At 43.2% G+C, this 72,089-nt stretch overlaps 1 protein-coding gene and 1 pseudogene across 8 annotated transcripts in view; one reads left to right on the forward strand and one right to left on the reverse strand.

The window, feature by feature from the left end:
• Positions 1–19,654, reverse strand: part of Bend7 (BEN domain containing 7) — an 83,080-nt gene extending 63,426 nt beyond the window's left edge. For 4 of the 8 annotated variants that reach the window (XR_015640912.1, XR_015640913.1, XM_087591180.1 and 1 more), the window contains exon 1: positions 19,193–19,654. Coding sequence is in view for 4 of the 8 variants with exons in the window: in XM_087591180.1 (XP_087447306.1) it covers positions 19,193–19,253 (61 nt within the window). In the remaining 4 variants the exon portion in view is untranslated. 8 annotated transcript variants of the gene reach the window in all.
• Positions 19,655–32,990: 13,336 nt separating this feature from the next.
• LOC103694152 (cyclin-dependent kinases regulatory subunit 2 pseudogene) lies at positions 32,991–50,802 on the forward strand (annotated as a pseudogene).
• Positions 50,803–72,089: the final 21,287 nt, after the last annotated feature.

The raw sequence follows: 72,089 nt of genomic DNA on the forward strand, positions 1-72,089 counted from the left end.
GTTAGTAGTTTGTGGACCTGAATGGATGGTAGCAGCCGCCAGAGAATTACAAAAAGAGAGTTCCGCAGATGTGACAATACACTGACATGCTTACTTATTTGCGATGCTGGGCTTGAAGCTACAGCCTTAGCATCCATGCTTTCACTGAACTCCGACACAGGCCCCAAGGACCTTGCTCTGATAAAGCCAGAAGGTAAGTAGGCACCTGGAAATGTAACCGTGTAAAGCTGACCAGGAAGGCAAAACTTCAGGGCTACTTCCTCAGTTGGCTGACCACTCTGTTCGGAGTGCTTCTGGGCACCACTAACCATTCCAAAGATCGTTGACCACCTTACACGGACAAGGGAGATCTCCTCTTAACGTACAAGAGCATGCAGAAGGTTCAAATCATGCATTTAAACCTTAATGGCGGTATGACTGCATTCGAGTCTAACCTAGAAGGCGTGTGAAACCTGCTCCTGAATTCCCAGTCGCTGTGGCAACTAAGAATCCCGCTCCTCACTCTCCCTGTCCCTGTGTGCAACCTCCCACCATGCACTTGCCTTAGCAGGACCCGAACCACAGGAAGCTGGGGTACAGTCGTATGTGCTCCTGTGGTTAGCTTTGTACTACACTGCCATGTCCAGTTTCGTTTTAAAGAGGCTGTGGGGAAACTTGGGATAATGAAACTACACTACAGGTGGAGCTCCAAGTAGCCAGGTCTGAATGCCACGGAGCAGGAAAGAGGCCTCAGGCGCCTGAATTGGTGACTGTTCTTCATCAACAGGGAAAAAAGCAGACTGAGGAAATAGCTTCCAGGCTGGAGGGTAGGCAACAGTCTTAGAGGGCTGGCTTTTCCAGTTCCTGAGTGCTAGCGCTGGTGCACAGAAGCCTCTGTACAGAGGTTAACAATGAGAACGCTTTTCTGCTGGGGATGATGAAAATGTCCTGGAACCAGACAGTGGCGGTGGTTGCACAATACCAGGAGGGTCCTTTTCTCACACATGCTCGAGACTCCTGGCATTTTTTTCAGGTAATGGCACAGTAAAGTAAATACAGAGAGAGCTGAGCTTATCAGTGGGACAGGGGACGCTGGCCAGGATTACACCAATGGCCTCAAATACTTCCCCTCGGACACCTGTATAAGACACCTGTGTGGAACCATGTCCTAGTGATGACGAAGCTTTAGGCTGTCACATGCTAGCTTCCAGGGAGGAAAGAACGGAAGGGAGGCAGGTGCCTCCGTGTGGTGCAGTTTTCCTCACCGCAGATCTTTGCAGTGGACTGGAAGAAAAGGAATTTGAAGTGGACTCCACTGTGAGAGGACTTGAGATTAGCACCTCATTCCAGACTCAGATTAACAGGCAAATATTATCAAGGTTCCCAACCGGCATCCCTTGGTGGGGGTGGGAGGGGGAGGGTAGGAATGAGGGGGAGGGAGGGTGTGCTTACCAGGGACATGCAGGACTGGGTTCCAACTCAGCAAAACGTGGTCTGAGAAGGAATGGTTGACAGGAGGAGGGATGGCTTTCTGTGTGAACCCTCCTTTTAAACTGTAGTCTTCAGTGTAGCCCCAATAAAGAAGGAACAGCCAGCTCTGCTGGAGAGGCCTTGCCAGATCCCAGCTTCCTGTAAGGCCTTGGAGGACATTCAAGAGCTCCAAGGGCTTCACACAGCATAGTCTGAATGCCATGGTACAGGAAAGAGGCAAAAAGTAGCTACAGACTACTGAGTTGGTGAGTCAAATACTAGATAAGAGCACCTAGTCTGTAAATATGTTGTCGAATGTGTGAGGGCTCCGATAAGCTGAAAACTGGACAAGGACGCAAAAAATAATTCACAACAGGAACAAAGGACTTGATAAATATTTTACATTCCTTATGTCTCTGGTGATTAATGAAAATTAAGGCGAAACTCATTATCCTTTGGTTTGGCAAACAAATATCACAGACTCACGAGAGTTGATTTTGAGTGGGGATACGCGCACTGTCATATCTCCCTGGTAGGTAGATAATTTGGTAAAAACAAAACAAAATACCTTTTTGGAAAGAGATTTGGCAAGCCCCCATGTCAGAATTAACCCTACAGAAACAGTTCAACAACTGTCTGGGACATAGGACAAGGGAGCCACTGTAGTCTCATTTCCTTAGGGAAATACTGGGGACAGTATTTGCTTATTCATACAGAAGCATGATCACAGCATAAATCCATAACAGAAGCATGACTACAGTTATGAAGTAGCAATGATATCATTTTATGGTTGGGGTCACCACAACATGAGGAACTGTATTAAAGGGTCGCAGCATTAGGAAGGTTGAGAACCACTGAGCTAGGCTTTCTAGTTGCTGTCCTGTCCCATCATCCGGATGCCCGTGAGCACCTTATTCACTTAGCTATGTCACCATACATGGGGATAGCCGTGGAGTCTTTCTGGGACTGTCTTTATGGGTTCTGACTTCGCTGTGCTAATATAATAATCCAGTTGAAGAACGAGGCTTATAAATTTCCCTTTAAATTAGAAACTTGATTCACATCAACTCTGTTAGTTTCGCGAAAAACAAATGTTTTATTCAGAGAAGTAGAATCAGAATGTATTTACGTTCTTGGTTCTATGACACATACGGCAAAAAAAAGGCTGACAATCCGCACAGGGCAAAAATAACAAGATCGTGGATAGGAGCTGTCTCCAAATCCCAGCACCATGAGGGTAAAGGAAACCAACAGGGGGGAACGAGAAAGAAGAAAAGAAAAGAAAAGAGCGACATAACTCAACAAACCAAACCAAAATCAGCCACAAACACACAGAGAGAAGCAACAACAAAAACAAGACGCTTCTGAGTTCCTACAGTAAATAAAACCTTTGCCTTCATTCAGTGAGAGAAGAAATATTCATAACCTACTGTTTGGAAAGACACAGCCTTTTCAATATAATTTGAAATGCTGATCCTCTAATCTACTGTACAGAAATCTTCTGACAGAGCTCTAATACACAAGTGCAAAGCTCGGCTACCCAAGATGCTAATTTCCATATCGGTATCATCAGTTAAATGTGAACACGGCCGAGTACTGACTGTATTACATTTCTTCAGTAATTAAAAACTTTTATTAAACATTGCAAGTTAAATGTACATACCATGACACGGTTTTGTTTTCAAGATAAGCGACACTGATGATGATGGAAACGGGTCACATCTGCAGCCTTTTTCTTTAAAGGTCACACGGAAGTCACGTAACCTCACACCCAAAGTTACCTGAAGGGTGGAAGCCTTCCATGAGCAAGACTAGGGGGAAATCTCCAGAGTTAAGCAATGGTAGCTTAAGTGAGTAGCTTCCAAACTTCCCGGCCACGGTTCAAGTAAGAAACACATTTCCATGACAACCCAGAACACGGATACCCTGCACACAAATGTGATGACAGCTTCATGAATTGCATTAATTCATTAGGCTTGCATGTAGGCACTTTAAGATCTCTATCTATCTATCTATCTATCTATCTATCTATCTATCTATCCATCCATCCATCCATCCATCCATCCATCCATCTATCTATCTATCTATCATTACTGCTGCTGCTGTTACTGCTCTGTGTCCATCTGCCTGTCGATCCATCTATCTATCTATCTATCTAATCTATCTATCATTACTGCTGCTGCTGTTACTCTTCTCAGTGTCCGTCTGTCCATCCGTCTGTCCGTCCGTGTGTCTGTCTGTCTGGCTATCTATCTATCTGTCTTGTCTGTCTGTCTGTCTGTCTGTCTATCTATCTTTACTGCTGCTGCTGTTACTGCTCTCAGTGTTGGTGATAATCCACTAAGTTGGTATCACAACCCATTTCTATGTCAAAACCACTGGTCTACAGAGCATTACCTTTAATGTGTTGGTTTGTTTTTTTTTTTTTTTTTTTAGGATGCCTGTTCTTCCTGCTCTCCACATTCTTTCTGGAGTTACTGATTCTCACTTGGTTCCACTGACCATCTGTATACAGAACCCCAGGGCAGACTTCACTTCAGGATCCCAGACCCACATATCCAATTGTCTACTAGCCTCTCTCAGACACCTCACAATCGACCATCTATGCTATTAGACTCTACTTTTCTACCAATAGCCCTGAGTTATTACTGATTATGTTTTATCTGGGCTGCTCTTAACTCCAATTGGTCAGCCCTTAGGACCACACTTTCTTGACTCCTAACCCACGGTGTCTTCTTCCTCCTCCAACTTCTTCTCTCTTCGGGATTAAACATTACCACAACACAGCTTTATTCAGCTCTGACTCTACCTATCTCCAAGCCTTAGTAAATGGCACCAGCTCAGCTGACAAGTCAGACAGCTAGGAACTATTCCTCTCCTCTTCTCCCCTTTCCTTCTTCCTTTCTCTCCCCTCCCACTCCTCTCCTCTCCCGACTCCTGTTCCTTCTCCTCTCCTCCTATTTCCCCCTCCTCCAGGCACTGAATCAATGTTCTCATCATTACGTCATCATGTCATGACGTCATCATTCCAGGATGCTTCCCCACTGCTACAACTTCATACCCATCATCATTGGATGAGACTTCTGCCTAAGAGCATCAGAGTCATTCTTCCCCAGTCTATCCCACCCTGACCTGAGTGGGATTTTCCAACGATGCAAATTGAATCATACCATGTTCTGCTGCGAGATGTCAAAAACTTTAGGATGAAGCCCCAGCTCCCCAACATTGTTCGCTGGCCTCCACGTCTGGACTCCTTGCTCATTTCTGGAGTCTTGGTTTCTGCCGCTTTCCCTCTCCCCCACCCCCATGTCCACAGAAGCAGCAGTCAGGTCTCGGTGCACATTAGAATCACATAGGTAATGTCTGACCTCCCTTCAGAACAATTCAATAGATCTAATTAGTTAGTGACCGTCATGTCAAGCCAGCAGACCCACTGCTTTAAATACAGTGAAGGCCTTCCAGAGGTTCCAGAGGTCCCAGTGTCCAGAAGCTCCTCCTTGTCTCACTCTCTACTTGTGTCATCAATCCTCTGAGTGTCCTGCCACAACTTCATGCTCCATGTTTAGGTCTCAGCTAAAATGGCATTTTCTCTCTTTTTCTTTCTTCCTTTTATGGAAAATAGACCTTTCCCCCTCACATAATTTATCCCAATTACAGTTTCCCCTCCCTCTACTCCTCCCAGTTCCTCCCACCTCCCTCCCCATTCAGATCCTCGCCATTCTGTCCCCTCATTAGAAAACAAACAGGCTTCCAAGGGATAACAATAAAATAAATATAATAAGACAAAAACCAAAATGAACACATCAGAATAGGACAAAATGAATACACAGATGTAAGGGAGCTCAAGAAAACACGAGAAACATGCATGAACGCAGAGACCTACTCTTCCACACACCCAGGATCCCATTAAAAACAGTGAAGTGGAAGAAAAGGCCATTTTCAAGAGGGCTATGTTCCTGAATTCCCCAGAGGCCCTGGTATTCTGAGTTCCCTTGGGATCCAAGCCAGTGGGCTTAACATCTCTTTGGTCTCACATTAGTGTCTGTTCAATAGACAGATGCACAATGAATAGAAAGAAGTTATATTAAGAGACATGATGGGAAGATTCAGTTAAGGACAGCTTTTAAAAACTGGTCCCCAAGAAGTAAACGGGCAACTGTGGCATCTCTGAAGAAATGTCTCCTTTCTATCAAGCAAGCACAGGATGGCGAACAGGGCCACTGCGTGCCTCTGGCCAGTCTTATCTTAGGAAAAGCTTTTCCCAAGGGAAGTATATGTTTCATCCCACTAGTGCATCCAAGGCGGAAGATGGTAGAAATACTTCCCTCTACTTTCGCATGAAGAATTGTCAGAGTAACCCAGGGGGAGATGGGTCAGGTGGGGGCCACACATCTGCACTGTGTTCCAGCACCAGGCTCTCCCTTCCTGAGGAGCCTTCAAAGGACGGACACTGAACTTGTGGAGAAATGCAGAAGCTAACACTTCCACGGCGGCAGCTCCCAGCCACGGTTCATGTGGTGCATATTAAGGTGCTCATTAAAGTCTTGCTGTAATCGAAAAAATTATATATGTGCGGTGAGAATGAGTTAGTGTTAATGGAGGAACCTTTACTTCTGCCTCCCCCGACTTTGTGCTTTCTAGTTGTATCTTAACCTTGCGGGTTTTTTCTTTTTTTGTGTGTGTGTGTGAGACTCTGTGCATTTTATCTGTAGGCGTAAAGTCAGGGTTGAGATATAATTCTATTAACCACATACACAACTTCATAGTCTATTATGTTGCTTCAACTTTTTCTGTAAAAATAAATTGTTAAGGATATTATTCCTGGAACAGAATAAATTCTTGGAATTACTGAGTAACTGATGTACCGCACCACTGTTCCAAGAACAGATCACTTATTTCATCATGACAAAGTAAAGTTATTAATCTTCCACTTCAACAATGAGAGATGCTAAGGGAGGGATGCGCAGACACCTGCATTCCATTTCAGTTCAACTTTATATCATCCATAAACATCTCTGTTTTGGACACCTCGTCGAAACAAATGCTCACAGTCTACTCTATGTAGCACTTGATTTTATGCAACTATAAAAGTTCCTTGATGTTAATTACAGAGACAAATGTCTCATCACACATTTGGTTACCAGATAGCATAATTAGTTTTCTCCATTAACCTTTCAGATATAAAATTTGATTTCCAAGTAAAAAACATTGTAAAAAACCCTTGGAACTCAAATGACACAGTATATTTGTACATGCTTGGGAAAAAATGTAATCCTGGGAGAACAATTTTATGAGTTCTTATTTACAAGGATAGTGATTGTCTGGACTAGGAAAGAAAAATCTGTCTCGACTTTGCAATGATTTTAAATATGTTGTCAAGTACACATGTAATAAGCTGTCCATTGTGCAGAGAGGAGGCACAGTAACCTGACCATGAATGGAATGTGCCCTCCATCTCTCCTGCTTGAGGCTGAATCCGTTCATCAGAGCCTCTCAGCTGAGAGAGAGAGACAAAGAAGGATAAGACAACAACCAAACAAGGCAAGAATGCTCAGCAGGCTGTGGGTGATGGGACGGTGCTGTGTCACATGACAAGGTTCCACCAAGAAACCACATATGCAACGATGGGCACCAGGCCTTGGGCAGATGGCGGTGTTGTAGCATGCTAGCTTTGTATGGATATTCTTTGATTGCCACACAATGACAGACTTGCCTGGTGCACCACCACAGCTTTTTCTGTTCAAAGCTAAATTGCCCCCAAATGACTATGCCACACTATGGCTTGTTAAGAACTATGCTGCAGGTCACATATGTGGGAAGCATGTTTGATTGTTATAACCTACTGACATTTATGCATATTTATGCTGCCAACATGTTAAGGACAGAAAGAAGACCTCACTGCACTACGGCGTGGGACACTGCTATACAGGAGAACTGTCTCTACTCAATGTAGCATCTCACTCAGATTAGCTGGCAATTGGTAGGAAATTATAGTTAGCATGTTTCAACATGGTACTCACTCATCCACTCAAAAACAGTTATTAAGAACCTGCCCTGTGCCGAGTTTTGGACTGGGAAAACTGTAATTGTTAAACTCAGAAGTCTTGCTCTTATAAAGGAGACTTCTGCTGAGCCTGGAATGATAAATAACAGAGGACCACATACAAGGTGGAGGAGGCCACTCTAGACTGGGACCAGTAGGACACACCAGGATGCACTGCAATACTTCAGGGGCGTTCACAAGCCGTGGGAGAGTCTAAGGCCACGGAGGTAGAAGATGGATAATACACAGGGCCACAGAACAGCTTCTTATTTCAGAGGGACAGGTTGGGGTGGGGAGTTCTTATCAACCTAATGAAACATACACAATTAAAACTAAACATCTCATTGTTACAGTTGACATATTTTACTTCTGAAATGAGAGTCCATTTAGTTACTAAATATGTGTAAATTTCCACCAGGGTAAGAACTTAAGAAGCAAAAAAAAAAAAAAAAAAGTCGAGTAACAAAGTTTCAAATGAGATGGTTTCACTTAAACCCAAGTCTAAAACCAGACTCTTCTCTCTTCATTCATCAAACAGCCGTTGATGGTCCTTCTGAGAACAGCCGTGCTGGACAGAGCTAACCCTTGGTTACAATGTTGCAGGAGAGAACCATAATTAAACTTTTTACATTTCTACTTTAATAGGGATCCCATAAATGGGCAGGGGAGGAGGTTCATGCTGACTACCTAAAGATGCTTCAGGAATGACATAGAGTCGGTGAAGAAGGAAGGGGGGTCGGGGTGGGGTGGGGGTGGAGGTGGGGTGGGGAAGGTGCATGGCCGACAGTTTGAGGAAGCAGGCCCACTGTAAGAGCACAAAGTGGCTGGTGTAGCTGGGCACAGGGGCTGAGAAGGGAAGTATCAGAAATAAACGGGAAAGAGACAATATGTGTTGGGGGCCTTATCATGCTAAGGAGTGTGGGCCTTAACCAGAAAGTATTAAATGATGGGGTATGCCAGTGTCAGGCAGGAAGCAAGTCAAGGTGTGTTTGATGCTGGGAGGAAGCTAAAGATGTTCCCTGAATCAACTACTGCAGGTTTGGGCTGCTGGCATGGCCCACACTGACTCCCTTCTCCTGGCCCATCCTTTCCTAAGTTGTTTTCTCTCCAGTAATCTGCAAAACACACACACACACACACACACACACACACACACACACACACACACACACCAGAGTTTCTTGTATCAGTGTCCTAGACTTATTTTAAGCTTTGAGGTGCAAAATACACCGTTCCAAATGTTCCAAAATCTTTACGTGTGTGTGTGTGTGTGTGTGTGTGTGTGTGTGTGTGTGTGTGTGTGTGCGCGCGCGCGTGTACCTCATATTCTGCCCTTTGAGGACATTTTTTTTTTTTTGGTTCTTTTTTTCGGAGCTGGGGACCGAACCCAGGGCCTTGCGCTTCCTAGGTAAGCGCTCTACCACTGAGCTAAATCCCCAGCCCCTTGAGGACATTTTTTAATTACCTAATTGCAATCGATGTAGAAGTAAGACATGACATCTACGGTTCTCACCCAGAGAACAGTTATTGGAGCACACAGAGCCTCCACAGAAAGACAACCTTTCTCAAGACAGATAATGCCCTGTGGGGGTCCTCGAGAGTGGGGCAGGTGACGTCAGTCTCTCTCCTTGTAGAGTACCCCTGGGAAGGTGTGACTTGAGCAGTTGTGCACATACGATCTGTTCCCCCGGAAGGTGATGATGGCTGCTAGGTTTACTGCTGGAATTGTATGATGTATTTTCTTTAAGTAAAAAAACCTGCTTTGTGTGGACTCTGAGAACTAGATAGATAGAGTAAGATCAATTTTTCAATGGGTCATGTTACCCTATGCACTTTGCTTCTATGAAGGTTCCGGTATCATGGCAAGGTTCCATACTAGCAGAGCATATGGCCTTTTAATTTTGATCTTCAACACATTACTAGATTTTACACACAAGTTTATTTCCTTTTAAACTTTTCTAGATTTGTAAAAAAAAAAAAAAAATTTCAAATTGTATCTCACAGACCAAGATAAGAAAACCCAAACTTTAGCTTTAAGATGTATAATGCTTTCAACAACAATGGTGCCCATAGGCTTGTATGCATTTCCCAAGTGACAGACTGTTTAGGAAGGATGAAGAGGTACAGTCTTGGGCTGGAGAGATGGCTCAGTGGTTAAGAGCACTAACTGTTCTTCCAGAGGCCCCGAGTTCAAATCCCAGTGACCACATGGTGGCTCACGGCTATCTGTAATGAGATCTGTTGCCCTCTTCTGGTGTGTCTGAAGAGAGATACAGTGTACTTATATATAATAAATAAATAAATCTTTAAAAAAATTAAAAAAAAAAGAGGTACAGCCTTGTTGGAGGAGGTATGTTACTGGGGTGGGCTTTGGAAGTTTTAAAGCAAGCACTCTGTGTGTGTTTCTCTGTCTTTTGACTAAGGATCAGGATGTAAATTCTTCTTTTTGTTCTTTTTTTTCGGAGCTGGGGACCGAACCCAGGGCCTTGCGCTTCCTAGGTAAGCGCTCTACCACTGAGCTAAATCCCCAGCCCCCAGGATGTAAATTCTTAGCAACTGCTCCAGCACCATGCCTGCTTGCCTGCCACCATGTTTCCCACCATGATGACAATGGATGAACCCTATGAAACTGTAAGCAGGCTTCCAATTAGATACTGTCCTTTATAAACTGCCTTGGTCATGGTGTTTTATCCCAGCATCAGAACAGTGACTGAGCATGGTAGATTACAAGAACTTCCTCAACAAGGTTCTATGAAACACTGAAGTTTGGTTTATCTACTGTTGCTAAAATTTCAATAGGGTGTTGTGTTCTAAGACAGATCTCCAGCTTTTATGCAGCAACGTCTGATCTGTTCGTGTACTTAAATGAACAAAGACCTACTAGGCAAGCATCATTATAAACACAACACTACACTAAGTGCTTCTGAGAATCCAAAGAGGAATCCAGGCCACACTAGCCTCTAGGTTTAGATAATCTACATCAGGACAGATCAGGAGAGATGATGAAAATAAACAAGCAGTCCGATGTGACAACTGTTCAAACAGGTTTGAGGAAGGATCTGCACCGTTACCTGGACCACAATAAAGCCAGGCACAGAAAGTAATAAAGATGAGGCCATGAGTGTTAAGTACTTCGAAAGGAATGATGCTAGTTTTCAGCAGGAAAACACTCAGAAGAAAAATGCTTTGAATTTGGAAAGGAGATATAATACACAAAGTAAGAGCACAGAACTTTCCAGTTTGAAAGGTGGTATTTAGGATTTTGTATATGCTCAAGAAGAGTCTGACGAAGTGGTCTGACAGGCAGTGAGTGCTACTCTATCACAGAAGATGAAGAAATTTTCTCAAGATTTTTTTTGTTCAAGGTATAATTTTCTAAATTTTATTTTTAAAATTTGTGTGGGTGTTTTGCCTACATGTGTATCAGTGTATCACATGTATGCAGGGTCTGTGGAAGACAGAACTGGGGGTCAGCTCCCCCGGAACTGGAGTTATAGATGCTGGCGAGGGTCATGTGGGTGCTGGGAGTCAAACCTGGTACCTCTGCAAGAACAGCCAGTGCTCTTCACTGAGCCAGCTCTGCGGCGGCTCACGGTTATTAACTGTTGACCTGAGACCAAACTGAAGTTTTCTGAACCCAAGTCTGCTTTTTCTCTGCTGGGTTATAAACTGAAGAGCGTGTGGTCTAGGCAATACTGGAATTAAACTTTAAATGTGGCCTAGGCAATACTGGAATTGAACTTTGAACACTTTCAGAACGGACTGGATTTTGCTAGGAGTCTGGAACTGGGACAGGCATGGTGGGAGAGTACAGACAGCAGAAGCAGCCTTAGTAAGAGGGCAGAGATAAGAAAGCAAGGAGCTCCTGGAGGTTATGAGAAGAGACTACTTTGGCACAGAACATTTTTTTTCTCCAGTGAAAAATAAAATAGAAGAGAAGAACTGAAAGGTAAGCCCAGAAGACAATGAGCAGAAGATGAGGAGGATGGGCCATAATTTCTATTCGAAGCAGAAGCAGAAAGGATCTTCCCAGACCACATTCAAACGTAGCTCTCATTACTGGTTCCACAGCCCAGGGTAAGTGAACACGTCTGCAGACCCACCTCTCTCGTCTACAGATGGAAATGTCTTCTCAGAAGCTTGATGAGTTAAGGAGACCATGAACAACCCTCTCTTCCTCAGAGGTTCCTGAGTTTCTCCAGGTCTAAACTATTAACTACCTCCTACCTGGGCTGCCCTTCTCCATCTAGAGAAGTGCCATTTGCTGGGGAGCGGGCATTTGGAAGCAGGGAGGTGCTGGCAGGATTGGACAAATGATGGATGCTGAATTCTCAGTTAAGAGACAAACTTGATCCTGTAGTCTCTGCAGAGAAGCCACTCGGTCAGATCAGCTCACATGAGCAGCTCATGAGGAAAGGATTAGAGACAGTCCTGCCATGGTGAAAAGACCTCAGAGCAGGGTGTCAAGACACCTGAATTTAAGTGTGGTCAACTGCTAAGTACTGTGTGGCCTTATGCAAGTCACTTCTATCTCCAAGATTAGTCTCACATTTATAAAGCAGGAGGAGGACCAAAGTCTATTTCCTAGTATAACAGTAGTTGTAACTATGACTAAGGAAAGTGGTGGGACAAGGCTAGCCCAATGGCCTCCTACCTCTGGGTAGACAGTAGCAGCTTAAGAATGACCAACTTGGCGTCCAAAGCTACAATGTATCTAATGTGCCCAAGAGCCTTTCTAAGAGTGAAGCAGACTGCAGCTGTCTGAAGTCTGAGGGGTGGGGGCTTCAGTACAATCGCACATTTGGTGCTGACTGCAGTCTTAGAAACCATGGTGTTCAATGTTTACAATGACTGTAGTACTCTAGCAAGCTAGAGGTTCATGGGGCTCTATAGGGAACATGGGAGGGTCTCTGAATCTCCTTTACCCTGCTGGGGACAGTTTCACTCTCCTTTTATCAGTAGTTCATGACTAGGGCCCTCCAGGGGAGTGCATCAGAATTAAGCAGAGCATGTGGTCAAGGGTAGGATTTGTGGGAAGACACACTGGTTTACATCCTAGGTCTGAGCAACTGAGCATCTCTGTAAACTCCCAAATTCCCCCAGAATAGAAACAACAGTGTTTCTAATTAGAATAATGAATGGAATAACGAACAAAGTTCTTAGTGTTAAACTGCACCTGACTTTTTTTTTTTTTTTTTGGTTCTTTTTTTCGGAGCTGGGGACCCAACCCAGGGCCTTGCGCTTCCTAGGCAAGCGCTCTACCACTGAGCTAAATCCCCAGCCCCTGCACCTGACTTTTGATAAATGCTACCTATGTTTGCCGCATCCTGAGTACACAGAGTTGTCTCCTCACTGGGCCATTAAGGAAAAGCTGTACTGATACAAGGACAGGTACACTGGCCATTAAGTGCGTGTGGTGCTGTGCGTGAAGCTTCTGGTAAGAGGCATGAGTGCAGTTTAGATCCCAGGGTTCTGTTGTTTTCCATTTCCCTTGACCCTTAGGTTGCACCCCACTCTTGCCATGATACATGATGAAACATCAGGAAGGAAGGTTTCCTTCCTTCCTCAGGCACTACTTTGGGGGGCCACCCAAGAACTGAGGTGGGACCCAGCTGTTTAATCCCTAGGTCTTGAAGAGTGGCCATCCTAGCTCTCCAAACAGCAGCACTGCACGGTGGTCAGGGACTAAGTTCCTTCATGCGGAAGTCTTACATGTGTTCTCTTGAGTGAGATTCTGGAGCCCTGGGTAGGGGTAGTTTTTAATCAAGGAAGCGATTACAAGATTCGGAGATCTGGACCCCAAATCAAACAGCATCACTACTGAACCCTGTGCTCCATCTGCTGAAAGACGTGGTACTGAATGAAATATGAGAAAGACCAGCACACACCGGGGAGGGCACGCTGGCAACTGGAGCTCCATAAATATTTGCTAAGCGAATAAATTAACGAGACTTGAACACCTGAAAAAGAAATGGGCCTCAGACGCATATCCTACAAAAAGAAAACTGAACTAAAAGCTAAAGTATAAAAAGGGACTTCATTTAATATTTGTATCACCGTGATGACAAATACATTGCCTCATTAAAAAGTGTCTTTCTTCTAGCTACAGCCTCAATAACCCTTGGCTTGGCTGAGCAGAGGAGAAGTTAGAAGTTGGGTATGTCATACTCTGAGCTTCAGCTCTCCTTGTTTCATATCCATATTCATATATTATTTGGGGGTGGTAATAACTGCCATGATTACAGAAGGACTCCCAGATAGCAGGAGAATACTCTCTAAAGTTCAACCCTCATTTATGACCTAATTGTAGGCATGCCCTCTGCTTATCAGTCTGTTGGCCAGTGCCTCCCTTCCCATGGGGAATCTTCTCCCTATGCAAATCTCAGTAGTTCAAGGTCTAGCTCCCCACCCTACCTTTGCAACTAGCTCCAGAGCCTTTCTTTCCCTGTTCCTTCCCAAGCTGTTTAATTCCTGTTTAGGCAGAAGCCACGGGCAATGGGGTGTTCAACGCTCAGGCAGAACTTGCCCTAGGATTCCCCTTAGGTTAAGTCCTATGGAGAGACCTTTGGTGTCTTCCTCAACATCTCTAAGCCTTATCTAACTATGCGGATGATTGACCCTGGTACAGATGGGCTGTGGGGACTGAATCTGAACATTCACATAAAGAGCCTTGCGTGCCTCATTCACGCTTCCGCTGTTGTGACCGCATATGGTACCTTTTTTTCCAGAACTGTTTTATCCCCTCCCGTCCCCCAAAGGACTTTGGTCCCCAGAGCAGGGTCCCTGTCCTACCCATTTCTGACCGCATGCACATTCCAGAAATCCAGCTCACAGGATTTCCCCACAGAAACACTTGTAGAGTTGATTAAACCGATGGTCTCCCTTCAAACAGTGCTCAAATCTTTACTGTAGTTTCAAAGAACTGGCTTGAGAAAGTCAAAGTCCACAGGGTAAATTTACCTCTTCTAACCCTTAATCAAATCAAAAACATGTCAGCAACTCCCAAAGCACTTACACAACCCATTTTAGGGAGCTACTTTACCACTCTGGATATATTGCATTAGTTAGCAGCCTAAAAATATTCCAAAGCCATAGATTTGATGGATTCTGCCAAACTCTAGGGTACTCTCTATTTCCCTGAGACACGTACGTGAATCTTCTAGATGTAGACTGTTGCAGAGAACACACATGTCTGAACACAGACCGTCCTATGTAAAGTCATGGGAGCTATGTGCTAGTAGTTTTTAGAACTCTGGAGTATCTAAGTATCAACTCTTCCAGATCCATGCCCTTAGGAATGAATAGGCTTCAGCCATTTACAAAGTAGCATCTGTGTTTTAAGAAGAGGAAGGCAAACTGTCAGCAACAAAATTCTTAATTTCGGATGTCATCTGTAACTGTCTTCTGTTCTATGAAACTGTTTTCAAATCATCTGCACTTCTTTTTAATGGGCCTAGAGGATCTTTGGGAACCAGATCTGATTTTCCCCAGAACAGGTACTCCCTCAACCTCGAACTCTTTGTTAAAGGCTTTTCTACAAACCACGGTCAAGATGGACTCAAAAGTCTGGCTCTTTAATGATATTTCCCGAATCTTCTATTCAAACAAGGAAGAAAGAACGTTAGCCCCGCCCCAGAGCTTGCATTCACTCAGTTCCGAGAGCTAGCATCATCCTGACCTTCAGCCTGCCTTTCAGCCTCACAATCCGTTACTAACATCGCTACTGTTTTCCAAGCAACTAAGAGGGAGGAGCTGCCAGGAGACCTTTGCTGGACAAGAACTAAATCCAGGACGTGATGTTCCACTTGCATGAGAAATGTAAATTTTCTACCAGAAGGCAAATTCATTTTTCTCAGATGGCTTCAAGTGGTACTTAGAGAACTCATCTCACCCAGGTCGGAGCACGGAAAGGAGTCTCATCTGAGAGGGGTCTTTCTGGGCCATAGCATCTCACTTGACTTTAGTGTTCAGTGTTCATAATAGTCAGTAGGTGCTGGGAATGGTGCTGGTCTTGGGTCTGTTCCCTGCCTTACTGGAAAGACCCAAGTGCCTATGGCATTCATTCTGGTCGGAAGGGCTTGTCTGTTTCTCCTCTGTAAGTGTGACTTCTGCCTGCCCTTTGCACCCTTCTTCTTCCTTAAACCAAAACAGAGAAGGAGATCTTGGGCAAAAATACCCTACACAGTCGTTACAATGTTTTAATCTGAAACAAAACAAAACAAAACAAAACAAAACAAAACAAAACAAAACAAAACTAGCAATCTCCATCTAAGCGGCCAAACTAGCACAGATATCCGCAGTCACTGAGTTCTGGCCCTTGCTCTTAAGCCCTCTTACCCACTTTTACCCTAATTTTCTACAATCTCTCTTTCCTGGTTCTGCAGGCCTGGCCCTCGCCCTACTACCTGAGGTTGTCGAGAGTCCAGGATGGGCAAAGTTGAAGCTAAATGTCACCTTGATAAATGTTTGCCTTGATAAACGCTTTCAGAGGAAGCATCCTGGGCAGTTTGATTTTTGGCTCAAAGGCTGTAAATAACAAGGTGTATACGAAAGATGCTCCATGTACTTGCCTCATGACTAAGCTGTACATACACAAGCAAACAGGGTACACTTTTGCCTACCTACATATCTGTGGGCACTTGTCAGAAGGTTTAGAGGATGCTGCCTTTGCTCCTTCTGTCCCCGAGGTAGGTAAACCAGGAAGGGTGGTGACAGGAGAAAGTCATCTTTCCTCCCTGACCACAAACGTTAGTGAGGAAGACACAGCCAGCAAACGCAAAGCTCTTGGGGAATAATAGGCACCATCACGAGGTGTGGGGGCAGACAGTCGCACTTTTATTCTCCTTACACTGTTTGAACTATAGATTTCATTTAATTGTGTCATGGCAGGAGAAGCCACCGGGCCATAGAGGTGAGAGGACATTATCATGAGACAGCCCATCCATCCTCCATCCTACCCAAGGCAGAAGCAAAACCAAACAAATAGTGGCTTCCTGGAAATTGAATTTCTGTTATCCAGATGTCAAAGATGTAATGCCCCAATTACACAAACTATTGCTAGTGAAGCATGCCAGCGAGTAAGCAATGTAAATGGGGTGAGCGGCGAGTGGCGAAACTGCGTAGTCAGCATCTGGCTCTGTGACTGAGTGATAATTAGCACTGTGTGTAGACACTAATAAACATTTATGTCTGAAATTACAACTTTTAGCAATGTTAATAAGGGATATATTGGCAATCTGTAAAATAAAAGGTCTTGAAAAGAATGTCATGCATTAAGCAGCGGCAGACACTTCCCGTTCTCCCACAATCTCCTCCCCCCCACCCCCCTGAAATTACAAATGGCCACACGCCATGCTTTTTTTTTTTTTTTTTGCCGAGAAATTAATTGATATAAGAACCTACCTAAGAACATGGGTTGTGTCTCTTTGGTCTCCCCATTAACATCGTTGCTGAATTCTGAGATTTTATACACCTCATGGTGATAATCTGGCATGAGAAAATAACCGAAAATTAGAATTTTAATGACTGCAACATATAGGGATGAGCAATTAAAGACTCCCGTCCCCATATATATAACTTACAGGTATATTTTCAAGAGCTCTCCCAGAAATTGTAGTTAATAGTAATCGTCAAACCTTGGCTTACTGTGAAGTACAAGACCTTGAAATGTTACTTGGCCTCTACAAAGCAGGTATGCTTGGCCACAGTTTTCACAGCAAGTATATTTGTGAAAAGAAAGAAAAGAAAGAGGAAAACCTTGCCAAATCACAGGCCAATGGAGTTTCCCAGATTTATTTCCACAACCCATTTTGGTGAGCACATCAATAGTATGCTTCTGAACTGCCTCTTTTCTCAGTTTACCCAGAAAATCTCAGCTTAAAAGTAAGCCCGTATTTAAAAAAAAAAAAAGATATTGATGTGCTGTTTTTAAAAAGTATACTTTGAAAAGAAGCCAGACTTTTTTACCTTTCACCTAAGTGAATCTTTTGCATTCAATTATTGCCCTAACTGAACCTGTAGTAGTTTATCTTCCAAAAAAATTTGAAAAGCACCTGAATAGCAGAATCACTCAGCATAAAAAAAAAAAAAAGAAAGAAAGAAAGAAAGAAAGAAAGGAAAAACTCCTTATGTTAATCAAATTTTCAAATACAGCTTACGGTCTCCTGTGGAAGCCACAGCATTTTGGTGCTGTAGCTTTTTACAAAGCAAGATCTCCCCGGTATGAAAATAGAGATCCCTTCTCAACAACTATCCAAGGTTTGGGTGGGCTTGTCTTTTGTTGTTTGCCTTAGCTCTCACAGGACAACATGATAAAACGACCCTCTCTTTTAAGATAGAGTAGTTAAGTTTCCTGGGTCATAAGGAAGAAAGCAGCCTCTATTCCTGAATGGAACACATTGTATCAACAGGGCCATCACACATGGAGACACTTCCAAAGTACAAAACTCGAGTCAACACCCCTGCTGGGGAGGTGGATACCAAGGAGTCGCCAAATATTTTGAATACATGCACTACTCTATGGTTAAACAGTACAAAACTAAATTAGGGGAAACACAGATGAGCAGAGTCTCAAAAATGTCTATAATTAAACCATTTCCAGATTAGCCAAAAGTGAGCTTTATAAAATCCTCATTTCAGCTTAGCCCAGTTTGGGAAAACTCTGTCCCTTGCAACCACCCTCCAATAGTCACCTGTTTACACGTGACTTTTGCCGGGGGCCCTTGGAACAACCATGTGGCTCTTTCCTCAGATGCTAATGCTAGATAAAAATCACCCAGGCAAAGTGGTCAGCTTCTCTGGTTTGGCTTTGACCCAAGTTGATTCAAAGATATTTAAAGAGGGTGGGCTCATATTAGGGCTTGTGCCACTGTGGGGTGGGGTGGGGTGCGAAGGTATCACCTCTCTCATTTTTTAAGGTGATACTCGACATTTTGACAGGTGGGTTCCTTATCTAGAGTTGTCATCATTTTTCTTTTAAAGATTCAAATCAGGAAGAAGGACTCGAACAAGAAACAGAACCCAGAGGAGACACTATTCAACTTTCTCCTCCCCCGACAAAATAAACACCTATGAAGAGTGTGCTGTACACCTGTTAGTCTGCAGGACCTAGCTGGATTTTTCTCTTTCTTTCTTATGATGACACTTGTCTGGCTGGCATTCGAGCTAGTCTTAAAACTACCTTTCCACCCAAATCACTCAACTGGAAAAGATGCTGTATGTCAACAATTTCTGCCTTGAGCTTCGATTCCCTAATGAGCTGATTCTTCTTAAAAAGAACAATGATCATCTTTTTCTCCCCTCCTTCTCTTTGGGTGGGGGGGAAAAAAACGAAAACAAAAACAAATCCCAGTCCATTCTCGGCCTGCCGGCCAGGCAAACCCTCAGCCACCCCAGCCCAGCGGCGGCCACGGCGGCGGCACCCCCGAGCGGGCTCCGCTCCCCGGTGTCATTGTTTGCTAATTTCCTGACGTGCCCTCCGACTTGTTTACCTTCAATAACACCCGGTGGGTCCCCCTCCGGCACAACTTTCCCCGCGGCGGGGCGTGTGCGGCCCGCGGGGGCCCCGGGTTCGGGCGGGGACGAGGGGGTCGGGGCGGGCGCGCCCCCGGCGTGGAGCCCGCGGGCGGCCGGGGCGCGCGGGGCCGAGTGCGCGGTGCGCGGCGCCGGCTTCCCGCCGCTGTCCCCGGGCCGGCAGCTTACCTCGGCTCACCAGTTTGAAGCTCTGGGATTTCCTGCTTCTTTTCCTCTCCGAGAACTCCATGGTGCGGGCAAGGTGGCGGCACGGCAGGAGACTGAGGCGGCCGCTGAGGCGGGCTCGTGTCACCGCCGCGGAGCCGCCAGGACCAAGGTCCGCGTCGCGATCGGCAGGGGAGGCCGAGGGACGGGAGGAACCACCGCGAGCCCGGCCGGGGGCTGCGCGCCCGGGGCGAAGTTGTCCCCGCGCGCGGCGCCGCCTTCCCGGTGTCTTAGGCGACCCCTCGGTGCCCCCTCATGTCGCCTCGCTTTTTCCCGAACGCAGCCCGCCGCAGCCCAACTTTCCGCTGGGAGCCGGGCCGGGTGGGGGCGCGGAGCTGCGGGGTGCTCGCCGCGGCCCGCCTGGGCTCAGCCTGCGGACGCGGCCCGGGAGACGCGGCGAGCCGAGGGAGGGCGGCGGCGGCGGGTGCGGAGCGGCGGCCGGGGCGCTGACCGCCCCCGCGGGAGGAGGGGCCGCGCCGGCGGAGGGGGCGGCGCCGCCGGGACCCCGGGGCCACCTGCTGGCGGAGCCGGGCCGCCGCCATCCCCTGGGGGCCGCCGCCACTGCTGGACTCGGCCGCGCGGCGACCCGGCGTGGCCCGGAGGCCGCGGCTCAAGCGTCGGTGGCCGCCCGGGGCCCGCGGAGCTGTCCCCGGGCGGACGCCGCGCTCTGCGGGGCCTCCCTCCGCCGCTCCGGGAGGCGAGCCTGCCTTTAGAAATAAGCCGAGGATCGCGGCTCCTCGGCGGCCAGCCCTCGCTCAGTCTGAGAGCCGGGCGGTGCCAGGGCCAGGCGCGGATTTTAGGCAACTTTTAGCAGGGGGTGAAGAACTTACCCATCCGCGCTCTGCGAGCAAACGGGGAGAAATTTGAGAATGGACTGCTGAGACGACTATGGGATGGAGCAAACTTCAATTCTTTACCCCCATCCTGGGGGCTGGAGGGGAAGTTATATGCAAAGGGGGTGCTTGGAATGGTGTTTTGGGGAGAGGAATACAAGAGGTGAGGAGTGCAAGGGGGTGCAGGCTCCTGGAGAAACAGTGGTCATAGCAGGTGCCTAGACTCTGCCACTTGAGGCAGAAATAGCAAAAATAATTGACGTCCACAAATGACCGTTGGGAGTTTTATGTAATATTTTTCTCTGGGGTGCACTTACTGTAGGCGCCATTTCTTACCACATGCTTTAAGCGGGAATAGAAAAGATTTTTTTTTTTTAACATCACCTGGGAATGGTAGTGTGGGAACATGATCTGACAAGCTTAAAAGTACTGCCTCCAAATCTACGGTTTCTAGACCAAAGTACAAAGGGGAAGAAGGGACGGGCAGCTGCTGCTCCAGCACCTTGGTAAGGTCAGGTTGCTCCAAAGAATAGAGAGGAAAGCGGGGAGGGGGCGGGGGTGTGGTGGGCTCTCTTGATGAATGAGTGAGGTGAGTTATAGTCAAATGAGATAGCCTTTCAAAAGCCACTCTGATATAACCGTGACATTAAGAGCAGGGTAACTACCAAGAAAAGGGGAATGTTAGAAGCAAACAGTGCAAGCATACCTGGGAAATAAAACCAAAGGACCGGGTGGGCATCAAGCCAACTGGAGACAGCAGGATAGACATAGGTGTGGAGCAAACGATGGGAAAGGTGGTTTAACCTGGCTGGCCTCGGTGAGACGAGAGCTTTCATTCAGCGCAACAGAGTAAAGAGAGGATTCTTTTTTTTTTTTTTTTTTTCTACTTCTTTTTGAGGTAATGTTAGAGGCTGGGTCCTTTCCCCAGGAAAATTGTATGGAAGAAATGAAATGGTGTTTGGTGAAGTTCTTAGATCTCTTTAGAGTTATAAGAGGCATGGAAGGGTCCGATATGATAATGGTTTAGGAAATAATCCCACTTGGTTCATCCCCCACCTACCTTTTAAACCAGTTTTAAAAACCTGAAGATGTCTGGGATGTTTCTAAAGTAAGAGAACATTCTACATCTCATTCTGGGGCTGTGTGTGTGATATCCCTTGTCGAATTTTATTCCAGTAGTCACAAGCTGAGTACTTTGTTGATTGAATAACACAGAGTATTCATGCCTTGGAGCATAAAGTAAAATTTTATTGTGCTTAAACTATGATGAAATCATTGGAGGTATTATCCCAAGAAGCAAACCCCAAGGAAAAGATATTAACGAGTCGTCACTTTAAGTTCAAGTAGCAATGTGAATTCTACCTGCTGAAGGGACTGTTCTTTATATTGTTAAGGGGCCATTTTAAGGGACTATCTAAAAATCTTTTTGCATTTATGACCAGATTCCATGAGTGAGTTGGTGTATAGAGGATATGAAGCAGCCTGTCCTATTACATTTTAGGGAAAATCAACAAGTTTTATTTACTTTCTACTTGGTACACACGGCTGTGGCTATATAATATATAATATATAAAATATAATATATAACATATATATATTTGCAGTTAGTAGTAAGCAATATCAAGCTGGGATCACCTGGACTGGGTGTGTATCCATCATGGTCTATGTAGGTTAACTTAGCAAAACAGTGCAGAAACTTACTTTCAGATCGCTGCAAGGAGTCTAAGACCAAGGTCTGATACAGTCTGTTTCTAGGGAGAGCTCTTTTCCTTGCTTGAAAATTGTGGCCGTTTTGCTGCATGTTCACAATTGGTAAATGAGTCTCCCTTTTATTTAAAAAATGTTTTCGTTTTACTATTTTATCACGTTGTGTTTTTGCCCCGATGTGTGCATGAGCACCATGTGTGCACCTGATGCCCACAGAGGTCAGAAGAGGGATTTGATCACCCAGAACTGGATGCACAGATGGCCGTGAGCCTCCGTGTGGGTGCTGGGAGTTAAACTTGGATCCTCTGCAGGAGCAACGAGTGCTCTCACTGGCTGAGCCGATCCCCCAGCACCTTGACCTCCAGTTCCTCTTAGAGGACTACAAAATTTATGAACAAGAGCCTGCACTTTTGACTTCTTTTAACATTAATGATCATCAATTAAAGACCCCATATCCAAATGCGGTCATATTAGAGGTTGGGGCTTCAACATGGAGATTTTGAGGGTCAACAGTGTTGGTTGTTTGGACATAGTGTCTGGGTTGAGTTATCCTGGCAAACCCTTTAGATCTAGCTCTGCTCAGTACTTACAAGTTCCCAGAAACTGAAGAACCACAGGTTTACATGTTCTGGAGCTTGGGGTAAGACTGGGCAAATATTGCATGACATCACGCAGGCCAAACATCTTATTATATGACCATTCGAAAACCAGGTTGATTATAAAGGTTGCGCATAGGTTTTAATCTTTGACAAAGACAGGTAATTTGGCCAGAAAACATTAAATAACCGTAACATAAACCTTAAAATTCTCTGGAAACTCTTTCGTTAAGAGAAATGAATAGTATTATAAAAATTCCCGTCTTTATTTAGAGCTCCCTCTTCCCAAAAGGAATATAACACGAGCCACATGTATAATTTGGATTTTCGTAGTAACATTAAAGAGTAATCAAATTAAATTCACTTCATTAGTACATTTTATTTAACTGAAACCGTTAAACGATTATCATTTGGACATGTATCAGAATGTTCTTGAGATGTTTTATATTCCTTCTGTATGTTTTGTATGTGAGGTGCATTTTACAGTTGGAGAACAAATCCATTCAAACTACCTAAGGTGACCATACCGGACAGCTTATAATTAGAGAAACCTCAAGATTTGAACCAGTTGTGTATATAATTGTGACTAGAACACATTACCTTTCGACTGTTCCATTAACCCTCAAACAGAAAGAAAGAAAGAAGTAAAACAGCGTCATCAATCTTAAGCTGTTCGTAGCTTTGGATTCTCTGGAACTGAAAGTGGTCAGTCCCTAACTAGATCCTGGGCACCCTTAGTATTCACCGTAGCTTTCAGTTTCATGCCAGTTGCCTGTTCTAAGTCTCATGAACAATATAGATCACTAAACAGTGGCCCTTATCTCTTAGTTTATCCTTTGGCCTCATAGAGGTTCACATTCTAGTTTGCTTTCAGAGACAGTCATTTAAAATAATGGAGGAGGTACTTATAAGAGATTATATCGGTGGAATGGGATTTCTTGGAACTTTATTTAAAAGTGTTACCTTATGTTTATGTTCCTTTAGGAACTCGATTTGCTTATGTAGGACGTAATCCTAACCACTCTCCAAGTTTAGTGCATATTAATGTTTGTTTCCATACAGTCATTGTTTTTCTCAGTGAGAGTAGGATGACAGTCCAGTTTCCAAACTCTTAACAAGGGATGGTGAGCCAGTTACCGTCCCATTTCTTTAAAATTCTCTATCCTTTTTTGCTTCAGATCTAAGTTAAATATAGTAAAGGATACAAACCTTATGTGGACACTTCATTTTATTTTACTAATAATGTCCATGCATCCACCAAACTATTGAAAAGGTGGACGTTTCTAACCACAGAGCAAGCTCCCCTAAGACCTCCCCAGTGTATTGACCGCCACCCTAGGAAAACAGAGTTCTAACCTTTATTACCACAGCTTGGATGTGCCTGTTGATGAGCTGAATGTTAGTGGAATCGTGTATGCTATACCGTTCTGCATCTTGCTGCTTTTGCTTAACGAGCCCAGAGATTTACTCATCCCCTTGGCTGGGATAGGTAGCTCATTGCTTTGCCGTCCATTGTCGCATTAGAGGACCATGGCACTTAAGAAAATCAAGGCAAGCCTATTCTACTATTGATGGCTATTGCTCATTTTTGCCCCATCTTTTGGTGCATAAAAACCTACTTTAGGGTACATATGAGTAAGCTGATGAACTATAGTATAGGCATGGTTTTAGGTTTAGTAAGTAACAGTTTTCCTAAGTAGTTTTCTTCAACTTGCTTTTTCAGTAACAATGTAGGAGGGCTCTGGTTATTTTGTATCTTCGTCGACACTTGAATACTGTTGGAAGCCTTTATGTTAGTGGTGTGGAACTAGTTGTATATTGTCCTGTTGGGATGCTCATTTACATTCCCCAAGAATAAGCAAGTGACGTTGAACACATCTCTATATGCATATTGGTCATTCGAGCATCTAGGGGTTTTCTGTACTCTGGATAGGAATCTTAAAGAATGCTCGTATTACAAATGACCTCACCAAATATGTATCTTATATTCTTATTCGGACTGGTCTTCTCCTTAATGGAATTGAGTTTTTCAGACTTGTGGCGTATTAAGATATTATCTTCTACCACAAAAACTTTTCATCTAAACTTAAATTTCTCAGTATACTGGCTTCCTTCAGCTCCTGTAGCCCATCACCATAACTTGGCATCTTGAATCTGTCCTCTCCTTACACATTTCTAGAGGCTAGCAATCTAAACTCAGTACTGCTAGGCTAAAAATCAAGGTTTCTATCAGGGTGAGCACCGTCAAAAGTTTCCAGAGAAACTTCCAGCTTCTAGAAGCTTCTAGCTTTCCTTGCATTTTGGTGGTATGAACTCTACTCTCTCTATCTGTCTTTTTTGTTTGTTTGTTTGTTTTTGTGAGTTTCCGTCTGTCAAACTTCTAAAATACAGTTTTCTTTTTTACTAGTTATTTTGTACATGCATACAATCTATTTTGATCATATTTACCCCAGCACCTCCTGGATCCACCCACCCCTCTCCCCACCTTATGTCCTTCCCAGAACTCTCCCCTTTTAAAAACCCACCAGGTCCAGTTTGTGTTTTGCAAATTGTGTGTTTTTATTTTTAATAAAAGACAAATGCTGTCTTTTGTAAGGATCACATTCATCAGTAATCTCCCCTTTACAACATCCCTGGTTGGAGTTCCTGGGAAGATCTGTCCGAGATCTGCATTTCCATCTTCTCAAGTACGCTGTGTCCGGAACAAACAACTTTAAGGCAAAGGAATGATGGCCTTCCCAGAGTTCTCAACAGGACTCACATGACCTGCGTTGACCTGCGTATAACAGATTTGTGGGACGTCTTGCTGTTCGTGGCCCTGATTTTGCTGTAAAAACAATTGTTTATTCCACCCCAATGCTACAGACTTATTTGAGATGAAATTTTCATGTGAAAGTAACTAGAAAAATAAAAACTGAAGATTGAATAGTTTTTTTTTATAGCATACATGAGAAGGTGAGATGAACTTTAATTACAGTTCTCAGTTTAGTCATAGAACAAAAGCCCTGGGTCCTAGCACATTGGAGGTGTTCAGACTGTAATGAATGCTAATGTGAATGCTATTTTACATGCTACAGGCCAGGCAACATGCGTAGTCATTGAAGAGTATTTTCTACTTGGATTTGAAACAGATTTATTTATTGCTTCCAAGTGGCACAATATTGGCAGATAAGGATGTGATGTGATCTAGAACCCTAGCAATACTACATCTAGGGAAAATTAATGCAAACTTTGTATATTGCAAGTATTAAAAAAAAGAATGTAAGTTGACAACTCATAGATGGCTAAGTGGGATAAAAACAACAAAAAAAGAACTAAACAAAAACAAAAAATCAAACCAAAAAACCCAGGCGTGGTGGCTGGGAGGTGGAGCATAGAGACCTAAGTTCAAAGGCAGCCTGGCTTACTCGTGAGACCCTGCCTGAAAAAGATTTAAAAATAAAACTGGGTAAATAAAATGCTATCTCAGTGCTACCAATGGCAGATTTAAAAGAAGAAAAAAGAAAAAGAAAATAGGTCTTACTTTTTGGCTAAAGAAAAGGGAACATTAAAGGAACGAAGGAGAAGAAATGAGGCCCGATTCCACTCCAAGTTTGAGATTCTGAGCTTGTATTTGAAACCTCCAAGATGGCTGGCCACTGACTCCCAGGCAGAGTAGTATAGCAGAGGGTGAGTGCCGGTTTAAAGGTCTTCCTGAAGGGATGGCCTTGCGGGTATCTCTCTACTGCCCTCTGTTGGCAGCTAAGCGTTCTGCAGCTCCAGGACCACAAGAGCAAAAAGTTTATTTAGAACTGGAAGACCATCATTGAGCACTGGTAGTAAACACATGCTCTTCTTCCGTAATTTCATAAAAATTCTTGTATGTACTTCCCATGTAGAATTGGTGTGAAGAACATGTAAATGAATAAATGTAGCAGGTCGGTCTACTGGCTGGCTTGTCTCTGCCTGCTCTTCCTTTTGTCTCTTAGTACCTTATCCAAGCTGATGTTTCAAGTCTGTGGAAATGGAGAAGTGATTAAACATGTTTCTGGTTCTTGTGGACCTCATCTTTAGTACCTTTAACAAGAGAGTCCTACTTAGGTGCTTCCCAGTTTATGTTTCTAGGATTCATACGGGCTCGAAGCCTACCCTTGTGAGTTTAAGGGACTTTTTCCTGTAGTAATGGATCATGCACTTTTCTTCTTTAGCTATTTTGACAGAAAATGTGTATTATATCTGTGAGCTTGATTTCTTTTTTTTTGTTTGTTTGTTTTTTGTTTTTTTCAGAGCTGAGGACCGAACCCAGGGCCTTGCGCTTGCTAGGCAAGCTCTCTACCACTGAGCTAAATCCCCAACCCCTGTGAGCTTGATTTCTTACAGGGGGATAAGTGTCAAGTGAATTTGTGCCTTTAAGAATATTTATTGATTCACTGCTACTTTATAGTTTCTATTGCTGTGAGCAAAGCAGCTTGGGAAGGAAAGGGTCTATTTCTCCTTCTCTAATTCATCATGAAGGGAAGTTAGGGCAAAAACTCAAGGCAGGTACCTGGAGGATCGAACTGCTGCTTATTGGTTGCTCCTCTTGTGTGAGCTTTTGGGCTTGTGTGTGTTCACCCTGGTTCTTGAACAATGACACGGAGGCTTATTTATTTATAAATGCTTATGGCCTTAGCTTAGCCTTACTCTACAACTAGTCCTTAACCTATATTTCCCATTAACACCATTCTATGTCTCCCACGTGGCTGGTTGCCTCTCCTCAGTTTCATATGTGTGACTTCCCCCAGCATCTCAGCGGAGAATCTCCTGCCTGACTATTTCCCAGTGATCCTCTCTCTCTCTGCCGGATGTCCCGCCCTCTAATCTTGCCACAGCTTATTGGCCATCAGATTTTTATTGACAGGTGATGCTTTTATACAGTGCACATGAGATTATTCCTACACTCATGGTTTAGTCAGCACCCTGAACCATCAGCTCAGGGTGGCACTGCCTACAGTGAGCTGGGTCGTCCTACATCAACTAATAATAATAATAACAACAACAACAATAATAATAATAATTGGCACAGGCTTGCCCAACAACAACAACAATAATAATAATAATTGGCACAGGCTTGCCCATCGGCCAATTTGATGACAGTATTTTCTCAGTTGAAGTTCCCTCTCCCAAAATGATTCCAGTTTGTGTCTAGTTGACATAGAACTAATCAGCACACCTACTTTGGGTGGGACACCCAAAATTACAAAATTAAACTTTCCATTCACAGGCTGAAGGAGATAGTAGATAAATAAGCAAGTCAAGGGGAAGTGGAGGTTCAGTGATGAGTACTGAGAAGAAAAAAATATTTTTGAAAACTGAAATCGGTGACAAAGACTTAAAACTTGATTCTGAGTCTCACTAATTAATCCCAACGCAAATGAGATTGAGGCAGGAGGATCACTGTAAGTTCAGAGCTAGCCTGGTCTCCAGAGACTTTGTCTCAAACAAACAGGCCACTCTATATATGTGTGTGAGCGTGCATATGTGTATATGTGCGTGTGTATGTATATATGTATGTGTGGTGTATGTATGTGTGGTTGTGTGTGTGTGCTGTGTGTGTGGTCTGGTGTGTGTGTGTGGTGTGGTTGTGTGTGTGTGGTGTGGTGTGTGTGTGGTGTGTGTGGTTGTGTGTGTGGTTGTCTGTGTGTTTACACTGGGAGGCGGTTTCACATTTATTCATCACTCATAGAGATCAGAAACTATTCCCTTTGGATATAGACATTTTCATTAAATTTGAGTTTCCCTTCATATTATAAGTATATTTTGGGCTCCTCAGTCCCTTCTGATTCAGTGATTCAGTTTGCACATATATAGAAGGTGCTAACGTCCTCTCTCATTTGGTACCTTCATTCTCCCTTAACTACTAGACCAGTGCTGATTGTGTCTGATCAGGTGCTAAACTCAAGTCTTTTTCACCTGTCGGGATACCAACCTCTCCCTGCACCTTAGCAGGGCCTTCATGGTAAACTTGCTCCTAATGTCCTTCTACTTTTAAATATTCCTAGGAGTGGCTGGCTGATCTCCAGCCTGTGGAATACAGTCTGAGACTAATCTCTTCCATTTAATTTCCCCTACCAGAGACTTTCAGAATTAGGCCTGAAAACTTTAGGAGCCACAAATATAAAAAGTGTTAGTTTGATACATATTAAATTATTGCTTTAACGTATTCACCACAGAATGTCTTCACACATCGCCGTTTTCTGTGATTTATACCAGATACTCTGTACTCCAGTTACTGTGTGAGAGGTGTGGTTAAACTATTCCCAAAAGGGAGTATGAAAACCATCTATGAAGTGGTCTGGGGAAGGTCTGACAACATAACGAGGCAAGTTTTAAATAAAGCAAATTAGAATCAAAGTTTCAGAAAGGAAGTGCATGAGAGAAGAAGTTACCAACTGTAATAAACTCCTCTTCCAAAGGCCACAATGCTAGGACCTAGTGGGAATGGATTAGAAAGAGTTCTAGGTATAGGCATTTTTTTTTTACAACGTAATTTTAATAAGGTTCAACCGCTCCTCTAGCCCATCACCCAGCAGAGGTGGTGGAAGAGCAAAATTATTAGGATGTGGGGGAAGCGGACCTGTTCAGGAATAGTTCTTTAGGGGTGAGCTCGATCTCGGGGGTGAGCTTGATCTCCTTGGTCAGCAGTTCAGACCTGTAGCAAACACCAAAGGCAGCTGCAGACCAGTCCTCTAGGCAGGCAGACACCACACAGGAACCGGCAACTATGGTCCTTTCAGCAGGCAGACACCAGGCATGAACCAGTTGTAGTTCAATCCTGAAGAAACCCCAAGCTGCCACAGGTACCTCGTAAGCACTTCAGAACCAGTTCTTTGGCGAGTTTCTCTCTGGTGTCACCACTAGTGGAGAGCAACAATGCTATGTAAGGTGAACCAATACATCGTGTAGTTAGCAAAGAATAGCGAGGCCGAGCAAACCAACGCTCAGTGCCCGTCTCCCGCTGTCTGTGGGTCATATTTATACTCCCTCATCTTGGGTCCTTTCACGTGTTTGCAGTGTCCAAACATCCTTTCACCTGTGTCTGCTTCAGGAAAACATTCTTACCTGTGTCTGCTTCAGGAAAACAGCCTTTCACCTGTGTGCCTCAGCAGAACATCATTTGACATAACTGGCTTTCCAAAGCAACTTTTAGAAGTTTCCACTTTGTCTAGGAAAAAAAAAATCTATTGGAAATGTGTAGTCGTACAGGTCGCCTAAAAACTAAACAAATAGCCTTTTATGTCTCACGTCTTCCATTTTCAGCCTTTGGTTAATGACGTCAACGAAGGTTTCACATGAGGAGCAAGTCCTCTAGAGAACGGAGTCATTTTTTTCATCAATATGATTTCACTTTGTTCTTTCCCTCCGTGAGGAGATGGACCGACTGGACTTCCACTCACTTTTTTTATGGTGAATTTCATGCTGGCGAAGGGCACCTCCTGCTAACTGAGGAGGCTAAATTTTATTCTCTGCCTTTGCATGCTGGTCTCATTGTAATGGTATCTGTGTGGGAACTGTCAAGGCATGGTGATCTCTATGTTACCGTTTTACTTTGTTTTGTTTTTGAGACTTGTTTTGATACAGGGCTTGTTGGTATTTTTAGGTGCTAGCAACTTGGGGAGTATAATTTATTAACTCACTTCATCCCTTAATGTGTGTGCAAAGCGGTTTGTTCTGGGTCCCAAGGGATGGCGCTGAGCTGCCCTCGGGCAGTATGTTCTTGAACAGGCTAACCTTAGGGAAAGGTTGGCGGTGTATCTCGGTGGTACAGCCTGTCATGCAGGAGGCCTAGTGCTCCTGCTGTGTTCATCATAGGCTGTCACTTCTGAAACCAGATGGGAGTGGGGTTCATGCAGGTCAGTGATTGAGGGAGCACAGAGTAGCAGAGAGAATTGCCAAGACGAGATCAGGTAAGTATAAGCTAATTTCCTCTCTTATGCTTTGTGGGTTTGATTGACTCTGCATTTTAATTAAGTAAAAGAGTATTTCTTTGAAAGGGGGAACGGAAGGCTTTTGGGAGTCCTTCAGGGCAATGGCAAAGCAGGACAACCTCATCTGCTCCCACTTGAGCCTTTGTTCAAGACCCACAGGGACATCTGTCTTTTCCATTGCCTTCCTTGAGAGCCTCCCCCACTCCCTGCTCTGTCCTTAGGGATGCTCTGCCTTCGCTCACACAGATCTTATCATTGATCTACACTTCCACAGCACCCCCATACCCTCAAGAAGGAGTTTAGAACACCCAGAGAAAGTCTGTTAGAAATGGAACAAAGTTCTGGAAAAGTCTCCTGGAGGCACAGAATAAATTTAACACTCACTTCACACTGGTGCAACAGCTGAGAATACAGAGCTACTAGTCTTGTAGCGGGCGCTATCTCTTGGCATCCGGGCTGCCGGGGACCAGAGACAGTTCTTCATCCACCATTTACAGTTGAACCTGCTCAGAAACACTTTGATGAGATCTAAACCTTGTGCAGTTAATTTAGTTTTTAAAAACAGGGAATACGGCATGAGCTTGGGTGATTTTTCCAATTTCATAATTTGATGTCTCGAAAGCAGTCATCTACATGGATATATAGCGCTTGTAATTTTACTTGCTTAATTTCTCTTTATAATTTTGGAGCAGGTGAAATAGAAATATATTTCACATTGGCATTTAAATGATGGCTAGGCACCCGAAGTGATTCTGTCCTAGAGGTCATCTTTGCAGAGAATTTGGATAAATCTTCTTTTTCTTTTCTCCTGAAAACCATTCTGATTGAGAATCGAGACTCAAGAGCAATTAGTCCCTGCTTACCCTTCTGAGATTATACGCTAGATTTACTTACATTTAAAAATATTTATTTGTGTGTTTTTGAAAGGGCAAGTGTGTGCCATGGTCTGTGTATGTTTCTAGATGCAGCCTATACCTGAGAATTTCCATTCTTAAGATACTAGCCTTGGGTGATAAGCCTCTTGCTAGGGCTACCAGATATCTAAAAGAAAACCCAATATATTCACACCCTCCTGTTGGGTGTAATTTTAAAAATATGCTTGTTCTTTCTCTGGGACTCTGCTTGAGTTCCCTCAACCTCTTGAGGCTAGCTTCACGCCCTGGCTGTGCCATTTCTCCTGCCCACCTTAGACACTGTGGATGGAAAACACCAGACAGCCTTAATATTTTATAATCAGCCAGATAACTCAGTGACTGGGCAAAGAATATCCTGACCCATCCTCCTTGACCTCCACCCATGGTGAAGGCTACGAACTCTAGGTTCCCAGAGACCTACATATCTGCTGCTTTCTCCATTCCACCGCCTGCTCTGACTCCTTCCTCTCATCCCCTTCTCTTCCTCCTAGGACCATCCCACCTTTTTTTGCTTTGCCCAGTGATTGGCTTCCACCTCTTTTATCCACACAATCAAGAACCAATTAGGGAATTCATACCTCCCCCCTCCACACTGGAGTGCAGAGGTAGAGTAAGATGGACAGATTTAAGAGGGTACATGACTTTGCCTGACTGCCCTTGGCAGTTTCTAAGGCTCTAAACCCCTGCTTTGGTCTAAAACTGTGATGCTGAGATATCAGGTAAAATTGGAGTGGCCTCAGGAGTGGGGTAGCTCTACATCAGACTACTCATACATTTAAACCATTACTAAAATTTATTCAGACCTCAGCAGAGCTGAAATAATATATAAATGTAAATGTATCCCTGACCTGTTCACCTGAATCTATAGCCAGGTCTTGTAGACTTTGACGTTCCAACCGTATATAGTTATAGCAAGGAGTGAGGTTAACCTACATTCTACCACCACTTGAGCAAAAACATAATCACAGTAGAAGATGTTGATGTGACAATGCCTGTGACTCATAGCTTCTTCTCCCCCCTTGCCTTAAGAGGGAGAATTCCATTATAGAACCAAGTTAAAGAAAGAAGGAAATAGATAAATGGGTCCCGGGCCGGTCTGGTTGATCAAGAAGAGGTGGCAAGATAACGTTCATGAGGAAAGAATAAATTCTGTATATGAACTGAGGTAGAAAGCAGAACATGGTGGTGTGGGGTGGTGTGTGTGTGTGTGTGTGTGTGTGTGTGTGTGAGAGAGAGAGAGAGAGAGAGAGACAGACAGACAGACAGACAGAGACAGAAAGAGAGACAGAGAGAGAGAGAGAGAGAGAGAGAGAGCTCACACAAGCATGCACACACAGTCTATGTGTTCAGGAGATATAGGTGATGACAGTTACGGAGAACAGGAAGGAAGGGGTCTGGAGGCAGTGCTCCCACTAGGCTCTGTAACATATATAAGAAGAGAAGTAAAGGTTTGCTGTGGGCTGTCAGAGTTGTCCCCATTCGTATTTGTTGCAAGGACTTCGCTGCCACACTGATGTTTCCTCCGAGCTTGAGTTATACCGAGATTCTTCTATATGCAACTCACCTTTATGGAGTTGATATGAAACGAGGCTGGAGGAGGGCAAGGTGGTAAAGACCTATTAAATTCTGATCAAACAAATGTTGGGCAGTGAAGCCGTAAAGCTAGTGCCTCATTTGTCCCATCGCTGTACCGTTCCCAGGGAAGAATGGAAATACGTATTCCCAGTAGGAGCACTACCCTTCATGTAGTTAAATGAATGTGCGACATGAGGTATGGCCATAGAAAAATTAACTTACATTTTTGTCCTGCGGAATAAAAACATAGACTCCAAATTTGGTAAGAACTTTCCTTGTCAAGAGATGTTACCATGGATGCTGAGTGTCTGAATCATCATTGTATTGCTTTGCCATTGACGACTGTGCTGTTTAAAAACACAGGAATCTCTCGTTTTGAAATTAACTTCTGTTAAATTAATTTGGTTCTCTTCAGTAATGGGAAAAAAATCTTCCTCCTTAAAGATACACTGAGTTTTGGAATCAGTCAAGGATGATTTGGGGCACCGTTTGATAGGAAATACATGTAATCGTGACACATTTTTATTAGAGCAAGAGAGAAAAATTAATGAGTTTTGTAGCTCATAAACTGAAAATAATTATAACAAGGTGGCAAATTTTGTTGAGTAAAAGTATAGTCAACTACCTCTAAAAACTTTCTAAATGGGGACTTGCTTAGAACCATATTTGTTTTTCCATTCACTGAACATTAACAGCCAAGCTTTAGGACCTATCAAATCTTAGATGATTATTCCTGAGAGTGTCTGCACAGACATACGTACTTCTTACCCACAAAGGATCTCTTTTTTTTTTCACTTTTTTTATTGGATATTTTACGTATTTACATTTCAAATATTAACCCCTTTCCCGGTTCTCCCCTCTCCCATCCCTCCTCCCCCTGCTTCTATGAGGGTGCTCCCCCTCCCACCCACCCACTCCCACCTTACCGCCCTAGCATTCCCCTAGACTGGGGAATCGAGCCACAAAGGATCTCTTATTTCACCAAAACCATGTATTAAAACACAAGATCTTGGGCATATACCCAAAAGATGCCCCAACATATAAAAAAGACACGTGCTCCACTATGTTCATCGCAGCCTTATTTATAATAGCCAGAAGCTGGAAAGAACCCAGATGCCCTTCAACAGAGCAATGGATACAGAAAATGTGGTACATCTACACAATGGAATATTACTCAGCTATCAAAAACAACGACTTTATGAAATTCACAGGCAAATGGTTGGAACTGGAAAATATCATCCTGAGTGAGGTGACCCAATCACAGAAAAACACACATGGTATGCATTCATTGATAAATGGCTATTAGCCCAAATGCTTGAATTACCCTAGATGCCTAGAACAAATGAAACTCAAGACAGATGATCAAAATGTGAATGCTTCACTCCTTCTTTAAAAGGGGAACAAGAATACCCTTGGCAGGGAATAGAGAGGCAAAGATTAAAACAGACACAGAAGGAACACCCATTCAGAGCCTGCCCCACATGTGGCCCATACATATACAGCCATCCAATTAGACAAGATGGATGAAGCATAGAAGTGCAGGCAGACAGGAGCCGGACGTAGATCTCTCCTGAGAGACACAGCCAGAATACAGCAAATACAGAGGCGAATGCCAGCAGCAAACCACTGAACTGAGAATAGGACCCCCATTGAAGGAATCAGAGAAAGAACTGGAAGAGCTTGAAGGGGCTCGAGACCCCATATGTACAACAATGCCAAGCAACCAGAGCTTCCAGGGACTAAGCCACCACCTAAAGACTATACATGGACTGACCCTGGACTCTGACCTCATAGGTAGCAATGGATATCCTAGTAAGAGCACCAGTGGAAGGGGAAGCCCTGGGTCCTGCTAAGACTGAACCCCCAGTGAACTAGACTGTTGGGGGGAGGGCGGCAATGGGGGGAGGATGGGGAGGGGAACACTCATAAGGAAAGGGAGGGGGGAGGGGGATGTTTGCCCGGAAACCGGGAAAGGGAATAACACTCGAAATGTATATAAGAAATACTCAAGTTAATAAAAACAAAAAACAGAAGATTATTGCACCTACATTGTATCTGAAAACTTTTTTGAGTTTTGGAATTTGGAACTTTAACATCTGAGCAAGGTAATATTTTAGTTACTATGGCTATGTAACAGTTACCCCCAAATGTAGTAGTGACTTTAGAACTCAAACATTCATTTTCTTGTTAATTTGTATTTTAGAGATCCTTGGATCACACCAGCTTCTCTTTACTCCAGCCGGCCAACATACGGGATACTCTAAAGCCAAGGGGAGGACCCCCTGAGGTGACACTCTCTGATGTGTCAGATGCTAGACAATAGTTGAGACCTTCGCAGGGACTGTGAATTCGAACATCTCCACGTGATGTTAATGGAGTCTCAGATTCCTCACATCATGGCTAGGTTCCTAAGGCAAACATCTTGAAAGAAAATAGGCAGAATCTATAGGACCTTTCACAACAAGAAGTCAAATACTGTCACTTCCGTTTTTATTCATCAAGGCAGTCATTAAAAGGCACTACTCTTAGCTTCAAGAAGGAGAGGAAAGAAATCTCACTAATTGATGAGATGTGAAAATCCTGGAAGAATATGTGGGCTGGAGACCATCACAGAGTTTTTGGATAAGAAACCATAAGGGTATGGTCTCCACATCATACACCACTAGCGAAGGCTCAATCCTTAATATAAAACCTATATTTCTGTAGCAAAACTAATAAATATTTATGCAGTGTGAAGTAGGAAAAAAGCCCCTTAAAAGTGAATCGATATAGCCTCATGGGAGAGCTACAGTGGGGAGGGACACTGGCTTCTCTCGCACTCACAAGGTCATGCTTCAGTTTCGAGAATCATATGAAAATACTAAAATTGGAAAGTCCTGAGTCTCTTTCGTTTAGTTGTTTTGGCTGACCTTCTCGAGGCTCTCTATCTTCCCTCTCTTCATTACCCTTCGGTTACCTTGGAACACTTGGGCTGGATCACCTCTTGTCTACACAGCATAACCGCAAACCTACTCTCATTTCTCCTCTACTTCGAAGAGGAAAATCCACGACTCCTTACTGAGGTCTCCTTTGTTACCTTGTACCAGTGCTATGTAATCTGTCCACAAAAGGAACCCCTGAGCTTATCTGTAATAGAAGACTCATTCTTTGATCAGCTGGACTCAGAATATGAATGGTTGTGAGGCTCCTGGAATCTTCTAGGTGGGCTTTGGGAACCATCTGGTTGAGTGCTTCAGGTTGGGGTTGGTGGCAGATTTTCTGATGGATGGCTTTGCACGTCTGCTTTCCCTCTATGGGGGCGGTGATCACGTCTCCATATCCATGCCCTCTATTTTTAGACTACACAGAGTAACTTCTGTTTTCCTGATATATGGCTCTTCCTACTCACATCTTAGATGTATGATAATGAGTTATAACTCACAGACTAATTAGCATTCATGTGTAGCAAGAGAACACTTTTACTATTAACTAACAGAGGCGTTTGGGGCTAGAGGTGTGATTCTAGAGGCACAACAGCAATGAGGAAATCTGGCTTCTGGTATGTGTGGGGTAGATTAATTGGTTCTTCAATGTCTTAGTCAGGGTTTCTATTCCTGACAAGCATCATGACCAAGAAGCAAGTTAGAAGGAAAGGGTTTATTCAGCTCACACTTTCCACATTGCTGATCATCACCAAAGGAAGTTAGGACTGGAACTCAAGCAGGTCAGGAAGCAGGAGCTGATGCAGAGGCCATGGAGGGATGTTACTGGCTTGCTTCCCCTGCCTTGCTCAGTTTGCTTTCTTATAGAACCCCAGACCACCAGCCCAGGGACAGCACCACCCACAATTGGCTGGGCCCTTTCCCCCTTGATCACTAGTTGAGAAAATGCCTTACAGCTGGGTCTCATGGAGGCATTTCCTCAAGGAAGGCTCCTTTCTCTGTGATAACTTTTGTGTGTCAAGTTGACACACAAAACCAGCCTGTGCATACAGGTAACAATTATAGCATCTCAAAATATGAAAAATAGAGAATTTGAAGACACCAGGAAGAAACCATTAGTAAGCAAAGCCTAGAGAGGAGCCTGCTTTTAAAAGGATAGTGAGTGCTCCGTCAGTGTGACTTCTGGGCTTCACCCTTTGACCACAGATACCTACTATCAGCTCAGGATGATCTCTCAAGAACATTAGATTGCAGTGTGTGAGTTCAGTATTCAGGGCTGAAGAGCAACTGGGGAGATAGGGGTCCTGAAAGCAGGGCAGTGTAGGGGTAAAGAGTTCCAAATTACACATTTAAACACTCATTCTCATCTGCATTTGGAGTAGGCATCATCAGAAAAACTATGAAAGTGAACGAATTAATCAGAGATTTCAGCTATTGTTCAAAAACAGGGAGGAGGACCTCCTCAGGAGTTGAGTTTAACCATGTTAAAGCTGAGCAATGTGGCAAATCCAAACTCTATAGCATGCCATTTCTGGAGTCTGTAACAAGAGAATGGTCAATCCGATGAAGAAATAGTAAAGCAAATATGAAGAAATCCTCAGAAAATGGTAATATGTAAAACAAAAGATCAAGCATGTGATTGGACTACCCAGAAGGAGAGAAATGAGTGGGGGAAGAAAAACATTTGCGTAATAGTGTCAGACTCTCCCAGGCAAACTTAGGAGATCATAGAGTGATGAACAGCACAGAACAAATGCTAAGAAACGTACACTTACGTGCACGGTGATGTCTGAAGCCAAGCTAAGAAAGCATGTGGGTTGGGGGGATAGTATATTAAACCCTATACATGCCACACAGAAAGCTTTGTAACCAATGGTAGGATTCTCATCAACAGTACTGTGATGTACACCCATGTAAAGCCCTCCAGGAAGAACTGTCCCAGCACTGGGAGGTGCTGTTAGCTGAGAGCTTTCAGTGGTCAGTCTCTTCCGAGATGACCTCGGCTGTGGAGAGCTACCTCATTCCAGTCATACACCTTCATGAGGTAACCACAGTCATTCAGTGATGGGAAGATCTGACCTCTTGATCTGATACAACACAAAGGGCTATTTTTGCACTCTTATTGCCTCTGGGATCAGCTGAAGCTACAGGACAAGCATTACCATCTGCTTTCCTGACCACCCCTGGTTTCTTCTCCTTCCCATAGGTTTGATGTCAAGGACACTTGTTAGTAAATATGATGCTGGGTGAACTTTCATCTCAGAGCCTGTGTTCCACAAAACTCAACTCACGACAAGTGTGCATCATCTTTTGCTTCTGTAGCAAATTTCAGTGCAGAAATTTATGGGCAGCAAAGTTGTCTTTCATAAAAGGAAATAAAATAGGTATTTGGAGATGAACATAAGCTGAGAGCATGCGTCACCAGCTGATTTGTGCTCCACGAATAGCTAGACAGAATTCTAGCAATTGTACTACAGGATAACTGGGATCCAATAGGAGAATACAGAGCAAAGGAAGTAATAGTATTGGATACATGTACGACCATATACTTCTGCTTTTTACCTAATGTCTTGAAAAGTGGTAGCATTATGTAATGGAACTCATAACTCTTTATTGTGGGGTTATAACAAATAGTTATAAATATGATGGAGATTTCATAACATTTAGAGGGGATGATAAAATGAATAAGATTCCTGGGTTTTATGTGAACTAATACCAGGTAGATTCAGAGATAGTTATATGATGTATATCGAGATCCTTGAAGCAACTATAAAAAAAATAAGATAGAATGACTGGGGAGATGGCTGAGTGAGCGAAGTGCTGAGCTTCAGTCCCGGCACCCATGTAAATATGTTTGTAATCCTAGCACTTGTAGGTAGCAACAGGAGCAAGTCTGGGGCTTGCTGGCCAGGCAGGCTAACCAAACAGTGAGCACCTAGCCTAGTTCTCTGTTGAGAGAGAGAGAGAGAGAGAGAAAGAGACAGAGAGAGAGAGACAGAGAGAGAGAGAGAGAGAGAGGGGCACCTGATATCGAACTTGTGTGTGTTCATGCCCACATTTGCCTACATATACAGACGGCACACGTACATCACAATACAATCATAATACTGCAAGGAGAGATAGCTAAAGAGCCACTGGAGAATTAAAGTCCAAAGGGAGGCAAGAAAGGAAGGAAAAGTGAGTTGGATGAGCCAAAAACAAATAGCAATACATATAACTAAACCAACCCAACAGATAATTATATTAAAGGAGCATTAACTAAAAACTCCAGTTAAAGGGTGGAGATTGTCAGACGGGATTAAAAAGCATGACTTAACTACGTGCTCCCCACCAGAATCACGTTCTCACAATGTAAGTTCAAATGCACCAATAATTGAAAGTAGAAAATGGAAAGGGATACTCCATGAAGAACAAAAGAATAAGAGTGTAGAGAGACTGTATAGCAAAACTGAACGGAAGAGGAGGAGCATTAACAGGGGGAAGAGACTTTTTGTGATGGCAATGAGTGAAAATACACTAGGAAGACCAAGCAATTATAAAGGACTGTATGCGGCCTAGAAGCTTCCAAACATAAGCAGGAATACCAACGGAGAGTAAGCCAACGTAAATTCAGAATCATTGAAGATTTTAACATGTCTCTCAGTAACTAGTGGAATCAGAGTTGAGTAAATTCTTAAGGATATCAGTAATAAATTAACCTAAATAATTTTCAGAACATTTTAGTAACCGGAAAATTCAATCTTTTCGAGGACAAGTAGAATGTCCACATATTAAGACTTACTACTACATTATTAAATATGTGTTGGTAAGTTTTGGATGAAGATTGGATTAAGGAGGATGTTTTTTTGGAACAAAATGAAATTCAGTTAGAAATCAGTAATGGCAAAATCCCACCTATTTGGAATCAATCAAGACTCATTAAATCGACACATGAAGAAAAAAAACCATGAAGAAGGAAGTTAGAAAACTATAACAATCTTAATGGAAGTCTATATCAAGATGCTTATTTTAGGGGGAAGAAAGGCTTAAAATAAGTTATCTAAATGTCTAATTTATTTATTAAGCTACAAAAAACCAAACTCAGAACAATTAAGAAAGTAATTTTTAAAAAGGACCCATACTAAGTAGGGTATGGTGGCATATTCCTATAATCCTAGCACTTAAGAGTTGTAGTCTATCCTGGGCTACATGGTGAGCTTTAGTCTTAAAGGAAGGAAGGAAGGAAGGAAGGAAGGAAGGAAGGAAGGAAGAAAGAAAGAAAGAAAGAAAGAAAGCAGAAGAGAGAATTTCAACAAAGACAAAAGTAGTTTGAAAAGATTAATAAAGTCTAGAACTATTATGATCAAAGGGGAGAAATATATAATAATTACCAATGTCAGCGATGAGAGAAGAGCTATTCCTATCAATCTTACAAACATCAAACAAAAGAATGTTAAGAACTACTTAAGGCTAGAGAGATGGTTCAGTGGCTCAGAACACTAGTTGCTCTTGCAGGATTGATTCCTGGCACCCACAAGGTGTTTACAACTGTCCATAGCTCCAACTGCAAGGGATCTGATGCCCTCTCCTAACCTCTTCGAGCACCAAGCATTCATGTGGTACACATACAGACATGCATGCAAACCACACAAAATGTGTAAATCTAATAAAAATTGCAAAGGAACTATTTTAAAACAATATATTATGTGGGTGGTAAACTATGTTAAGTTCTTTAAAAAACAAAATTTTCCAAAGTTGGAAAATTTAAAAAAATACACCTAAACAATCCTATATTAAACAAACTGAATTTGCTAGTTAAAAATCTTTCTAGGAGCAAAGGTGAGCTGCATGCTGTCCCCTGAGATCCATTCTCAGGCCCATGGCTCTGCCTCCCCAAGGAAACCTGCAAGGGCTCGGGGACATTCAGATCCACTTGGGGCACAGCCAGCAGAAATGAGCGTCATGCTGTACCCTGAACTCTACTGTCAGGTGCACAGTTCTGCCTGACTCTCCGGGGAGTTCCGCCTGCATCAGAAACACCCAATCAACACTAGGAGCGAGCAGATGGCTACAGGCCAGCTTAAGAACACAGTCAACAAGAGGCAGGGCACCACCAGAGCCTAGCTATCCTACCACATATCCTGGATATCCTAACACAGCCAAAGCACAAGAAGATGACCTTAAACCCAATCTTATAAAGATTATAACAGTCTTTAAAGAGAAAATAAACAAACCACTTAAAGAAATATAGGAAAATACAATCAAACAGGTGAAGGAAATGAAGAAAACTGTTCAAGACCTGAAAAATGGAAAAGAAGCAATAAAGAAACACAAACTGAGGGAATCCCAGAGACAGAAACATAGGGAAGAGACCAGGAACTTCGGATGCAAGCATCACCAACAGACCACAAGAGAAGGAAGAGAGAATCTCAGGTGTAGAAGATAGGATTAAAGAAATTGATACATCAGCCAAAGAAAATATTAAATTTACACAGTCACTGACACAAAACACCCAAGAAATCTGGGACACTGAAGAGACCTAAGAATAATAGGAACAGAAAAAGACTCCCAGATCCTAGGCCCAGAAAATATTTTAAACAAAATCATTGAAGAAAATTTCCCTAACCTAAAGCAAGGCATGCCTATAAACATACAAGAAGCTTACATAACAGAATATAGATAAACCTTTAGCCAAACTAACTAAAAAGCAGAGACAGTAACCAAATTAACAAAATCAGAAATGAAAAGGAAGATTTAACAACAGAAACTGAGGAAATTCAAAGAATCATTAGGTCTTACTTTAAAGGCCTGTACTCCACAAAATTGGAAAATCTAAATGAAATGAATGGTTTTCTTGATAGATATCACTTACCAGAATTAAATCAAGATCAGGTAAACAATTTAAGTAGTCTTGTAACCTTTAAAGAAATGAAGCAGTCATTAAAACTCTCCCAATACAAAAGAGCCCAGGGCCAGATGGTTTTAGGCAGAATTCTACCAAACATTCAAAGAGCTAATACCAATACTCCTCAAAATATTCCACAAAAAAGAAACAGAAGGAACATGGCCAGCCTTATTCCATGACTGTCACCATGACACCTAAACCATACAAGAATGCAACAATGAAGGAAAATTTTGGACTAATTTCTTTTATGAACATTGATGCAAAAATACACAATAAAATACTTGCAAACCAATTCCACAAACACATCAAATCATCATCTACCATGACCAAGAAGGCTTCTCATCCCAGGGGATGCAGGGATAGTTCAAAATATGAAAATCCATTAATGTAATCAACTATATAAACAAAGAAAAAAAAGAGCATGATTATCTTACTAGATACTAAAAAAATCTTTAACAAAAATCCAACACTCTTTCATGTTAAAAGTCCTAGAGAGATCAGGGATATGCAACATGTACCTAAACAAAATATACAGCAATATGCAGCAAGCCAATAGCCAATATCAAATAATTGGAGAGAAGCTTAAAGCAATTCCACTAAAAGCAGGGACAAGACAAGGCTATCCACAGTTTCCAAACCTATTTAATACAGTACCTAATAGAGTACTTTAATAAAGTGCTAGCTACAGCAGTAAGTTGATGAAAGGAGATACAGTTTGGGAAGGAAGAAGTCAAAATATTGCCACCCGTGGATGATATGATAATAAACACAGTGACCACACAATTCTACCAGAGAACTCCTCCAGCTCATAAACACCTTCAGTAAAGTGGCTGGATACAAAACAAAACATAAATTAGTATCCCTCCTTTATGCAAACCATAAACAGGCTGAGGAAAATATTAGGGAAACAATACGTTTCACAATAGCCACAAATAATATAAAATACAATTCTAACCAAGCAAGTGAAATACCTGCATGGTAAGAAGTTCACGTCTCTGAAGAAAGAAATTGAAGACGATCTCAGAAGATAGAAAGATCTCCCATGCTCATGGATCGGTAGGATCCATGTGGCTGTCTTACCAAAAGCAATCTACAGATGCAATGTAATTCCTACCAAAATTCCAACACAATTCTTTACAGACCTTGAAAGAGCAATTCTCAACTTCATATGGAAAAATAAAAAAAGCCCAGGATAGCCAAAACGATCCTACATAGTAAAAGAACCTCTGAGATCAAGCACCATCCTTGGTATACTACAGAGCAATAGTAATAAAAACTGTATGTTATTGGTGTTAAAAACAGACAGGTGGATCAATGGAAAAAAATTGAAGACCCAGAAATAAACCCATACACAAATGTGTGTGTCCTTTCATTTGGGGCACAGATGTTTAGAATTGAAAATTCTTCTTTTTCCTTTGATGAATATGAGATGTCCTTCCCCATCTTTTTTTGATAACCTTTCATTGATAGTTTATTTTATTGGATATAGAATGGCTACTCCCTCTTGTTTCTTGGGACCATTTAGTTGGAAAAATTGTTTTCCAGCCTTTTACTCTGAGGTAGTGTCTGTCTTTGTCACTGAGGTGTGTTTCCTGTGTGCAGCAAAATGCTGGGTCTTCTTTTCATATCCAGTCTCTTAGCCTATGTCTTTTTATTGGGGAATTGAGTCCATTGATGTTGAGAGATATTAAGGACCAATGATTATTGCTTCTTGTTATTTTTGTTAGAGGTGGACATATGCTTGTGTGGTTCTCTTCTTTGGGGTTTATTGTGAGATTAGTTTCTTGCTTTTTCTTGGGTAGAGTTTCCCTCCTTGTGTTTGAGTTTTTCTTCTATTATCCTCTGTAGGGTTGGATTAGTTGAATGATATTGCAGACTGTTTACCAAAGCAGACAAAAATGGCACATCAGCACATGAAAGATGCTCAAAGCATACCACTGAGGAATTGTGGATTAAGACAACAGTGAGTTATTCCTCGCTGCCTATTTGAATGGCTAAAATCCAAAGCACTGACAAGGGCAAACGCCAGCGAAGATGTGGAGAAATGAGAACACCCATCCACTGTTCCTTAGAATACAGACTAATAAACTGACTTAAAAGACAATTGGATTGTTCCTTACAAAACTGATGTCCATGCAGAAGCCTGCACTTATACCTGGGGATGTGATTCAGTGGTAGAGTACTTGCCTGACATTCAAGACACCCACAATTCAATCCTCAGTCCTGCAATGTAATCACGTGGGGAAAAGACAGAAACCCCACACACAATGTTAATGGTAGCTTTCTTAATAATTGTCCCAGCTTGGAAGTAACAAGATGTCCTTCAGTAGATGAATGTGTACACTCACTATGGTGTAGCCACACAAGAAGATTTTTGGTAATAGAAATGTGATTTCAAGCCACAAGAAAGACATGACATAACCTTAACTGTGTATTGCCAAGTTCACTCTGGAAAAGCCACATACTGATGATTCTAATTATGTGACATACCACAAAAGGCAAATCTGAGCACAGTAAGAAGATCGGGGGAGAAGGAAAGAGGGATGAATAGGTGGGGACTAGAGAATGTTAGGGCAGTGAAACTATTTTGTATGTAGCTTTGGGTATGTGATGCATTTGCCAAAAACCACTAAGTAACAGTCTAATGTAAACCATCAGTATAGTTATAATGTATGTACTCAACTTATCACTAATAACAAATTAACTACATCAATGACAGGTGTAAGTTAGAGGGGATATGGAGAGAGGGTGAAGGGGATACAAAGAACACAAAATTGCTCTAAATTTAGACTTTTAAACTAAATCTTTAACTAAGAAGAAATATAAAAATAAACTCTGTGAGGATGGGCAGTAGACTGCATGTCTTTAGTATGTAATATGAATTTATATAGTAAGTTAGTGAATATAAGCATGTATTCACCAAAACTCATTTGTGCACTTGTTACATTTCTGCATATATAAATTTATTAGTTACTTTTCTGTTGCTCTGATAACCATGATCAACTTACAGAATAATAAAAGAGTTCATTTTGGCTTATGGTTCTAGAGAATTAGCATACGTATGGCAGAGACATGGCAGCAGGTGGCTGGAACAGGAAGCTGAGAGAGCTTACTTTTCACCACAAACACAAAGCTGGACAAGAGAACTGGAAATAGGGTGAGCCTATATGATCTCAAACCCCACCCCAAATGGTGTACTTCCTCCATGGAGACCACACCCCCCATGTCTTCCCAAACTGTGCCACCAACTGGAAATCAAATTTTCAAATACCTGAACACATGGGGAACATTTCTCAATTAAACGTCCACACTTACATCCCCTTACATGTGAATTTTAGCTCGATAGTAACAACTAACTCTATTCTCAAGTGTTGCCTAATTTATAGTCAAGACTTGATGCAAGACTAGACACCTAAAAGGAAGAGAAGAGCAGAGAGAAATCAATGTTTGAACCTTGAGAAGAAATTGGCCCTGTCTTATTCTTGAGCATGTCGTGTAGGTGGGGAATAGCTCTCTTGAGCATAGTCTTTAGCTTGGCTTCTTCTAGGTGAGCTAACTAATGTGTGTGTGTGTGTGTGTGTGTGTGTGTGTGTGTGTGTGTGTGTGTGTGTGTGTGTCTACAGAGAGGGTGGAAGTTGGGGCAGGTGAGGCTGCCGTTCCAGGCTTCATATCTTCCCCTGTCCCTTCTCTTGACATCTCATGGTGTCTTTTTTGGAAAGGTTTGAGCCCACACATCACTTGGTTGAGGAGAATCATCATATGAGCATTTTCCTGAATGAAGTGGGTGGTCTGGACTGTGCAGAGGGCTGGGATTCATGATAGCCAAGGTCTACCATGATTGGCGGGTGAACACTAGCAAACAAGGAGAGCAGCAGATTCCGAGAGTGGAGTTTTGTCTTCAGGGCCTGGGAGAGATCAGCAATTCAATATAAGAACTTTGGATTTGGTGTTATAAGGTGGGGAAAGTCTGGTAAAAATATTTGTCCCTACCTTTCCTCTGTGTTCAGGGGTTCCAGATTGTGACTTGTTTTGTGTTTGACATAACTTTGTGTGCCAGGTTTTGGCTACTGTGCTGTGACGTTAATTCTTAGATGTGACTAATATCCAGATAGGAAGACTGAATGAGGGAAATTACACCACCATAGTGCAGGTAGACCTTCATAGAAAAAGGCCCATGTAACTGAAAAAAGGCAGAATTCTGCCTCCAAGTGATGTCATTCTTGGTTCCAAAGTTACCTTTCCTCTTGCTCTCCAGCCTGCAGGCTGCCTTGCAGATTTTACTTTTGCTAGGTCCATGGGTCTTCTTAAAACTTCTTCTCTCCGTCTGTCTCTGCTGCTCTCTCTTTTCTTTTCTCATCTCTCCAACTATATGTATGTGTATGTGTATGTATATGGTATATATGTATATGTATATATGAAAGAGAATGTGAGAGAGTTTGTATTAGTAAGGGTTTCTCTAGAGTAACAGGACTTATAGAATGAATCCTTTCTCTATATATGTATACATATACATATACACATACACATATATACATATGTATATATGATTTATTAGAATGACTTACAGACTTCAGTCCAGCTAATCCGACAATGGCTGTCTGTGAATGGAACCTGCAAGAATCTAATAGTTGCTCAGTCTACAAGGCTGGATGTCTTGGTTGGTCTTCTGTATACGCTGGATCCCAAAGAACTAGGGTCTAATGTCAGTGAAGGAATGGATGAGGTGAGAGCAAGCAGGCGAAGAGCAGAAGCCTCCTTCTTCCGTGTCCTTACATAGGCTTCTAGCAGAAGGCATGGCCCAGACTAGAGGTGGGTCTTTCCACGTTAGAAGATCTGGATTGTAACTGTGTCTTTCTATCTCAGAGATCCTGGTCAGAAGTGGATCTTTTCACTTCAAATAAAGCAAAAAATTCCCTCACAGATGTACCTCCCAATTTTCAGTTTCAGTTCCTGATGTAGTCAAGACAGACAAGTATCACCATCGTAGAGTTTAAACAGATATTCTGAGAAAATGTTAGCGCGCGCACGCGCGCACGCACACACACACACCCACACCCACACACCCACACCCACACACACACACACACACCCACACACACACACACACACACACACACACACACACACACACACACGTCCTGTTTCACACATCCTGTTTCTCTCGCAGTCCTGACTCATAAAGGGTCTAACTGCCCACTATCACCTCTGAAACCCTTTGCCTCTTTCTAGCTTTCAACTCAAATCTTCAAAGCTCATCTTGCTTAATGTACCTTTCAGCGATGATGGCTTCAAGTCAAAAAAAAAAAAAAAAAACACTGAAAATGGAATTGTATTCAAGGAGTTTAGCTAACATTTATGTGCTTTTGATTCAACATACATGTATTTATGGGGCTTGGGGGGTTGTTTTTCTTTGTTTTTTTTTTTTTTTTTTATTATCTTGAGTATTTCTTATATACATTTCAAGTGTTATTCCCTTTCCCTTTCCCGGTTTCCGGACAGACATCACCCTCCCCCCTCCCCTTCCTTGTGGGTGTTCCCCTCCCAAACCTCCCCCCATTGCCACCCTCCCCGCATAGTCTAGTTCACTGGGGGTTCAGTCTTAGCAGGACCCAGGGCTTCCCCTTCCACTGGTGCTCTTACTAGGATATTCATTGCTACCTATGGGGACAGAGTCCAGGGTCAGTCCATGTATAGTCTTTAGGTAGTGGCTTAGTCCCTGGAAGCTCTGGTTGCTTGACATTGTTGTACTTTTGGGGTCTCGAGCACCTTCAAGCTCTTCCAGTTCTTTCTCTGATTCCTTCAACGGGGGACCTATTCTCAGTTCTTTGTTGTTTTTTGTTCTTTTACTCATTTTGTTTTCAGTTTGAGGTCTTTTTAGGAATCAGACTCTGCCAGCTGCACACAGTAGTGTATCCTGCAGACTGTTTCTCTAGGCCCTGGCTTATGGATTTTCTTACTATGCAGGTGGAAAGTTAAGAAACCCCTAATTCCAGCTTATTACTTGAAACCAGAAAGCTAATGGGGTAATTCCCTTAACTAATGACTTCTAGAAAACTGCCCACTGCTTACATGAAGACCTCGCTGGTACAGCTCTGCTTCTGCCCTGGCCACACACTCGGGCATGATTACTTGGACTGTGATCCCGTCTAGTTCTTGCTGGCTCTGTGCCCCACAGCGGCTGACACAGCACATTCCTTTTTGGCTGGGATAACCTCATGGGTCCCGACTCTGGTTCTGCCTGCCTATGCGTGTCACTACTGCTCAGTGACTGTCGATGCAGAGTCCTCATTTACTGGGTGAGACCCAGGTAGCTACAACTAGAAGGACCTAGGGCTTTCGTTGTTGTAGCCCTGACGGAAACTATTACATGTATCTTGGGCCCCAGTGTTCATGTCTGAAATGGAGTGTTCTAAATTCAGTCCCCTTGGCTCTAGTTAATTCCCTTTTCACTTAGGGCCCAGATTACACAGCCATCACACCATAATAAAGATGGACAGAGAAACACAACGGCATCTTAAGAATATGGTATCATGAAAATGGACTGTGGCATGACACATCCCCTAGCGTTATACAGGATGGATAAAGACAGAAGAGACGGGCTGGCCTGCTAATCCATTAATTGAGATATACGATGCTTAAGGCCCGGCCTAGGTAGTGACCATAAGAAGTGATGAATTACACTTATGTAATTAAGATACCATTTAAGATGTTCATTGAAGGATAATTTATAATAACAAGAGCTTCAGTTGCCTAAATATTCAATAGTGAAGGAAATAATTTAAATAAAGGCCACGTAATGAACTATGAACTACACAAACCACTTCAGAGGCTATGAATAAAAAGGAGAAAGCATGTGTCAATCAATATGTGCAGTGCTGGTCTTAAAAGTAAGATACAAAATATATGTGCAGTTGTCACAGTGTCTACAAATGTATCACAAAAGTATGCATAAGATGTACCAAGTGGTAATAGTGTTTGCCTGATAAAGATTCAGTTATGTTACATTTTTTGTAACTTCCTATAATATGGTTGTAATAGTTTGCATTACATAGTTATGACCAAAATTCTGGAGGGAACAATTAAGAGGAGGAATGGCTTATTTGCCTCACAGTTTCAAAGGACTCATCCCATGTTCTCTTGACCCCATGTGTCTGGGCAAAACCTTATGGAGGATGGGAGCCAGGGACAATATATCTTCGTCCACCCGTGACAACCTTCATCCTGCTAGGCCACTGTTCCTAAAGTTTCTGTAACTTCCTGAATTAGTGCCACTAAATTTAGGAACCAAGCCCCTAGCACATGAATTCATCGGGACATTTCAGATTTGAACTATAAATGGCTATATTTTGCTTTAAGGATTCTGTAGCTCTTCCAGTTTACCTCTGATTTCATAAATCTGCTGGAGCACTGAGAGCTCCCTCTCCTGGGATAAGAGTTTAAACCTAGACATTTGGGAGAAAAGTCATCATTTAATTGCCCCAAAGCAGGTTTGATCCTTGAAAAAGTGGTTAGAGCAACAACAAATATTGCTTTTTAAGGAGTCTATAATAGTCACTTGTCTGTCGCTGTAATAAAGCAGAATTACCTTCTGTAAGCAAAGTGACTTACAGAAAAGAGTATTCTGTCTTACAGTTCCAGAGGGGAAAGGATCCATCATGACAGGAGACGTGGTATCAAGAATGGGAAGTCAGGGGGTTGGGGATTTAGCTCAGTGGTAGAGCGCTTGCCTAGCAAGCACAAGGCCCTGGGTTCGGTCCCCAGCTCCGAAAAAAAGAAAAAAAAAAAAAGAGTGGGAAGTCAGGAACTCACATCTTAACCACAAATTGGAAGTGGAGAAAGGAAATTAGAAACAGTGCACAATCTATTGGGGACCAAATGTTCAAATTCTTGAGCCTATGGGGGGCATATCTCATTCAAACCACCACAGACCCTAAAGGATATCTAAATACCGAAAATGTAAAATGACTTTATACTGATTTTTAAGCAGAGCCAAACCCCTGACCCTTCCAGTCCATCATGTGCTCCTAACTTGTATTCATATTCTCTTTCCCTGTTGGCTGTGACAGGAATTAATTAAACCCATAGGCCTCAATTATTATCCAGTGGACATGACAATTTTTGCCCCCTAACACTGTTCTTTATCTGTGCTTTGAAGTGATATGAATTCAGTTAATAAAATCAGAGCTGTGGGGAAAGATCGATCAGAGTCCTAGTTCTAGACAGTATCAGGAAGATGTGATAGAAAAGTCACCAATACCACAAAACGGGATGGATGGTCAGGGGAAATGGATTCAGAAAGCTAGTCTATGTGGATACGGTGCTCACTTCTGTGTTACTCACCTACTTGTCTTGGTCATCATGAAGGTTTACAAAGCGTACTACTTACCAGAGCATCTTCAGAAATTGTTCTTCCTTCAAATCCATTGCAGAGGATTTACAGACTGGGTGACAGTAACTTCCAAAATATAGAAAAGCCAGCCACTAAGTCAGGCTGAGTAAGAAAAAAATATATATTTTAACACAACCTTGCTCTGTCCTCCCTGAGTGAGGGGTACAGAATCTACTCAGAAGCCCACATCCTTCTCTACCAATAGCCGTTTAAAGTCAAGGGAGACAAGCAGTCTCTCAGCGCGTCTTCCCTGGCCTTGATACAATCAGATGCTAAGCTACATTGTAACTTCGATCCCCAGCCAGCAGAGGCAGGGTAACGAAACTACCCGCCCAGGCACACCGATTTGGGTAGAGGACCCAGAGCTTGAACTCCAATCAATCGTTTTCCATAGCTATGATTTTATTAACTGGGGTCAAACCACTTCAAAGAGCCGATAAAGAGCGGTGAACTCAGCTATAACAATGGGAAGGAGATTCGAGTCGCTGCGCCAGCCTCAGGCGGTCGTGGAGTCCCTTGCGCCCCGTTTCCTGCACGCGTTTTTCACCTCTGCGCACCGGCAGGATAGCCCAGAAGCAGATCTATTAATCGGACAAGTACTTCAACAAGCACTATGAGTAACCACAAAACTCTCTAAACAAGTTCCTAAAACTCATCTGATGTCCAAAGAGGAGTGGAGGAGACTTGGTGTTCAATGGAGCCTAGGATGAGTTCATGACATGATCCGTGAGTCAGAACCACATATTCTTCTCTGTAGACAACCTCTTCCAAAACAACAAGAAAAACGAAGTACGGCGGGGGTCGTCTAGTCTTTTTCAAATTTAATGTATATGTGTATGTAAGGTGGTGTTCAGTGAATACTTGAAAAATGTACAAATCTTCCATTCATACCTGTGCAGGAACTGCGTTCTTCACAGCGGCAGAGGTCAGTTAAATGGAACTGCAAGTAGGTTATTTAAGTTGTTAAAGATACATTTTCTTGTAGTTTTTTTTCCTTAACATAAATGCCTGTTTTGCTTTACCTGTTACTTTTGTTAAATAAAGTTTGTGTATTGCATTTAAAAGAAGAAGAAAGTGAAGGAGCCCAGCTTTCTGTGGATCGCATGCAGGACCCCTTCTAACCACATAAAAGGCACTGTAAAAAAAAACATGGTGGGGCTGGTGGGGCTGGAGAGACGGCTCAGTGGTCAAGAGCACTGACTGCTCTTCCAGAGTTCAATTCCCAGCAACCACATGGTGGCTCACAACCATCTGTAATGGGATCCGGTGCCCTCTGCAGGTGTGTCTGAAGACAGCTTCAATGTACTCATATAAAAATAAATAAGTTTTTTTTCTTTAAAGGCCATGGTCAGTAAGAGCTGTCTAGGAAGGTTAGCAGGATGTCATCGGAGGCTGTCTCTCTCTCTCTCTCTCTCTCTCTCTCTCTCTCTCTCTCTGTCTCTCTCTCTCTCTCTCTCCCCCCCCCCATGTTTTGCAGCTGTCTGTGCCAGAGAGTAATCTACAAAGTTCTCAGTTCTTAGTGCTTCTCAGAGTCATTTTCTGTATGTTGTTCCGCCCTCGAATTTTAGCGCCTGTCCTCTGTCAGGCGGTTAGGGGACTCACTCCAGCAGTCTCAAGTGTGTCTTCAAGTAAATAACAAGTCAAGTTGACGTTGCTCACAACCACAAGGCCTGGCATAGCCTGGTAGGACAAGCATAGACTGAAGGATGCGGTTCTCATCCTTCCTAATGCTGCGGTGACCCTTTAATGTAGGTTCTTAGATTATGGTGGTCCCAACCATAAAAGTATATTGTTGCTACTTCATAACTCTAGTTTTGCTACTGTTAGTGAATTGTAATATAAATATCTGATTTGTAGGATATCTGATATTTGGCCCCTATGACACAGTCCTATGACACCCCCTTCCCAAAAGGGTTGCCGCCCCCAGGTTGAGAACTCTGTCTTAGCATAACTGGCCTACTCCTGGGACAGTAACTCCTGTCTTTTTATAAGAAAACCTAGATGGGACACTGGACTTATCCTGCCTGACAGAAGGGATATATGGAAGATTCCCTTGACCCTCTGTCTCTAAACTGGCCATTTACTCCTAGGACATGCACTCCAAGCTCATTGAAAGTAGACTCCTCCTCCGATGTTTGGTGTACAGTCTACAATATGAAACGTTTGTTTCATGATTTCACTTTGTCTCATGAGAGATTTCTGGTCCTATTTGCTTTGGCCTCTATTGACCTCCTGACCTCCTGACCTCTTTTCTCTGGCTCTGTGTTTACTTCACCCCTCCAATTGCTGTCCTTTAGCACTGATTCTGATTTCTGCTCATAGCGTCTTGATTGGCTCTGCCGGTTACCTCTCCTTTCACCTTTCTGAGTCAGTATTTCTGATCCATCCCCTCCCTTCTGAAACCTGGCATTACCTTCTATGAACTTTCACCCTGGCCATGTTAATCAGCACTGCATGTAAAACAACAATTTGTAAGTCCTCAGCGCTATCAGGACAGTAGCACCATAGCAAGTTTACCTCTTCTGCCTCACAGAACTGTGATCCGGTGACAGCATGAGCCAGGCTGTGGTGATGAATGCCTTTAATCCCTGCCCTGGGGAGGCAGGGGCAGGTGGACCTCTGAATTTGAGGCCAGCCTAGTCTACAGAGTTCCAGGATGTCCAGGGCTACACAGAGAAACCCCATCTTGAAAACAAAAACAAATCCAAACAAACACCAAACGAACAAAACCAAAATACAAAAACAAAACAAAACAAAAACAAACAAAAAACAAAAAAACCAAAAACAATAACAACAAAAACCCAACCAAAATAAAAAACAAAAACAGTTGTGGTGTGCTAATAAAACCACTCTTAATAATACATATGTCTATGTCACTCATGGAACTAATCTCTACATTCTGTTTTCTGTGTTTCTCTTTGTCTATCCTTGACTCTAAGCTTAATGGATCCAGGAACTTAAGGATATTCTTGACTTAACTCTTCTCCTTGGTATTTTGACAGTGGCTCTTACTGTCTGTAGTGTATTAATCTGTCACCCTGCTTGCAACTGTGGGACAATTAAGTCTTCTTCCCAGAAATGATCCATGTCTCCCTCAACCACTTTACCTGACCCTGGTTGGAAACTATGTTCCTTAATGGCCTAGCTGTTTTTCATGGCTATGGTGGTTTGTATGAAAAATATCCCCTATTGTATCAGGTATTGAACACTCGGTTGGTGGTTCTGTCTGGGGAGGCGGGGAGCACCCTAGCTGGAGGTAGCACATCACTGGGTGCAGGCTTTATGAGGAGAATAGCTTCCGTTTTGTGCTTTCTGCTTTCCATTTGTGTTGAGGATGTGATCTTTCAGTTTCCGCTCCAGCTGCCTGCTGTCACGCCGTCCTTGGATCGCGTACCCTCCTTCTGGAATTGTGAGCTAAAATAAACTCTGTTTTCCATAAATCACTTTTGGCCATGGTGTTTTTATAACAGCAACAACAGACTTGAATAATGGGCAATGGAGTCTTTTCAGGAAAGCCATTCCCGTCTATGGGAATTTAGCGGAAAGGTGATAAGATGGGGGGGGGGGGGGTGAGGAGGATGTGGAAAGGGGTGAAAATTCAGGGAAAGTTGCCCAAGTAACACTTGGGGAACAGAACCCTAGAAACGAAGAGCAAGGTTGGTAAATGAAGTTCTACAAAGAAAAGAAAGTGTTCTGTTGAGGGATGAGAAGGAGAAAGAATGGCTGTGATATTCACAATCATTCAGTAGCCATGGCGGTGAGATACAGGGTCATCCCAAGGCTAAATTGTGAGGGAGGCTGGAGCTGGCCTTTGCCTCTTTGTGTGTTCTTTTTCCCAACTTTTATCTCTCCAGTTTCACCCCCTATCATTCAATAGGAAAGAAAGAGAGAGGGAGAGGGAGAGGGAGAGGGAGAGGGGGAGAGGGAGAGGGAGAGAGAGAGAGAGAGAGAGAGAGAGAGAGAGAGAGTATCCCCAAATCTTTTCTTTCTTTCCTTTCTTCTTTGAACATGACTACTAATAAACCTTGACTAAAACCCCTGACCAATCACCAACCACCAAACCCTGCCTCCTGGGGCTCTCACAGGTATGCACACTCTGAAAAGTCCCCAGAATCCCAAAGTCACCCAATCTCAGAAACTGTCTGCAGCTGGCAAAACCACGCCTCTGCTGGAGCTCGAGGCAAATCACAGTCAGCTGCTGTGATCAGCTCCAAGCAGCCCCATATCCCACACCTCGGATTAGAGTGAAAGGACATTCTTAGACTATTTTAAAGAAACGAAAATTCCAAAATGGCCACTCCAGGAGGCTGTTAAAGAGACAGCAAATGTAGGGTTTTTTTTTGCTTTCGAGAAAAAATATTATTTGGAAAATATTTGTTTGTGCATTTGCATGTGTCTGTGTGCATGCTTGGGCATATGTGTATCCCACAGAGGCTAGACAAGGAGTCTAATCTCTTGGAGTTATAAGCATCTGTGGGCAGTCTGACTATGGATGCTAGGGTCTGAACTCTGGCCCTCATAATTGAGCAGCAAATGCTTTTCACTGCTGAACCTTCTCTCCAGGCCCAAGAAAGGTACTTTTTTTTTTTTTTTTTTGGACACAGCTTAAATAACCACAAATATTCTAAGTCAGAAGTCATGTTGACATTTTGTCTGTTGCTATGTACCGAACTGATAAATACTGTCCCCCAAGATCTGGTTGCCCCCAGGGATGAGGAAGTGATACTATGTAACCTTGCTCCTTAATTTAAGACCATTGGTTGAGTTTATGACTGGGCCTAAGAGAGGTAGGTGGATTTCAGTTCCCAGGCTTGGGGTCTGAGGAGAGACCACAAAGACGAGATGACACCATGGGCAGGTGAGTCATGAGGAACATGGCCACGAGGGCTGGCCAGTTGGAGTTAAGAGCAGCCCAGACGAAATGTGGTGAGTCATAACTGGAGGTTATTGGTAGGGAAGTAGATTTTAAGAACGTAGAGGGTAGATAGAGATCTGTCCAGCTCTAGTACTTTAAAGACTTGTTATAAATATGAAGGTTTTGTGTGTTTTAGCTGGGAACTGAACAATAAAAGGTGGGGTAGGACCCCCAAATTGAGATTAAATAATTATTACAACAGTATCAAAAGACTATAACTCCTGGACTTACGGGGAGAAAGGAGGATTTCAAGGCTGAAACTAGCTACATTAGCAAGACCAAATCTCACAAAACGAAAAACCCAAACAGACAAATAGCTCTAAAACACATTAACCACAGAAAGGAAAATGGAAACCAGAGTGCCATCCTCGTAGGGCAGCATGACATTTGACATTTAGTACTGTGTATGACAAGGAGTAGGCACTCAGCCACCGGGGGACAGAGGCTGAGCATATGCAGGACACAGAGTACCTGTGTGACGTTCAACACCGCCAACCTTCCATTTTCTCTGAGCGATTCTCTACACTTGAATGCATCCCGACTCAAAGCCCTTCAAGCTATCGATGCCTGACCTCTTCATTCAGAGGCTGAAAGTTAGGCCTAGGAATGAAGAGTTTTCTGATATTCCCAGTTAACATTAGTGAACAGCTAGGCCTGAGAACTTCTGGTCTTGTGAGCGTTTTCCCCTGTGGAAGATGAAGGGGCTTAGAAATCAAAGAGAAAATGCAAGTCTAAGTCAACCAACCTCTACACCTATTAATAAGTCTTAGATAACTCTCCAGCCCAGTGGAATTAAAAATGGAAATTGGACTTAAAACAGTACATGATTTCTGCCCTTTAGAATGTTCAAGAATCCTAAGGCTGAAATTTAGGGGTTCATAAGTAAGAAATTATTATGTAAGAATGTACAAAAATTACTTTATTTCTTACTTGCGTGGTGTGCATGTGAACATGCTCCTACATGTGTGTGTACACACACATACACACACATACACACACACACACACACATACACACACACACACTCTCACACACACACGTCAGAGGACAACTTTTGGAGTCAGCTCTCTCCTTCCACCATATTGAGGCAGGAATCCAATGTTTCTGACACTCTGAACTGTAGGCTGGTTGGCCTTTCAGCTTCTTGTGGTGCTGCCGTTTCTGCCTCCAATGTCACTATAGGAATGTGGGATTGCAGACACAACCTATCACATACATGACTTTTTGTGGGTACCAAGGATTCACGCTGTGTTGTCATGTGTGTGCAGCCAGCACCTCTCTACACCAAGCCATCTCTCCAGCCCTGAAAATGTGTACAATTATGAAAATCTTCAGTAATCCAAGTAGGAAACACATTATTTTTTATACCATGTTATTAGTTACAGTTTAGAACACATTTATGCATTTGGACACATTTCTGTCTCATAAGTTTCTTTTAAAACTTCTACCTTAAATACATCTTTTGCAGATTTCAGGACCTGTACCTTCATCAGTGAAATAGCCACCTTGTGTTTCCCTTTTATCCAGTCTTCTGTATTTTTCTAGATCACTGTTGGCAGGCCAAAATGTGGTATATTACACGATAAGTCGATGTCGTTTCTTTGATGTAAATGGTAAATCTCTGGCCCTACTTTGAACTCATTGGTTGACTGGAATGTTTATGGAATAAAGATAAAGCAGAAGAAGGGGACAGATATGGGTGATTGGGGGATTGGCACAGGCCATTTCTAAGGGAATTAAAAAGATAAAGGTAACAAGAACAGAATGCAGTCAACTCAGCTGCTAGCAGAATTGCTGCATAAATGTTCGTTGGAAGAATACAAGAATGGACGATTGAGTTAGCAACAGGAAAAGAGCTGTTTTGACATGTAGAACTGTACAATGCATGCTCTATGTCCAACCCTGTTTTATTCATTTATACGCAGAATTTATTCTTGTTGTTTTTGTTTTGTTTTGTTTTACAAGACTCAGTCTCACTCTGGCTATGCTGGAACCCGCTCTGGCTGGCCGGACACTCACAGAGATCAGCCTGCCTCTGCCTCCCAGGTGCTGAGATTAAAGGCGTGATTTCTCTCTAAACCTGGCAGCATCTCAAATCAGCAGGCTAATTCTATCCCCCAGGTGCTATGTTTCCCCGTTCTACAGATGAAGGAACGGAAGTACAGAAAGACAGTCATTTCAGTGCTGGGCCTGCGTGCTGGTGATACTGGAGCAGTCCTGGATTTCATAACATCTCCGAGGCCTGTCTCCTAATTTCAAGCCCTAATGAGTCAGCCACACTTCCTGTACCAGCCGAGGGCAATGCCACCTGGTTGTAGTGTCTCATTTTGGTGCCACCTGCTGGAGGTGGGACCTGATTTTACTCTACTTTTCTAACTCTGCCCGTTTATAATGTCTGTGCTTCCTCAGACTCGTCTAAAGGTAACATTTCAAACAGAACATCAAGACTCTGGCCCAGAGCTCAGATTTGAGGAGTCTGGATTCTGCCCTGGCTCATCTCTGCTGACTGACCATTGCAAACCAAAGCAGTCCCTGTGAGTCCTCTACCCAGTGTGCAGTTGAGAGAGTTTATGAATAAGTTCACGAGATGTTGATCTGCAGTTTTCTTTTTCTAAACTGCCCTTGTCTGTTATGTATCAGGGGAAGAATTGCCTCAAAAAATGAGTTGGGAAATATCTCCTCTCCAGCTTCCCGGAAGAAAATGTAGAATCAGCGTCCATACTCCTGTGAGTGTTGGGTAGCTTCTCTGCCCCTGGAAATTTCTGTTTGCATCCTACAGAGTTTGTTCCCCAACTTATTCAGTTTGGAATCATCTCTCCCTTTCCCTGTCCCTTTCCTACTCTCTTCCCCTCCCCCTCTTCTTTCCAGTTTGTCTACTTAGGATTATAGGATCTGGCTGTGCAACTCAGATGTATCTTTGAACTAGAGATCCTCCTGCCTCAGCCTACCTCCAAGTGCTGGGCTATGTGTGTATAACCAAATCCAGTTATAATTTCTTCCTTTTTTAAAAACTAAGGCTATTGATTAAATTTCCAAATATTTGCATATTATTACAGATTTTTTACTGTGATTTGTATATTATTTCATTGTTGTTAGACAACACACATTGCATAATTTTAATTCCTCTTGGTTTATTAATATTTTTATGTTTTGGGCTGTGAGCCTAGCCTTTAATGGGTGAGCCATCTCTCCATCCGTTATTAATAATCCCCGCCCCCCAACATGTCTTAGTGCATACTCCTGAGCATGGGCAGTCCGGCGGTGAAGAAGTATACAAGTCAAAAGTATCTGAGCTGTCCACCATTGGCAATTGTGATGGTCTTACTGGCCTTGCACTTCCTGGACCCAGAGTTCTCCCTGGCTTCCAGAATGCTACCACCATCCTTTTCCCTCCCAGAGAACACAGGTTTGTCCTTGAACTGCTCAGCGGGATGACATCAACGAGATGAAACACTGGGAACGACTTCTGTCGTTTTGTCCTGTGTTGAGTTTTATGAGGTATCAATGTCAAGCTCTCATCCTCAGATTTCTCCCAGAGATGGACTTGCCTCGAGTGCCATGGTGTATGAAGTCACCGCCCTGGCATATGAATCCTGTGATAAAACTTGTGACTATTTATCACAATGTAATTGTCGTGAAAATTGTTGTGAATGAGCATGTGAAAGCAGAAGTCCTTGTAACCAAATCCTCTCTCTTTGGTACTCACGGTGTCTTAGTTAGGGTCTTTATTGCCATGAAGAGGCTTTATGACTAAGGCTGTGAGGTCCAAATTGAACCTCTTCCAGAACCTCTTGAATGAGTCTCACGGAGACAGTGATTGATACAATAGCAAGAGGAGTTTAATTCCAGTATGTCAGGGTCCTCCCACTTCAAGGGGAGATGACCCTGAACAGACTATAACAGAGAATTATGTACCTTGCAAACAACTGGGGCAGAAATCAAACAATTGGGGCAGAATTTATACAGCGGTAATGAGGCAGGGTACTATGCTCATGTGGTGGGGCAGAACAACTTTTAGATCGGACTCAGTGTACTGTTCAAGACTTTCCCAAGGGGGGTCGGTTGGAAGCCACAGGTAGCTTTGTATGACAGTTTGGCTTGTAGCTGTTCCAGGAACTAAACCAGCTTTTTTTCTTCTTGGAAGGGAGGGGTCCTTGCGCTCAGAGGTTTGTGGTGGGAATTTTCCCACTGGCCCTAGATTGGCCCCCAACTCTGGCTCTTTCAAGGCAACTCTTATAAAGGACAACATTTAATTGGGGCTGGCTTACAGGTTCAGAGGTTCAGTCCATTATTATCATGGCAAGAAGCATGGCGGCATGCAGGCAGACATGGTTCTGAAGAAACCAAGAGTTCTACATCTTGATTCTCAGGCAGCAAGGAGTAGACAGTCTTCTGCAGGCAGCCAGGGGGAGGCTCTGACTCCGTACTGAGAAGAGCTTAGGTAGAAGAGACCTCAAAGCCCAACTACACAGAGATACACTTCCTCCAAAAAGGCCACACCTACTTTCGACAAGGCCACACCTCCTAATGGTGCCACTTCCTGTGGGCCAAGCTTCAAACACATGAGTCTATGGGGGTAAACCTATTCAAATCACCATACAGAGTATGAAAGTTTCCTTCTGTGTTTGGACATTTGTCTGCCAACAGCTCAAAGGAGACGCAGCTCAAGGGCTGATCAATGGTGCTGTTAAAGAAAATGGTAAGGTTAACCGTGGCTGACAGCACACTCTTCCAGGGGACAGTGGCATTTGCTACTTTGTTCAAATTAATATAATCATCTTAAATCTATATTAGTGGCTTCATGAGGAGGTCGTAAGCTTTGATCTTATTTACCTAGCCTTTTACCTTTAATTCACAATACGTTTCTTTATATTCTAGATGGTGTTCTTGTAGACTGTGTTGGCTAGCTCTCCTCTCATAACCCACTTTGATGCTCTATTTAGGTAATGTGTATTTTTCAGCAGACTTATTTATTTATGTGCTTATTTATTTATTTATTTATTTACCAGGCTGAACTTAAGATCCTTCCCACTTCTGCTTCTGTGTGCAGGAGTTATAGGAGTCCGCCACAGCAGTAGACAATTTTCATTCAACACACTATGGATGTAAATATCAAATTAGCTGTTAGAGAAATCAAAAAAAACCATAAAGCTTTATTTCTGTATCTTTAGCATTTTTTGCTACTCTTGCTTTTTCATTTTCTCTTTTGTTCAAAGAACCGTCTTTAACATTTCTTACAGGGCAGTTCTGGTGGCAACGCATACCTTTGACTTTTGTCTGAAAGAAGAACTCTTTGGTTCACCTTCCTTTCGGTAGACATTTTGCTGAGGATAGAATTCTGGGATGACAGGGTCTTTTTCTTTAACACCTTCACAGTGTCACTCCTTTGACTTGTGTCTTGCATACTGAGAGGAAGTCCACAGCCGCTCTTTTTCTTGTTTCTATGATGATTTCTAGAAGGCAGTCATTGAACCTCTCTTTTTATCCTCGGCTTCTCAGAGCCTTAATGCTTTTCCTACTGGGGTTCGTAAGTTTTTGTGGATCCTTGCTTCTTTTAGTTTTCATCACTTTTGGAAATAAAATGGCCATATTTCTGAAAACCTTCCACTGCCTATGTCCCTAATGGGGGTCCTATTACAGATAAGTCAGACACTTGATCCTGTCCAACTGGTCCATGATGCTCTCATTTTTACTGTTTGAGGCTTCTCCCCCCCATTCTTGTTTAGGATCATTTGTACCCACCACTCTGTCTACAAATTCATTAGTATTTTTTTCTTCTACGTCTTATGTGTTGTTACTAGCATACCCAGGGTCACTTTTACCTCATAGATGATATTTGTAAATCTGTGTTATACTGGCTTTTCTGTAAATTTTTCCATACATCATGGTTTTGAAGATTCTTTTTAATACTTAAAATTTTTAATTGACGTAGAATAATTGGATGTGTTTTCAGGGTCTCTCTTCATTATGCCTTTGTTTACCCACACTATGTATACACGACACTTACGTTTAGCATTCATTACCTGGAGCATCAGAGACACGTGTGTACCGGCCACTTCAGAGGCTTCCTGTTTACCATCTTCATAATTTCCAAGTTTCTTTCTATTATTTGATTTTTCCATTCCTCTGCATAGGCTATATTTTCTTGCCTGCCTGATAATTTTGTTTGTTTCTCAGGACATTGCAGATTTTTTTTTACATTGTTAAATAGTGGACTGTGTTGTGTCCACTTAAAAACGTTGGCCTTCGGGATTGGAGAGATGGCTCGGCAGTTAGGAATACTAGCTCCTTCCAAAGGACCCAGATTCGGTTTCCAGCACCCACATGGCAGCTTATAGCAACTTTCAGTAAGTCCTGCTCTAGGGGATCTGATGTCCTTTTCTGGCCTCCATGGGCACTAGCCATGCATGTAGTACACACACATGCGCATCCTCAAAACAAGTAAAAATAATAATAAAACACTGGCCCTTTATCTAATAGGTAGTCAAGTTACATACAATCAGTTTGACTATTTTTTTTAAGATTTATTCATTTATTATATATAAGTACACTGTAGCTGTCTTCAGACCCACCCGAAGAGGGCACCAGATCCCATTACAGATGGTTGAGCCACCATGTGGTTGCTGGGAATTGAACTCAGGACCTCTGGAATAACAGTCGGGGCTCTTAACCGCTGAGCCATCTCTCCAGGCCCCCAGTTTGACTATTTTGAAGCTTGCTTTTACGCTTGAGTAGGGGGAACAAGAAGAGCCCGTAGTTTCAGGATAATTTAGCCCCACTGCTTGGGTAATTTCCTCTGGAGGACTCTTTCCTACACCTGGTGTTTACTTGCCATGTGTAAATTCTGGGTTTTGTTTGCATTTCTGCTGGGTGGGGGATGAGGAGGATTATACCCAAATATACAGATCAAAATTCAGCCAATCCTTCAAATAGTTCTGGAGATGTCACTCTCTCTTTTCCTCAAAGTGCAGACCCCGTAAGATTAATCACAACTGAACTCTTGAGTTTCCTCTGCATGTACTGGATTCTGCTAATTACCTTGGTGGTAATCCAGGGCGAGACCTCACCCCATCATAGCTTTTCTCTTGGGGATCTATAGTCTCTTTTTTAAAGGATTTATTTATTATTATATTTATATGAGTACACTGTAGCTGTTTTCAGATACACTGGAAGAGGGCAACGAACCCCATTACAGATGGTTGTGAGCCACCTTGTGGTTGCTGGGAGTTGAACTCAGAACCTCTGGAAGAGCAGTCAGTGCTCTAACCACTGAGCCGTCTCTCCAGCACCTGGGGATCTATAGTCTTGCTGCTTGTCACGGAGTGTGGAAATATTTTGTCTTAGGGGTTCTATCCCTGCACAGAACATCCTGACCAAGAAGCAAGTTGGGGAGGAAAGGGTTTATTCAGCTTACACTTCCACATTGCTGTTCGTCACCGAAGGAAGTCAGGACTGGAACTCAAGCAGGTCAGGAAGCAGGAGCTGACACAGAGGCCATGAAGGGACGTTACTTACTGGCTTGCTTCCCCTGGCTTGCTCAGCTTGCTTTCATGTAGAACCCAGGACCACCAGCCCAGGAACAGCACCACCCACAATGGGCTGGGACATCCACCCTTGATCACTAATTGAGAAAATGCCTTACAGCTGGGTCTCATGGAGGCATTTCCTCAAGGGAGGATCCTTTTTCTGTGATAACTTCAACTCGTGTCAGGTTGACACACAGAACCAGCCAGGACATATTTGTTTCATGCCTTTTCATGCTATGTCCGTCCACCTGCCTGCCTCTCTCTTATTCTTCTCTTGCCATTATTTATGGTGGGATCTCATAGTTGGTAGTGTACTGTGTACTAAAAAAAATCCACTATGCTGCCGTGCCCAGTGGCCCAACTACTTGGGAGGATGAGGCAGGAATTCTGAGGCCAACTTGGACATCTTGCTGAGACCCTGTCTGAAAATAAACTATTAAAGAAGGGCCGGAGACATAGCTCAGTGATGGAACACTTGTCTAGCACATCCAAGCCCTGGGTTCAATTCCCAGTATTTAGAAAGAGTCATTTCTCATAATCTTTTGGAATATTATTCAAACATATATTTATGAATGAGTTTGAAAGAGTCCTTTACTTTTTATATGTATGCAGATAAATGTAGTATGTATGTAGTATGTAGTGTGTATATAGCATGTAGTATGTATGTAGTATGTAGTATGTGCACCATGTGAGCATTTGGCGCCTGTGGAGGACACGTGGTACCTGTGGAGTAGAGAAGAAAGCATTGAGTCCCCCGGCCCTGGAGCTACAGATGGTTGTGAGTTACCGTGTGGGTGCTGGGTATGGAACCTGTTGCCCTCTGGGAGAGCAGCAAATGCTCTTAATTGCAGAGCCATCTCTCTAGCCTCCCCTTCTATATGACTTTGAAGATCTTTTCTTTTCTTTCAAAACTTTGTCCCATAAAATAGTAGTGAAGCATGTGCTTTGTTAATGCGATGGTTTGGATACGGGTGGTCCAGGGAGTGGCACTATTAGGAGGTGTGGCTTTGTTGGAGGAATCGTGTCACGTAGGGGGTGGGCTTTGAGACCCTTCTCCTAGCCATGAGGGAGCCAGCTGCTCCTGGCTTCCTGTGCATGAAGATGGAGAACTCTCAGCTCCTTCAGCGCCATGCCTCCCTGGATGCTTCTGTGTTCCCTGTCTGAATGATAATGGTCTGAAACCCTCAACCTATAAGCCGATGTCAATTAAATGTTGTCTTTTATAAGAGTTGCCTTGGTCATGGTGTCTGTTCACAGCAGTAAAACCCTAACTAAGACAATCACTGTCTCTGACACTTACTTCACATTCACTTTGCTCTCCTCACCAAGTCCTTTCCTGTCTTAGTCCCTATTCATCAACCTTTACTCACACTTTCTGGATATTTTTTATTTAAGTTGTTTCTATGATGTTTGTACTTTTGAAGGAAGCATTTTCTCACCTCCGTCTTTATCCTATCATTTCATATATGGAAAAATTAATTCGAAACTTGCCGCAAGCATGCCTATCTTACCACTAACTTTTTAAAGAGTTATTTGTTTATTTTATGTACATGAGTACACTGTAGCTCTCCTCAGACACACCAGAAGATGGCATCAGGTCTCATTACAGATGGTTGTGAGCCACCATGTGGTTGCTGGGAATTGAACTCAGGACCTCTAGAAGAGCAGTCAGTGCTCTTAACCACTGAGCCATCTCTCCATCCCATTACCACAGTTTTTTTTTTGTTACTTCTGGGTTGAAAGCCAGTGAGTGTTGGGTTTTCTAGGAAAATAATAATGTGAAGAGGGTAATAACTCATTGATTCCTTCTTTTCTAAGATACACTTTTCTTTTCTAAGATACACTTATCTTATTTTTTGAGGATTTCATACATGAACACTGCATTTATGTAACCCCCCACTTCATACTTTCCACCTCCAACTGCTCCCATACTCACTTCATTTCAGCTTCATCGCAACCCTTTAATTAATAGTTACATACCCACCCCATATATATGTACACACACACACACACACACACACACACACACATGCACACACACACGGGATATATATAAGAGTTGCCTTGGTCATGGTGTCTGAGTCATGGTCAAACATTGCTGAGTCCATTAAGTGTTAGCATTGCTTATCTGTATATGTGTTTAGGACCTGACCTCTTGGGTTTGGATAACTTGTCAGTGAGCTCATCCCTAGAAAAGACCAATTCTGTCTCTCACAGGAACAACTTGTTGCCTGTAGCCCTTGATCCATGGGTGGTGCTCTGTGAGATTCCCCCCGTGCACTTTGGGATGTCAACCACATCATTGAGTGGGTCTTGTTCAGACGGCCATATTGTTACTGTTTCATGTGTGCAGCTTGTCATATATGGAAGACTGTCTCGTAGCAGATAGCCTGGTGCTCTGCGTCTACAGTCTCTCTGCCCCATTTCTGCCATGTTCCTTGAGCCTCAGGGATAGAAGCTGACAACACAACACCCATCAACCGTTTTATTTCTTTCATACGACGTCAAAAAAGTTGAATTCTTGCAATGACAAAACATGCCGTGCCATCTGAATATTTCACCACCTACAGTTATGTCTGCTGTTAAATCTTTATCACGCTTACATGATTTCCCTTCTATTTATTTTACTCCGAGGTTTTCCTAACAACAGCTAGTAAATTGTATTAGGTGCCTTCTTGGGGCTCTAAATATATATAATTACTTGTTATTTCTCTTTTAATTTGTTGATGTAATTCATTTTTTAGCTGGATATTCTATAATAAATTCTACTTGGTGTGCTTTTATGTACTGCTAAATTTTCTACGCTAATATTTTAGAAACTACTTTCTAATCTACACCCATAAGTGCGATCGCTCTTCTTGGTCACATATCAAGTTTCAGTGTTAAGTTTATAATTGTTCCATAAAGTGCAATAGAGAGCTTTCCAAAAAAAATTTTTTTTATAGTCTGGGAGATTTCTCAGACAAGTGACTTTCTAAGTGTGACGAACTTACAGGACAGCCGAAGTCAAAGCCACTTTTACAGTAATGGGCACCAGGTGTCCTTTCTCCACGTGCACATGGAAGGCACCGGAGCAACCACCACTCAGGGTTCTCCCATCCTCTCAGTTTTTACTGCCGCCCAAGGAAGAGAAAATCTAGCTGCTCTTAAGAAAGCTTTAGCAAAGCAGCAAGATGGATTCATTTTACCAAATCTTGACACTTGAGTAGGTATCGTATTCAATATTCTGCGTGGTGAAACATGAAGGACCTACGCAGAGCATGATGGGAGCCCGGTGGGAGCCCTTAGGGAGCGAACGCGGCCTGAGATTAAGGTGCATGCTGAAAAAGGCCTCTTTTCTCACAGAAAGACAGGCCAGTAGGGAACTTTAGCTCCCAGACTTGGATATTTGGCAAATGCTTTCTCGTAAAGAACGAACTGGTCAGGTCCTTAAGCATCTGCCAGTTTTCGTGACTGGTGGTAGAATTCGAGCCAGCGGCGAAAGTGGCCATTTTGGGAAATTTTACCTGTCATCAGGAGCTTGATCCCTTCTTGGTCATTAAAGGGCTTTCTGGGGCTGGGGTTGAGGCTCAGTTGGTAGAGTTGCTTGTCCAGCATGCACAATATCCTGAGTTCCATGTCCAGCAATGTGTGAAGCTGGGCAGGACGGTGCATACCTGAAACCCCTGCCCTCGGAAGGTGGAAGCCGGAAGCTCAGAAGTTCCAGCTCAGCCTTAGGTGCGCAATGAGTTCACAGCCAACCCCGGGCCACATCAGACCATGTCTGGGGCAGGGGGAGATTCATTGATGAGACATGGTAATATTAATGAGTGGGGTTTTAAAATATCGCCTAATAAAAGTGACACTATTTGTGAGATCTACATATATCAGTGAACCAATATTTTCCAAATGACTAATGTATGATGTCACAAAATTACAAATGAGAAAGAAAATTTTATTCAAAGCTCAAGACGAAACCAGTGGGTTTTTAATGTAAGAGAATGAACAGTTCATCAGTTTAGTTTCAGATTCCATACTGCGATTGAGTAAGTGTGTGTGTGTGTGTGTGTGTGTGTGTGTGTGTGTGTGCACCAGAAGGCCTCACTGAGTGTCTTTCTTTAGGTGCTATCCACCTTTCTGTGTCAGCCAGGGTCTCTGACTGACATAGAAGCCTCCAAAGAAACTCAGTGGGCTGTCCTGTGAGCTTCAGGGGTGAAGTCTAAGTTTCTGGTTGGGTTATGTGATGCAGACTTACGTGGTGTTTTGCTGAGGCATGTGATGTTTGGAGAGATTCAATAGACACACACTTGTACAACTAGCTTTATTGGTCTCATGCCTTCACTCGTCTTCACTTCCTTGAGAGGGGCATGGCAGAGAATTTCTCCTGGCATACCGCTGGTTCTGGTTGTTCTGGCTGACTTGTGCAGATTCAGCCCAGATTTAGCGGAGACCTGAATATTTCTGTTGGATCATACCATTTCTGCTGATTTGTGTTTGGTATCCTGACAAATGGAGGTTGGAATTGCCCCAAAGAACTACTGAAAGGAAAATTATACAGATTTAAGGTTTAAAAATATGAAGTTAAAAGAGTATGTTTCAACTCAGGACTAAACACTGTGAAAAGCAAGTCCAGGCAGCCCCGCCCTGCCGCTAGAACTAACAGACCATAAAAGGAAAGGAATGCAGAACAAACCAGGAGTACCGGACCTGACTCACAGGCCACCTGGCAGGAAGAGATAAGCCCCCAGCCCCGACATCCAGGACGCCCCAAACCTGCCAATGTGTGTAGCTATACCTTATTACCTCATCATGTGAAATAGCCAATCATATGTGAACATGTCTATGTGCCTCGTTTGAATCCACCAATCCCCGTAACTATGCATCTGCTTCTGTACGCCCGCTTCTGCTTCCCCAATCCCTATAAAAGCCCCATGCTGGAGCTGCTGGGTGCGCAAGTCCTCCGAAGAGACTGTGTGCCCGCAGGTACCTGTGTTTTCCAATAAACCCTCTTGCTGATTGCATCCGAGTGGACTCGGCTCGGTCATTGGGCGCTTGGGACTCCTCCTGAGGGAAAGGTCCTCTCCGGGGGTCTTTCATTATGGGGGCTCGCCCCGGGATTTGGAGACCCTCCGCCCAGAGATCACCGACCACCCACCGGGAGGTAAGCCGGCCGGCGTTTGTCTTGTCTGTTGTGTCTTGTCCTGTGAACGATCGATCAATAGGCTCAGATCTGGGGACTATCTGGGCGGGCCAGAGAAGGAGCTGACGAGCTCGGACTTCTCCCCCGCAGCCCTGGAAGACGTTCCAAGGGTGGTTGGAGGAGAGGGAGATCCGGATCCGTGGCACCTCCGTCCGTTTTCGGAGGGATCCGCACCCTTGATGACTCCGTCTGAATTTTATTGGAGTAGAGGATCCAAGACCCTCGCTGACTCCGTCTGAATTTTTGGTTTCAGTTTGGTACCGAAGCCGCGCGGCGCGTCTGCTTGTTACTTGTTTGACTGTTGGAATTGTTTGTCTTCTTTGTGACCTGACTGTGGTTTTCTGGACGTGTTGTGTCTGTTAGTGTCTTTTTGACTTTTGTTTCGTGTTTGAATGTGGACTGACGACTGTGTTTAAAATCTTGGACCGACGACTGTGTTTGAAATCATGAAACTGTTTGCTTTGTTCGTCGAAGAGTTTTACTTGGTCCCCTTAACGCTTAGTGAGTAAGAAACTTAATTTTGTGGACCCCACTCTAGTGGCGGTGTGTTGGTTGATAGCCAAAGTTAATTTTTAAAACATAGTGTTTTTGGGGGTTGGGGATTTAGCTCAGTGGTAGAGCTCTTGCCTAGCAAGCGCAAGGCCCTGGGTTCGGTCCCCAGCTCTGAAAAAAAGAAAAGAAAAACAAAACAAAAACATAGTGTTTTATCTGTGCTTGTGCTCGCAGCCAGCTGTGATGAACTGGGAAAGATTTAAATTTTCCTTGGGAGTAAGGAATCTTAAAGGCGGAGTTTCAGCCGGTATGGCACTTAGTGCGTAGCTGCCTAAAAGATCAGAAATGCTGTCAACAGGCTATAAAAAAAGGGACAGGCGGTGTTAGAAATGCTAAGGGAAGAACTATCTAAAAAGGCTGAGAGCGAGGTGGGAGAGGACTATAAGGAAAACAAGAAAGGAATTTCTGACATTTGCTCACAGAAGGAGAGCGCTCATTAAGAGAAGTTCTTTAAGGAAGCCTGCCTTATCTGCTGTCCTTATTCCAAGGGAGGAGTCAGTCTCCAACATTAAATTACTTTTCTCGCTGATCATCATTAACATGGAGAGTGCCTTTGGTCCTATCCCCACAGCAGCCAGTTCCTGCCCCTATGGTTAAAATGCCCCAGGTTGGGGGACAAAAAGAGCCCCTAAAATAGTTTCAAAGAATCTACAACTGTGAAGAACTTTGTTTTGCCAGTCAGGATTAATGTTTTCTTTTCCATGGGCCTATAGCCCACTGAGACAGTTTGGTAAAGGGCTGTTACTAAAGTCCTGAAAGCCCCAGGTGAACTGGTTACAATTCTTTTGTCAGCTGCTTAGTATCTAGCACCCAGGTTCTAACCATCTCTCCATCCTTTTGTTATTAGTTGTTACTAGAAGCCTAGTGTCATTTGGAGGCTGGTCCTCTTAAGAGGCAAAGTCACCAAGCTGACTCTGAAGGGAGGTAGGTACTCCTTAAGGGAAAATCTGTAGAGAGCGGCGCGGCAAAACAAAGATGGCGCCGACATCCAGCCTTGTCTGGATATAAACGACTTACTGCGCATGTGCAGGCTTGTCCCCTTGCTAGGGCTCCCTCTAGTGGTGAACAGCGGTACTGCACATGTGCGGTTTATGCACCAGGTGTTAGTTGACCGTTAATATGCTAATGAGGTGATTCATTCTCCGCCAATCCCTGGAGGACAAGTAGTGGGGTGATCCAAGCCCCACCAATCCCTGAGAGATAATTAGCATACTGTTGTCTATATAAGCCGAGCGATTTTGCTGCTCGGAGTCCCTGTTCAAGAGAGCTGTAACACTAAGAGAGCTGTAACACTAAGAAGAGCTGTAACACAGTAAAGGCTTGCTCGCAGAAGAATCCTGTTGCCACGCGTCGTTCTTGCTGGCGGGACATTGGGCGCGCGACAAGTGGTGCCGAGACCCGGGAACCAACATCGCCGGTGCCAGGGGACCCTTCAGTGTGCTGAAGAGGATTCAGAACTGCGAGAAGGTAAATTAAAAGGTAAGCTTCGAGAGGCATGCCCCTTTTTGGAAGAGAGCATGTCAGAAACGGAGCAGAGTGAGAAATTAGGAGCTCAAATTAGGAGCTCGCAAAAAGAAAAAGGTTACTAAAACAAAAGTGAAAGAGATACAAAAGGCAGAAGAAATGCCGCTGGAGGAAAAAATAAGAGTGCCCCGGAGGACGAAGTACAAGTCATCCGGAGAGGATACTTTGTATCCATTAAAAGAATTAGAAGCCTTAGAACTGGCTGGCAGTGACTCTGAGCAAGAGTTGTCAGAGTCCGAGGAGGAGGAATTAGAGGAAGAGGCAGCCATATATGAGGAAGAAAGATATGGGCCTAGGTGGAGAGCCACTGTGAAGAAACCTAAAGTTATGGATCCTTTGTGGGCAAGGCTGGTAATTTTGTTTCTTTTTTTCTTTGTGTGGGATAGAGAAGCCACAGACGGCAAGCTTAAGCCCGGACCAAAACCTCTTTGGCAAATGGTCCCTGCCTGCTTAGAGGATAAACAATGTGAGGAAGCCGTTAGAGCCGTTAGGACAGGTCAGAGGGTCCTTGCAGAGCAACAAAGTATGTCAGAGGGAGAAAAGGTCTCCAAAGAAAAAAAGAAAAGAAAAGGAGATAAAAGGAACAGAGAGAAGGCAGAGATAAAAAAAGAGGATAATCAGGACCAGGAAACAAATAAGATATATTCTTTAAAAGCCTTGACCTTAGAAATGTCAGACAATCTAGAAAGCATCACCGACAGCTTAGAGAAAGTGAAACTAAAGGTAGAACCATCGGGTCCCGGGCCTCCCGCAGAGCAACAAGGGAAGCGCAGGACTCGACCTCAGTTCGACCACCAGACTCATATTGACCCCTCGAATGGGAACTCAGGTGGTGGATACAGATTTCAAAGGCCCCAGTAAGCAGAATTCAGAAGGATCACAGAAACTGAAAGCATGTGCAAAGATAAAGATTTGGGGTAGTGGTAGTGGACAAGGTAATAATGGTAAAATGTTTTTGTGTATGTGTTCTTTTAGAGTTATGTTAAAATCTAGAGAAGCAAAGTCGATTCTCATAGATGCTTCTAGTCTTTGGACCCTGACTAGAGACAGTTTACACCCTGGACAAGAGAGAGAATGGGGTTGAGAAAAACATTCCTCCCGAACTCTCCACAGATGCTTTGGCAAAAGAAGGAAATGAGCTTAAACTTTTTGGAGCTCTCCTGGGAACAGAAGGAGGTGGGAGACGTCTTGCCTCCTTGCTGGCTCCTATTGGAGAAGTGCTTATTTCTGGTTCTGGGTTCTTTAGGTAGAATGTTTGGGTCCTTTTGGTGGAACACCATCTAGTTCTTTTCCTCTGTGTCTATTGTCTGTCCTTGGTGCACCAAGCTGTCCATGTATGTCAATTTATGTCTGGGTTTTGCTTCTCCTTGCTTGAATGTTTTGTGTTTCATGTTTAAAAGAAAAGGTTAAAATTTTAAATGCTGGTTGATTCACCCATTGATGTAGCTTTAACTCCTTTCAAGAAAGGAACAAATAAATAAAAAGTTTCAATTGGCTTTTGGAGCCTGCATCTGTAGCTAGAAGCCTAAGCCGGCTGGGCAAGCTCCCCAGGGGGCTGGCTAAATGTTTACACTAGCCGATCCTAAAGACACAAGGAGCTTCACAGCTTCTAAGGTAACGGAACTGATCGCTGTCTCTCTTAGAAAAATCTTTGACTGTGATTATTGGACTCAACAGGTGACAAGGTGTTTCTCTTAAAACTACAGCTAGAAAAAGTAAAAATGGTGATTGATTTAAATATTAAAGGTATGTGTAGCCACTTCATTTTTGTTTTCTGATTGGTTTTAAATGTATAAATATTCTCTACATGCCTTGGTTATGGACTATTGGCTTTTAAGTTATTGGATATGGTTAAAAAAATGTAACATTGGTAACAGGAAGTAGACATAAAACTGGAAAATTTGGATGGAGTCATTCTAGATAACATGTGGCATGAGCCAATCTAGGGAAACAGGTCTAAATTGGGATGCCTTTGCTACAATTTTTTACTGAACATCCAGTGATTTTTCCAAAGGTCACTGCCTCGGAGCCTTTGTCTGGAGCGTTAAATATTTATACAGATGGCTCCAAAACAGGTGTAGGTGCCTATATGGTTGATTCTCAAGAACCAGTATTAATTCAATACAGTCCAGGTACCCCCTAAATTACAGAATATAAAATTGTATTGAAAGTTTTCAAAAGATTTCATGATTTTTTTTAATTTTTGACTCTGCTTATGTAGTTAATGCGGTGCGCTCACTTGAAATTGCAGGGCCAATTCGGTCAACTAGTACTATATGTCAAATTCTTTTAGAATTACAAAATTTGATTTGGGCCAGAAAAAATAAAATTTTTATACAACATATTCGAGCCCATACTAATTTGCCTGGTCCCATGACCAGTAATAACACCCTGGTGGAT

Source organism: Rattus norvegicus, chromosome 17 (genome assembly GCF_021556685.1).
Source record: "Rattus norvegicus strain SHRSP/BbbUtx chromosome 17, alternate assembly SHRSP_T2T, whole genome shotgun sequence".
NCBI lineage: Eukaryota > Metazoa > Chordata > Mammalia > Rodentia > Muridae > Rattus > Rattus norvegicus.